The 72,089-nt window shown below is 36.2% G+C and overlaps 1 protein-coding gene across 1 annotated transcript; it reads right to left on the bottom strand.

Moving 5' to 3' along the window:
- Window positions 1-11,757: 11,757 nt before the first annotated feature.
- LOC150082548 (uncharacterized) lies at window positions 11,758-63,768 on the bottom strand. The gene is made up of 2 exons (XM_090378686.1): window positions 63,109-63,768; window positions 11,758-12,780 (listed from the first exon to the last, which is right to left on the bottom strand). The coding sequence occupies exons 1-2, from the start codon at window positions 63,257-63,259 to the stop codon at window positions 11,906-11,908; spliced, it is 1,026 nt and encodes a 341-aa protein (XP_090234812.1). The 5' UTR covers window positions 63,260-63,768; the 3' UTR covers window positions 11,758-11,905.
- Between the last annotated feature and the right edge of the window lie 8,321 nt (window positions 63,769-72,089).

The following is a 72,089-nucleotide window of genomic DNA, read 5'->3' as shown; positions in this document are numbered from 1 at the left end:
TATAAAATCCGTTTCATCGTTAATAAGCGTACAGAAGGACGGATCGACGGATAGAGAATCTACAAAAAATTAAAGTCCCAATAATCTTTATCCGATTGATTATCTTCCTCACCAATTACACTCGTCGATGCAGTTTAACAAAGACATTTCAAAGCACCAGAATTACAACGCGCACATCCGGTTGTTTCTGAAGAAGACCGTTAGATGGCACTTTTGAAATAATAATAATTTACATTTTACATCCCTGCAGCAATTTGTGAACTACAAGAAGGCTTTTGATATTCTCATTTTGGTGCAGTCTGATAATTACTGCCAATTTTATTTGAAATTCGAAATTTTCTATTTCGTATTATTGGATCATAACAGTTTATTTCTTCGGGGAAAAACCTAATTCCACTTTAAGCATTCCCAAAGTTCAAATAATTACACATGTCCTCAAAAATCCCTCTTTAATATCATCATTCCACGCTCGGATGCATTGGAGAAATGTAGAATCCACATCAAGACCGATGGAGGGCCTTCGCTGATCGAAAAAAACACTTCTTATTAAGTGAGGATTTTGTTTGGATATTGCGACCCAATAAAACTCCTTAATAACAAAAGGGGAGGGTGGTTAGGCGCGTGTGTTGCCCAATATCCCTTCATTTTGCCCGCAGCAAACACAGCCAAATAGATTGGATCAGAGAGGCAATGGAGAAATGTGTGGCCATGCAGTAGTAACATATTAAAATGATGCGCATCTTTTAAAATGGCCATTTCATTGTTCGAATAGATGAAGTTTTATTGGGAAAATAATCAGTCGGATAAAGATTATTGGGAATTTCTTTTATAGGTACTTTTTCCAACAGTAGTCCTCTCCATCCGTCGGTCCGTCCATCTGTACGCTTATAAAACGTCTTATCCGTCGGTCCGTCCTTTTGTACGCTTATATAGCAGCTTATGCAGAAAACGGATTTTATATCTTCTTTCATTGGTATACCGTTTCAGGGATGCTGAAGGTCCTTAAAGTATTTGAGGATAATCTTTGCTAACTCTGCTGAATAATTGGTCTTTGTGATGTTCCTTGCGAAGCCCTCAAAACTCCTAATCCTACCTCGGATAAGGAGTTATGGGAGGTCAAGAGTCTTGGTTTCTCCTCCTCCAATCTACTTGTTCTGATGAGATTACAGACAACATCTGCATCCAACCGTTTATAGTTACACGAATGGACTCATAAAAATTTGCCGAAAGATTAATTAAAGACTGGGTGAAGTTTTGAAATAAAAAATCAGTCCTGGACCTTTGAAGATCGCTACCACTTCACTCCCAAAATATCAGAGACCTTACCTAATAGCTCGTGATCAACCATCGCCAGCAATGACAACAGCAATCCTGCGTGGCACGGATTCCATTTAATAATCACAGGTATCCATTAACGAAGTTATTACAGTCCTATTCAACAGCGACCTTTAGATCTGTCAGATTCTTTGGTTGCTGAGGAACACCTAAGATTCATTGGGAAGCGGATTTTCCTAATAGGATGACATTACCTTTTGGGAGATTGGTCTAAAGACCAGCATTATCAGTCCTAATTATTATTTGTGAATGAATCATTGACTTCTTCTAGAGTTTTGAGCCCATGTATCCCCGGATACCTCTTGCTGCCATCTTTTGCAGTTAATACAGTCCATACACATCTTGGCATGGACTCCACAAGGTGTTGCAGGGTGTTCTGTCAAAGTGCTACCTATGTGTTGCACAATGTGTCCAGTAATGCCCGCACATTTTCAGATAATCATAGCAATCGAATGTCCTTTTCCAGTAGGGTGCTCAATTGGTTGAGATCGCTCAGTTGATTGGCCATGGGAGGATGAAGAATTCATCATTTTCCTGAAACCAGTTAGCAACCTGCCTGACCTTGGTGGCATAGTATGTTGTCTTTTTCACAGACACAACAGTTGTCTGGACAAAATTTCATCATGAAGGAGTATACTTGGTCGGTGTCGCTGGAAGGTAGATGTTCCCATCCAACCTTGATTATTGGTGATCAGAGGATCCAGGGTATGACAAGAAAGCAGTCTCCAAACCGTGGTTAGCTGGGTCACTGTGCTGCATCGTTGCTGTTTTGGGAGACGAGTCACACGACCTCACCACGGGCTTCTACCACACGTGGCTATCCCATATGTGACATTTGGCTGGTTGCTCGACCGCTGTTAATAGTGGTGGCAGGTCGAATGTCATCCACCAAGTACCTGAATTTTGTATCAGATCGGCTGCACCCATTTATCCAGAAGGTGATGGCCACTTTATGGATGACAATGCAACAGCGTGCCAGAATCCTGCAAGAATGGTTCAGAAAATATGACACGGATTTCCACCCTCCTTCCTGGCCGCATGTTCACCTGATCTCAATCCTATTGAGAATGTGTGGGTGTATGCTGGAGAGAGTCATTGAGCAACGAAATCTTCTTCCTTCAACTTTGTCGCAGGTGCGCGATATTTTGCTAGAAGAATGGTTACAATTGGACCAAACCTCTCTAAAACACCTTATCGAACCCATGCCACGCAGCACTCTTCTGTTATTTGAAACAAAGGGGGCCCGATTCGATACTGAATAAAGGTTAGCATTTTTTGGCCAGTATGTGCATAAACGGGATTCATATAGTTAGGATTCAAGTACTATGAATCCCAAATGGTTGTCTGGGATTCATAGAAGCTGAATAAAACCAAATTTCTGGAAGTAGACCATGACTGAAAACTTATTTCGACTATGGCCTAATTATAGAAATTCAATTGCGAAGAATGTTCAACATTTTTTAAGTTTTGAAATACTTTTAATTGAGGATGTTGAATCTTTTGGACATTAGCCACTTAGCGGTTATTAATCAAGTATTGGTAAAGGTAATTGACAGCATTAATAAATTTATGTCATCCTTGTAGATGCTGTGATCACTCAGTGATTATACCTGCGATTAGACCATAGATTGATACCATTGGTATCAGTCTATGGTATAATCGCAGGTGTAGTTGATCTATTTGGCAATCCTTGTCCTGGAATCATTCCAAAAAAAGTATTGAAATGAATACAGGACCTAATTACCAAGTTATTAATTTAATTTGTACATTCTGTAAAACTTACAATGATTTTTACAGCTATTAGTGTGATGGACGCGATGGTACTATCAGATTCATGTAATTGTCTTGAAGAAGGTGGAAGAAAGTATGTGCTGGAGGGACTTTCATCACTGCCACATTTTTTGATCAGAATGACATTTCCTTGTTTTTAAACAGTACTCCATCAAAACCGGCAGAGATGGTTTGACTCTCTTGGTTTGGTGAGAGGTGAGGTCAAATGTCTATCTAGATAGAGAGAGAGCCAAATCCACTTCTCATTAAATTAAGGGAAAAATTTATTTACGAGTGTACCATTGAACGAAAACAGACGGTGGTGGTATCATGATTTGGGGGAATGTTTTCAATGATATTATTGACTTCCCTCATCCCCATTGAACATACCTTCACCACCAGATTCGGCGTTGTTTCGGACCAAGTTTTGCCCTATATGGTACTGTTGCATCTAGATGGCATCAGACTCTTTCGACAAGATAATGCCCAGGGTCACAAGGTCCGCATTGTAGAGGAATGGTTCAAGGTCTACATATTTCGCTCTTTTGGGCAACGATATCAATCCCGTTGAACGGTAGAAGGCTGAATTCGCCAGTCCATGCCAGCGTCTCGCCCTTTGCCGAACTCCGGGACGATGTTCTGTGCAACCAGTCCAGGATACCCAAAGACATCCTTCGCAGTCTCTTTGAGTCGTTACCACGCTGAGTGCAAGCGTTTATCACCGAAAAAGGCTGCCAAATACGATGTTAGGTAAGTAATCATAATATTTTGGTCTATGAGTGTATATTGCATTTTATTGAGAAATAAAATGTTCTTTTTTATGTTTTCTAACAAGCATTGAGTGTTGTCCATTCTGGTAGCTACTGATGTATAATTTATGGATTGTTTTTCGATCTTTATACAGAGTGGAGCATTGATGGTTCAGAAACATCTGCCCTAGATTGGGATCATTAGCCTCGTGTCTTCTTCGGGTAGAATGGTGTAATCAATGAGTTCTTTAGACTCTGAGGAACAACTCCTGTATACAAGAAGTTGTGGCAAAAGTGTATCTTAATGGCAAAAGTGCACATCATGTTCCTTGGATTTAAAATTAATAAATAATTATATACACTACCCGGAAAAATTTACAGAACACGTGGTTCAACTCGTGCAGATTGCGATGAAGCGGGACAAAGTTTGTTTTGGTGGTGTACCATAGAATAGCGAAGAAATGAGGAGACACCGAGAAGCTTAGGGCAGGTATAAGGGACATTTATAAGGGGTTATATAAGAATTACCAAAAAGAAGTCGATATAAGATTCTCCAAAATATGGTCACATGACATCAGCAAGGCGTGTGATTCCGTCCAACGGCTAAACAGGACTGACAGCGCTGAACCATGCTCGATATAAGGGTGTCTATAAGATTCTGTGGCAACAAATCCCATTATTCTACCAGCACAGACCTGAGCTCAATCGGATTTAAGTCTCATGATCGTGCTGACCACGGCAGTCGTTGGATATCTTCAGTTTAAAGATATTCCTTCACCACTTGAGCTCTATGTATAGTGGCACTGACGTGCATGAAAAGAAAATCTGTGCCAACCGGACCCCTCAAAAGTAGCAGATTCGAAGATCTGTCTTGGTACCTGTGCGCAGTTATGGTATCTCTCAAAAACATGGAGAAGGGTAGCCGTTGATCATTATTCTGCCTTCACACAAGAACACTGCCCCCACTTAAGGGTCTATTTCTCTGTCGTGTTTGTTGTTAGGTTTTTAGAAGCATCAGTGACTAAGGCCACGTTACTCCTTGTATATCGTGTACTACGAGGTCGATTTTCTGTTTCCTGAAGAAAACCATGACACCCTCGCCTGAGACCGACTAACTTGGCCAAGTTGTGAAAAAGACCCATAAAAATTCCTCTCGTCTTGGACAGCATTCGAACTCGGGTCTTTTCCAACCAGTGTGGGGAAGGCAGTGATCCTACCCACGAGCGCTCCCTTTCTCTGATGTTGAAGGGATGGTATGGAATTCGTCTCCAGATGAAACTATTTGTAGGCTAAAAGGACTCATCAGAGAACCACGTTTTCTACGTGTTCTGTTAATTTTGTCGAGCAGTGTATTTCAATTGATTTGTGCCAATAGATGGCTGGTGAGATGGATTGTTTTTTTAGTGTAATCATAAAAGAGACCAAACCAAAGAAATCCAAGTCTGGAATTTAAAAATAATCTACTTTATTGCTCTATTTATATATGCCTGATTCTGGTGTATAAGAACAATGCGGCCATGTTGTGGTCACATGACCCTGTTCTAATACATACATACACTATGAAAAGCGAATGCCTCTCACTTTTTATCTATCTTCCTACAAGACAGAGTCCAACTAATTTACAAATTGGCAATGACTACGCATTTATGATACATTTTATGTAAATACAGTAGATCATAATACAGAGGTTTCTAAAGGACATTGCTAAGAGACAAATCTGTAGAATTTATAAATATATATAAATATTATTAAATCTATAATAAATATTTTAAATTAATATTAGACCTTTTTTTTCTTTTTTCTTCACTCTTTTCTACGCGAATATACATTTTTATTAATTACTGGATCATAACAGTTCGTCCAATATAAAGAAACAATCCAGCCAGTGGTGGTTGACAACAGCACCATCGATGGCGAGTGTTGGAACTACTGTTTTTTTTTTTTTAACTCTAAATAACAATCTGTTGCATCTTTTTATCACTTGATGGCGTTGCGATCGTATTTTTTCGGTATTAAGCATAGTTCGAATACTTATAGTGCATAAGTTAAGAGGAATTAAAATAATCTTTGGACTTCCGGTTCCGGTTGATTTTTTTTTTTTTAAATCAAATCAGTTAATTCGTTGCGAATATTAAAAGTAAAGTTGTTATATAAAAATAAATAAAATAGAGAACTAAATGAGACATATTGGAGTGAATATTTTATATACACTAAGTGAACAAAAGTGTAGGAACACATGTCGAGGCTTACATCCAATTACGAAATGTTATAGTAAAAGTTCTTGCTGTTATGCAAATATAAAATATGGGCTTGGCCAGTTGCTCTTTCTTTCTTTTTTAATCTAGCAAAGGATGCAAGAGTTAAAATATACTTTGACTAGTACAGTTTATCAATAGCAAAAAAGATATTTCATAAAAGCTGCATACTTCAAAACAATTTAAAGTTATTTCTTTGTGAGATTATTGCATTTGCGCATACTGTGGAGCATACTTTGACCTCAAGAAAAGTATTGACTATTGCTTCAGCTAAATACTTTGATTTAAAAATCTTTCGAAGTTATTAACACCAATGATCTACAATACAAGCTGCTTTGACTTATAACAATCATTTTTTTTTAAATGTACGCGGTTATCCAAATTAAAATGCAACCCAGTTTGAATAAAAGTGGATTCTCTCTGGATATTTATTAAGGGGTTTGATGCAAGGTAATGTTCCAAAATTATGAGGAAAAATACACGTTACACACCGCACCTCACTGAGTTGTATTATAAATGGATAACCCTGCATTAACACAGAAGATTGGTATTTAAAGGGATTCTGTTATTGGCAATACACAAAGAATTATTCCATCAATTATTGGACGTTTTCTTTTTTTTTTTTAAATAAACAAAATGGGACACACTCCAAAGAGAAGAAAAAATATCTGAAAATGATTAAACCTGAAGGTGGTCATGACATCATCTTATAGTATAATCTTAATATGGACTTTAAAAGATTTCTTACGTTCTCAGGAAGTTAATTATTACCTCAGATCCTGTTTGCATTGAAAATTTGCCTTCATTGATCATTAAGTATTTACACCACTTTCAAAAAGTATTAGGAACGCCTTTTACGTACATATATTCTAGGACCTGTCTCGATGCACTGTTCTGTGTATTAGAAGTCATCAATATCCCCCGAATACACCCATCGCACCCCCCCCCCCCTTTGAAGACATCAAGACAGCAAATGACCTCGGAGTAAAAAATATCTAACATCGTTAAATTTGTAAAATAAACACAGCTGTCTTGGCCAAAGGTAATGATAGGTTTGGTGTATGGTAGATACGACAAAATGGTCGATACATTGTAATTACATCCTACTGGGGGGTCGGGTGGGGTGGGTAATTGTCTCGAGTGAGTCAGAGGACATTCATCTCCTAGTTTTATATTAGCTGTCTCTCTGAACGTTTTTTTTTTGCAAGCCTTTTTTGAGTTTCTGTAAATTCGTAAACAGACTTATAGATTTCTCTTGAATTTAAAGATGAATACAAAGCGAGCTCAAGGAGCCACTTCTGAAGAAACTATCCTTCAGTACAATCAGAGTTTTTGATTATTTTTAACCCACCCAATAAATAATTTAATAAACATAAATTAAATCATCTAAGAATCATTAGAATTACATAAGGTTATCGAGTGCATCAGAGACTGGGTTCGTTTCATTGACCATACCATAAAATTGCTTTTGATATTCCAATATTCCAAGATAAAAAGCAAACAAATATAAATTCAATTCCCTTTCTTAATCCATATCCATCAAAAAAATCCTTTGCAACATCGTGAATCGATGTATTCAATAAAAGTATGGAGTTCCCAGTCGAAATTAACCCATTATACTCCATCACACCTTACAGGATGCATTAGAGCAAGCTCTGTAAACATATAGGCATATATTTTTAAATATATATAGTCTCTATTAATCTTATAATACCTATTATATAGTTGAAATATTTTCCACGATCATTTAATCATGGAAACTATCCCGGATTGAATACAGTACCAACAGGATAGCATTATCCTTCTTCAGGGTATAAATATTCCCTCATCCACTATAAATTATTGCTTCAGATACACTTCTATTGCTATAAATATCCTATTTACATAGCTGGGTGTTATTGCTACAGAAATATGGGTTCCTCTGGAGTGAAAAGAACGAGTTTCATCAATGAAGACTTTTTCAAATCATCCAGTTGTACAGTCCCTCATTAATCCATCTGATCTTCTAGCACCAAATTTCTAATTTAAACAGCTCCAGCTCACGAAAAACTTACACGATTATCGATAATGATTAAGTGATCTACCTTTTGATTCTGAATTCTTCTTTTATCAATATTATATCAAATAAAGTATAGGCACGTAGATAAAATATAAGATCTCCTCCAGGTTGAAATAATTTGGACCTAAACCCTCATTAGTTGAAGCATTATGTGACATGGATCATTTTGCGCAAACCATCGACAAATCTTGCATTATTCTGACCTCTAAAGCAAACCTATTTACCAGTGTAAAAGCATTTCCGATTCACAAAAGCATAACTGCTGGCCATTTGCTCATATATTAATCACCTAAGTACAATAAGGGCCCATTAAATATTGAAATGCATGGGTCTAGTTGCTACAACACTGGCTCTCTATTTTATTGCAATCATAGCATGGTTCACGACATGTTTGTGACAGACGCCTGCTTTCTCTGGCGCTGGCAACACGTGGGGCTAAAAATCACACCAGAAGTCGTTATGTTCGGAAGCCAACATCATGGTTTGCTGGTCTTGCGAAAAGTTGGCTTATCGTACTCTAATTATCGTTCGCTTGAGGGAAGCTACATAATCAACAGAAGTGGAAGGGGACTTTATGGTTCCATTTCTTTGGAAAAGAACTGAAGTGAAATTACGAGAAATTGATGACCTCTGTGTCATTAGCTTCTCATTATTGCTTGGCGAATGCCAGATGAGTTTATTGTGATTATTGCATCTTTGGAGCAAAAAAGACATTGAAGATTATAAAGAATATGCGAAGTTTTTTCATAATTTCAACACTTAAAGAAATTATTTCCACCAATAAATACAAAAGAAACTCGAATCCTTCGATGCCATTGTTTTGTGAGTATTTTTCCATCCACCACTTTTAAGTATTCATTGAAAACACAGCAAATTGTGTGCTCCAAAAAGGTAGATGTTCTTGGGCACCAAAAGAACTGAACACAAAAACGGGTTCTTGTTATAATAAATGGGTTTGTGGTACAAGAAAGACGTATTACAAATACACCAAAATGCGTGACATTGCTTTTCGAAAAGAAAACCATTACATGGGACATAGCATGGCACTGAGATCGAAGATCAACAAATCAAAGATTAATTTTTATGTCGTTTTAATACCAAAACTTTTCCTTTTCAATCTCCAGAATATACAGTATATATAGATATATATTTATTTATATACAACTACGCATGATTTATATTAAAAGTCTATAAAATTCGAAAGAAAATGTAAATAAAAGTCTTAACAAAAAAATGGACAACATTAAGTAAATAAAGAAATATATAATATTATTTTAAAACAAAGGTATATTTTGCAAATACAATGTTTGAGCTGTGCTTCATGTATGGGGGCAAAATATACCACCCATCTTAACGTACACGTTTGAATAAATCAGGAAATAAATACACATATTTAAAATACCACAAATAAATCACCATCGTTCAATCGCTTTTGAAGTATAAAGCTGATTATTGCTTTCAAATGAGTAAAAGTTTATTAAAATGTACAGAGAATGTTATTGAACTCTTAAAGATGGCTGCATGGTTAATTATGAGTAATCTAGAAGAAAATTTGAAGAATTGTTTTTCCAAGTTAAAGTGAACTGTTAATAGAAATTATTGGTTTTCTTTATTCGAAATTTATTTCGTCAAAAAGGGGAAGAGATTTTGGTTTTTTGCCATTGATGGATTGATCAATATGATTTTATTATTTACAAAATAATTCGTTTTTGTATTTTAAAAAATGAAAGATTTTTTTTAAATTTCATTTTTATGAAAGAATAAGAAGAAATGGAAATCTGCATTTTGTTAAAATGTTTAGGGAAAAATTGTAAATTGAAAAATTGAAATTACAAATTTAAGGGAAATCTTAGACGCTGTTTTGATAAGAATCGAAAATGCAATGTTGACTAGAATCGAAATTCGAAATTTAATAAAATAAATTTCATGAAAAATTGAATTTAAAATTTTAAGGGAAAAATTGTAAACTGAAAAATTGAAATTGCAAATTAGAAATTGTTTTGATAAGAATCGAAAATACAATTGTTGATTAGTATCGAAATTTTAGATTTAATAAATTAAATTTAAAGCTTTTATGCAAAATTCAAGAACGAACAATTTCTTTATGAGAAATTCAAGACTTTAAAAAATTTTAATTTTAACAGAAAAATTGTAAATTGAAAAATTGAAATTACAAATTTAAGGGAAATCTTAGACACTGTTTTGATAAAAATCGAAAATGCAATTTTCGATTCTTATCAAAATTCTAGTTGACTATAATCGGAATTCGAAATTTAATAAAACAAAATTCATGAAAATTGAATTTAAAATTTTAAGGGAAAAATTGTAAACTGAAAAATTGAAATTGCAAATTAGAAACTGTTTTGATAAGAGTCAAAAATACAATGTTGATTAGAATAGAAATTTTAAATTTAATAAATTAAGTTTAAAACTTTTATGAAAACTTCAAAGTTAAAATTTTAAGGAAAAGATTGTAAATTGAAAAACTTAGAAATAATTTTTGATAAGAATCAAAAATGCAGTCTGGTTCAGAATCAAAAATACAATGTTGATTGAAATCGAAATTTTAAATTTAATAAATTAAATTTAAAGCTTTTATGAAAAATTCAAGAATGAACAATTTCTTTATGAGAAATTCGAGACTTAAAATTTTCAATTTTAAGAGGAAAAAATTGTAAATTGAAAAATTGAAGTTACAAATTTAAGGGAAAATTTGAAACAATTTCTGATAAGAATCAAAAATGCAATATTGATCAGAATCGAAAATACAATTGTTGATTAGAATCGAAATTTTAAATTTAATGAATTAAATTTAAAATTTCGACTCTAATTCAATTTTCATGAAAATTTAAGTTAAAAGTTTTATGGAAAAATTGTAAAATTAAAAATTTGAATTACAAATTAAAGGAAAAATCGAAATTTTAAAAATTTTACAAATTTAAGGGAAAACTTCAAACAGTTTTGGTGAGAATCGAAAATGCAATCTAAATCCGAATCGAAAATGCAATTTTTATCAGAATCAAAAATATAATGTCCATTAAAATCGAAATTAGAATGTTTATGAATGTTTACTTTACAATTTTTATTAATAAATTTTTAATTATAATTAAAATGCCAAGGAGTAAAAGTTTTAAGTTAAACTGGGGTTATGATATTACAGTTTAGAGCTTAAGAATCCTCCCTTTTGAGATTAGAAATGCAATTTTCAATTTACTTTATTGTTTTTAATGAAAAACTCTTGAAGATTACCCATCACTTTTGAGCATAAACCTCCCAACAAAGGATTTACAAAGTGAATGAATTTTATGTAACAATTTTTAACCACAGCTCTGATTCCGTTCTTGTCTCTTAAAGGTCATAGATGGAGCCAAGCTTGAATTTAAACATTTTCTACATAACTTCTATCAAGATCTTCATCAGGGCTCCACAGACTGATTTCTCTAGAGCTATGCAAGTTGATGCCTAAAACGATATCTACCCTAGCAATAGAGCATAAGGATATATTTATCACCTTTCATTGTCTAAAAAATAAAAAAAAAAAAAACTAATGGAATTATACATGAGAGATAAATCTCTTAAAGGTCATCACTACACTTTTCAAGTTGTATTTTACAGGTGTAGAAGACTAGAGATAACACGATAACTGCAGTCTTGCTGAATCACAATATACCTCCGCATCTCACCACCACTACTTTGGAGAGTTCAACAAAGTGCTTGTCGGGGAAATAGGAGTTGATTTATTCGATATTTTCGATGAAATCTTCTTTATCAACCGCCGGGTCACACGTTTCTTTGAAGCAGGAAGATTCGTAGTGTTTATTTAGATAAGACTTCAACGCGAAAGTTTTATTGCATCTGTGACAGCGAAAGTGTTTAAAGGCCGAGTGTGTTTGCATGTGTGCCCGGAGATTTGAGCGATCGGCGAATGCCTTACCGCAGTGAGCACAACCGAACGGCTTTTCCCCGGTGTGTGACCTCATGTGACCTTGCAGCAGCCACGGTCGGGAGAAAGCCTTCCCGCACACTGTACACTTGTGACTGAGGCTGTGTGTCAGCACATGCATAGACAGAGCCGGCATACTGACGTACACCTTCCCGCAAGTCGGACACTTCTTAGCGAGCTGCGAATCTGGACTTCGGTGGGTCTGCTTGTGTCGCGAGAGGTTGGAAGAGGTTGCATACTGCTTGCCGCATTCGGAGCACGTATATCGAGATCGCTCCCTCCTGGGAGCCGAAGGATCTTTCCGACGTCTAGCTCGACCGTCCGTAATTAAAAACGTTTCGTACGTGTAGCCGACGGTTGCACTGCCCTCGTCCGAACTGTTGGTGTCCGTCTGATGACCTTTGAAACTCTCCGGCGTCAAGCTCCCACTGTCGTTGACGAGCGATGCGTCGTTCGCGATACACGAAGAAGAGGATGATCCCGAAGAGTCGGAAGAATTGTCGCTGTATTCGTCGTCAAAGACGATCCACGGCTCTTTCGTCGAATGGCCACTTAGGTGCGCTCGTTGAACACAGCGATCGACGACATCACTGCCCCCCGCTCTCCCTAGGTAGCCGTAATCCCTGGTGCTTCCATCGAAGGTGACGGTCGAAGAATCGTAGAGACACCCTGTGGGAATTATTGACACTTATGTCAGTACAAAGTCCTTGAGGAAATCCCGCTTTTGTTTGCCTTAAAGTCCCCAGATAACAGAGATAAATGACTACCTAGCTACTGCTTGAGAGTTATTACCGCCGGTATAATAGGTCAAGCTTTAAACCTGACAGCTGTAAGACGTGTACTTTATCACAATTAAAGCTAGACCCCCCCTCCTCGCAAGGGCGCTTCTCTGTAAAGCTGGAATGTACTGCAGAGAAGCAGCCTTGTGGAAGGGATTATGGAATCAAGCAAGTTTTCTCTGGAGGCAAGTAAACATAAGAAAAACTCCAGTTATTAGCAAACGTCTAGTAAAATAAGAAGTAATGGCACTTACAAAATGTGAGAGGGTATGCAGATGGATAATTTTGTTTCTAGACGAAAGCTTCGGTAATCATGATCAAATAAGATTTAAATGGACCTTTTTTTTTGTCCCTCCCCCTACTCTAATCCTTGTTTATCGATAAAAAGACTTCAAAATCACGAAAAGAATGAATTTGGAGGAAAACTATTTTTTTATGTATAAGTTAAGCATTTTCACCCTTATTTTTTTACCCTTATTTATTTACAATTTGCATTTAATGTTGTCAGAGTCAAAATAAGTCAACAATAACATTTAAAATACCCATTCTCCTTAAAAAATATAATATAAATTGATAAATATTTTAAATAATGTAATTTTAGTACTTTATTTTCAACAATTTATGCTCTACCCCTATTTGGCTGTTTCTCTGCACTACACCTTTGTGCTACAGAGAAGCGACCTTGACAGGGATTACTATTGAAGCAAATTTTAATAATGCTTTAAAATTATTTAAAATATTTTAAATTCTTAATTTTTTTAAATGAACATACTGGCAACATGATTTAAAATAATAATACGATCCTGAAAAAAAAATAAAATTATAAAACTATCTTATTGTAATATAGTATTTATTACATATATGGAATTCTAATATGAAATTTTTTAAATTTATCAAAATAGAGTATTGGTGTAATTATTAGCGAACAAGATTTTGTACATGCTGTAAAATACCAGAATTATGGTTGGAATATATGCAATGATCTTAAGGTTATTGGTTTGCTTGTTGGTTTGCAGGGGGGGCACAAAATATTGTTGTTTTTTTCTGTTTGTGGGACAGCCGTGAGACAGAAGAACATTATGTTGTGCAAATTTGGGGCATACCGGAGGAGTTCATACCAGGACAATGTAATGTAAAATACATTCCTTTAGTGCAATCAAACAAGGTTCTCCTTCCACCCCTGCACATCAAACTTGGATTGATGAAAAATTTCATGAAGGGACTAGATAAAGAAGCTAACGGATTTGCATACTTGAGAAGGGTTTCCTGATTTAACATATGCCAAACTTAAGGAATGAATTTTCGTTGGATCCCAAATTAGGAAACTCCTGAAAGACAGTGTTTGAAACCCAGCTAAAGGAGGTTGAATTAGCAGCTTGGCGATATATGGTTTTTTGGGTACTAGGAAAGAAGAAAACTATGAAATGTTGGTGTCTAATTTACTCGAATACTACAAACGTGGGCTGTCGAATGTCGTTGAAAATTCATTTTCTTTATTCCCATCTCCAATTTCCCTCCCGAAAATCTGGGAGATGTGAGTGATGAACAGCGGATTCATCAAAATATTTCTATGATGGAAAAGCGGAACTAAGGTTGCTGGAGTCCTGGAATGATGGGGGTTACTGCTAGTTCCTTGTGAGCAGGAATACGAGAGAAATTCCCTTAGTAGCAAACTAAGGACAATTACAGGCCCGATGATTATATATTATTGAAATTTAACTATTTCGCAATGATTTATAACATTTTTTCTGAAGTTAAATAAGTTATAGAGAACTTATAATATTTTTTGCACTTGTATTACAAACTAGATTTTACATGTATATCCTTTTATTTTAACATTACTGTTGGTCCAACTTTCGATGTAGATGATAGAGACTTTTTATGGTGATTTTCGGAATCAGCGCAATTATTTCCTTCAGAATCATATATTATACTCTATTATATTCACTCTATTAATTTAATATAATAAAGAATATAGGAATATACATTAGATGAAGGAAAGAGAAGAGGATTTTCTGGAGCTAATATTTATCCTGTGTTCTGATGTCGAGTAAATGCAAATAGAGAATTGGCGTTAATCCAACTAATATACAGAATAACCCTGTGGGTTCCAATGCCATCTACATGTTTGCATCTTTGAACGTGCGCGTGATAGTGAAGGTTAAAATGACAGCTGATATTACGATAGTTAACTGCTGAATACTACAGTAGATGTCTATGGAGACACTACCAACAATTTCCACTAAGACAGCACATATCACAAAGCCACACCCACTAAGAAACCACACAATGAATACGTCTGTATAAGCTTGGATGCTGAATTAGAGAATTTCTATGGACACGCCTTGTAGTATAGAAACAAGGATGCTTGTAGAAAGGACAGATATACACCTGCGGTTAACAGCATCCTATTTGGACCTGACAGTACAGTTTCCATAACAACTACCACAAATGAATGGAGACAGTTGGTGTAGGTGCTGGACGCGCATAAACCTTTCCTATCTATTTATAGAAGACTCGTTAAAAAACCTAAACAGTTCTGTATCCATGGCAACCAAAGTGGCTACACTATACAAGTCACTGCCTCCTCTAACTAAAAGCGAGTACCGATAGATAAGCGTGAATCCATTGAGTCACAGTGGCTCCGATTTGGTTTAATTGCGCCCATAATCAAATCAATTAATTCATCAATTATTTTGGAGATTAAAATTATCTAAATATAATAGTAATGATTGATCTTGGATCCCTGAAATTTTACAGTTAAGCCTTGGAGCAATGAAGTTACTCCGAGGCTTAGCTAGAGAAGTTACTGCTGTAGATTTTGACCTCTAGAGATACCACCATCGGCCACTTTGTACATTGAGACCTGCGAGAATATTTTCAAGGCATTTTCCCAAACTTTTAAAGTGTAATTGGCTCTTCTGCTTCGGGTCATCTGACTTCGATGAACCGATGACATTGACAGTAACTTCCCCCTAGTGTCCAAACATTCGGTCATGAAATTTTCGAGTGCATTTTTCCACGACCTGGGGAAATTCAGATGTATAGGATTACTCTGTGTGTGAGAGAGAGAGAGAGAAGGCAGATTCTCTTTATTAGAAAATTCGCATATCAGGCGTGATGGTTCTCAAGTCACTGAATAATTGAAAATATGCGTGGTCGTGGTAAACCAGACCAAGACTCGAAGCGTGAAACAAAAGTTAGAGCTAATGTAAAAGTTGTAGTCACACAAAATAATTATTCATCTGATGGGGAATTATGCCTATTTATAGTGGTTTGATTACAGAAGTGGTTACCATGCACAAATTGTTCGCATAACGTTGTTTGAGAATTAGATATGTATACAGGGTACTCAATGAAACCATTACAACCTTGAATCACTGTAAATAAGGAATTAGGAAGTATTTTATAGAGTTTGCTTTATTATAAAAATATATCCAACAATTTATGTTCACTCATTTTCATCATTAGTCTACTTCGATATGAATTATTGCCATCCATAGAGTATCCAGGCGATACTCGAACTCATTCCAGCTTCGCTCGAGCGTGCCTTAGTCTGTTGTTGCAACAGCATTCACGTGAACATCCGCATAGACTGTGACGTGTGTACCTTCTTTGGTACATAATGTTCTTGACATATCCCCACAGTAAGTAGTCAAGTGGAGTCAGGAAAGCAAGGAGACCAAACGACTGAAACCTCCTCTACCGATCCAGTGACTGGAATCCCTTCTACCGATCCGGGGACCTGCAAATGTTGCATCAAGGTAACCTCCTATCTCAAATGGAGCACCATCTTACTAGAAAAATGAACAGCGATTCTACAACATCTGTAAGTAGTTGTCATTGAATCATGATACACACTGTGCCTTCTGCTAGCGTGTCATCATTTTGATTTGCTAAGTTTGGGGGTTGCTCATTTACTAATAGTCATCTGGAACAGAAATAAAAAAGAATCTGTTTTAATATAAACTTTTTCAGTTGCTTTATAGTATGGAACAACTGGGTGCACTCCCCAATCGGAAGTAATATTTATTCCAAGTTTTAAAGGGTTCATGTGGGCACCCTCTGTATATATACACAGGGTGCCCACACAGACAGTCACGTGGCCAACTGGGCATATCTGTCTCTGTATACTCTTATTTATATTTCTGGTAATAAGTTTCTAAGTCTCCATGTTCATCCCGTTCTTTTTCATTTGTTTGTTTATTTATTATTATTTTTTTGCTTATTACGAAATCCTTTCGCGGACCCGAATAGAAGCTTCGCTGACGGGTTCCTGACCTTCGAACCATTGGTTAACCATATCCACTGTAAGAAATTAAATTATGAAAATACGATAATTTATAACTTCACCAGTCTTGGATTATAATCAACAGGCTTTCTGATATATTTCACAATTATCAAAATGGAGGCGGTGCATTAACTTACTGAGAGAAAACCCGTATGAAACCGAGGTAAGAGAGTGGTAATCAACGTCGAGTCTGGGAAACAGAGGGAGGAAGGTGCTGATCAATGGTGAGTCGATCTTTCAATTCTTTAAACCACAGCACTAGAAAATGCTGCACGTACATCCATTAGCTTACAGGATAGCATTCATCTCTAAGCAAACTGGCCGGGCTGAGCAGTCGTGGGAGGGGGAAGGAAGCGATGTATGAATCGCTACTGAAGGAAAGAGAAACGTGGGGGGATGCAAAACAAGAGGGAGTTCAAGGAAAGCGTTCTCCTAATGCGTCTAAGGAGAATCGATAAGAAAAGCTGTAAGTTTTTGGTGGCTCTGATTTTCCTGCTGAATGTGTGCTGGATGAATAATTAATGTTGATTTTCTCACAGCCTTAGATCTGGCCTTTATCAAACCTTTCATCTTATTTGCCACTGACAACTGTGAGCAAAATAGCGTAATTTGTAGAAGAGAGAGAGAATCTCTCCCTCTCTCTCTCTTTCTCTTCCAATGGGTGTTGCCGCCAGTAATTGCAAACATTCTTTGTACATTTTTACTTGCCAGAAGGAAGATATACTTCGTTATTTTCATCCGGTCCACTTAGTCAATTAACAACGTAACTTGTTGCATAAAAACTCGTTTTTTTTTTTTTCTTTTCTTCTTTGTTTCCTTGGGAATTATCCTAAGTTTTAAACACTTAACTCAATTTCGTAAATAAATTCCCTTCGTAGTTTTTCGCGTACATAATTAAAATCCACTTAAAGAATTATCCAAAATATTCATCTATCTTTAGTATACAATTACGTCAATTGCAGTTGGGGAGCTACCAAAGCGCCACCTAGAAATTTTTAAATATTACCGAAAACAATCAGAAATAAGCATAAAAATGAAAATAACTGCAAGTGTTTCTTATGGATTTACATCAGCGCCATCTAGAAATTTTGTACCGATCAGGCTTTTGATAAATATTAATGATAATAATTAAAATTCCGGTATTTTTAATATAATAAGTTTGATTGGTTATGAAAATGCCTCTTCGCCACCTAGACATTTTTGCCAATTACGTTTTCGATAAATATTTCCAAAAATAATTAAAAATAAGTATTTTTTTATTTAATAGCTGATTTGCATCAGCGTCAATTGCAGTTGGGGAGCTACCAAAGCGCCACCTAGAAATTTTTAAATATTACAAAATAATCAGAAATAAGCATAAAAATGAAAATAACTGCAAGTGTTTCTTATGGATTTACATCAGCGCCATCTAGAAATTTTGTACCGATTACGCTTTTGATAAATCTTAATGATAATAATTAAAATTCCGTATTTTTAATATAATAAGTTTGATTGGTTATGAAAATGCCTCTTCGCCACCTAGACATTTTTGCCAATTACATTTTCGATAAATATTTCCAAAAATAATTAAAAATAAGTATTTTTTTTATTTAATAGCTGAAAGTTATGGATTTGCATCAGCGTCAATTGCAGTTGGGAAGCTACCAAAGCGCCACCTAGAAATTTTCAACTACTGAATTACCGAAAATAATCAGAAATAAGCATAAAAATGAAAATAACTGCAAGTGTTTCTTATGGATTTACATCAGCGCCATCTAGAAATTTTGTTTTTGATAAATATTAATGATAATAATTAAAATTCCGTATTTTTAATATAATAAGTTTGATTGGTTATGAAGTTGCCTCAGCGCCACCTAGGCATTTTTTGCCTATTCGATAATAGGCAAAGTTTTCGATAAATATTTCCAAAAATAATTAAAAATAAGTATTTTTTTATTTAATAACTGAAAGTTATGGATTTACATCAGCGCCATCTAACAATATTGTACTAATTAATTTGTACTTAATAAATAACAATAATTAAAAATATGCATCTTTAATCTAATAAGTGAAATGTTTGATTTGCAATTATGGAGCTGCCTCATCGCCACCTAGGTATTTTTGCCAATTAAGTTTCCGATAAATATTTCCAAAAATAATTAAAAATAAGTATTTTTTTTTTAATCTAATAGCTGAAAGTTATGGATTTACATCAGCGCCATCTAACCATTTGTACTGATTAATTTGTACTTAATAAATAAAAATAATTAAAAATATGCGTCTTTAATCATCTAATAAGTGAAATGTTTGATTTGCAGTTATGGAGCTGCCTCAGGGCCACTTAGGAATTTTATGAAGATGCCTCTGCGCTACCTACGCGTTCATGCCAACTTTATTTTCGATAAATATTTCCAAAAATAATTAAAAATACGTATCTATTGTTTTATCTAATAACTGAAAGTTACGGATTTACATCAGCGCCATCTAGCAATTTTGTACTGATTACGTTTTCGATAAATATTAATGACAATAATTAAAAATATGCACCTTAAATTTAATAAGTGAAGTGTTTGATTTGCAGCTATGGAGCTGCCTGAGCGCCACCTAGAAATTTTATGAAGATGCCCCTGCACTATCTAGGCATTTTAGCCAATTATGGTTTCGATAAATATTTTCAAAAATAATTTAAAATACGTATTTTTTTAAAAACTAAGCAGTTATGGAGTTGCCTCAGCGCCACCTAGACATTTTGTGCCAATGGCATTTTAAATAAATATTAAAATAGCAACTAAAATACTTATCTTTCATATAATAACTGAATATTTTAAATTTCAGTTATGGACTTGCATCAGCGCCATCTACAAATTTTGTACTAATTACATTTTTCATAAATATTACTAATAATTGTTTAAAATACGTGTCTTTAATCCAGTAAGTGAAATGTTTGATTTGCAGTTATGGAGCTACCTCAGCGCCACCTAGAAGTCTACTACCGATTAAGTTTTTGATAAATATGACCAATAATAATTAAAACTGCGCACTTTTAATCGAATAACTGAAATGATTGATTTTCTCCGGGGATGTATACAAAACTCACTCATTTGAATTTAAGCAATGTTTTCACTTAATTCGCTTTGTTTTAATTCTTGAATTCGATTCTCTTTCTTTTAGAATTGCTTGGAAAGAGGAGACATTTTAAAGATCGCTCAGAGTGGGGGTTTAAAATATCGGAGAACACTTATGGCCCCTGCAGCTGACCTGATCTAAAAGGAATCGACAAAGTCATCACGATGTGATGGATTGGTTTGTTTGGACCGTACACAGAGGGGCTTGCTGGGAAGTGGAGAATGTCGTTTTCTACCAGAATCGATTGTTTGCTCTGGTTTTGTGTGGTCTCCTATTTCGTCATCCTCTTTGCTCTTTTTTATGGTAGATTGGAAAGCAAAGCTGTACTTCTGTAATAATGGACTTCAAAAGACAGATTGAACCAAAGAAAGAAAGATAGATGGAATGGAATAAATGACAGTAAATACCTTCTCGTGTTTGCGGAGATTTACAACTTCATAGAGAGGATCAAAGTTCTCAAGTGTAGGCCCAAACAGTCAACAGATCTCGTATTACTGGAGTTGATTCCAATGACTTCCCCTTTTCTGCCCAACCATGATCTGATGTGCGGTCGTCAGAATTAAGTATAAATTATTACTAAGGAAAATATAAATCAGCAAATAAAGAGAGAGAAACTCTGCAAATATTACTAATTCATTTGTGATATTTTTACTGTACAGTTATATTTGCATCTGCTTTGCTCTTCAGGAATTTTTATATTATTTTCAGCTGAGTCAGATATTTCGAGATACCTAGTCCTAATGAGCGTTTAAGAAAAAAAAAAAAACTCGCGTGAATTCTGTAATGACTTTTAAAACAAAGAGGTTAAAAATGCAGGAATCTTCTACGCATGTCTGAAGTTCAGCATAATGTGGTGTCTGATATTAACATCTATGGAGATTTCTTTATCAATGATTGTATTTTTATGTAGATGCATCTCTCTCTCTCTCTCTTTCTTAGACATTTTGGACTAATGGCTTTATAATTTATTATTCAAAATGGCTTTATCGTTTGTTAAATAAAAAATATTGCCATATAACTAGTAAGGAATTTTTCCATTCCCAGCTCCTATTTTATTTCATATAAAAGTCGTTATGTTTCTGAGATGGAATCGGTACTGCAGCCAAAAGTGAAAGTATAATAAAAAAAAGAAAAAAAGCAACTCTTAACTGCTAAACAAGGGCAGTAAAGACCGAGTAAGATTTCTGGAGATTGCAAGGCCATATAGATGTATAAATAGAAGCCTCTTCCTTCTGTCTGGGCTTAAAGTCACATTACAACATCTTCCAACTACTAGATAGCTACTGGCCAGTACTAAAAGCTGCCTTTTTATGTCTTAGAAAAGAACAGCCAGCAGGGGGAGCTGTAGGAAATATCTCTTCCTTTCAATACCGCTGGTAATAGTGGCCGTAACGGGTGGTATAAAAACGCCAGGACCAACAGGAAGAGTGATAAAGTTTTCTTAGACCCTACACCTTCACTAATGCAACCTGTAGATAGCTTCTTTATTGATTTTTGGCAGTCGTCATGTGCGCTTTAACGAAACAGGTATGCTGTGTAGGTGTTCTAAACGTATTCAATTGTACTGGTTGTGCATGTGTGTGTGTGTGTGTGTGGAGGGGGGGGTGCGTTTCTGTGCGCGCGCGGTTAAGGAAGAAGTGGGAGAGAAAGACAGACAGATAGTTGCTTTCCTACAACGGACTCATTTTGTAAATTGTAGGTTGGTGAAGTGTATAGAAGGTAGGGATGCACGCCAGTCGACTGGGGCTTGCTTGCAAGAAAAAAATTATAAATAAACAACGGAACAAGCGCCAAGGTACGCCTAAGGGTGAGGCCTATGTGTTATGTGATATGTGCCAAAGTTTCATGCTTTTGAATCGGTGGTGGAGTCGCTAACGACAGCTCTTCCCTCCAGGGAAATTTTCAAGTTTAGCTACGTGTATGCGCGTATCGTTGGCTCTGTGCCAGAGGTGATGATGATGATACAGGTAGTTGAAAGGTGCCTTTTGTGAACATATAATCTCGACCACAGAGTTCTGATACCCTACGCACGTTTGCTACTCACACATCAGTAGAGTCATCGGGAGAAAGAAACTTGATAAAGAATCAACACTTCTAAGTATCGGAGTGCTAAAATGCTATTTCAATGTCTTCTTTTCAAAAATAAACTTTTTCAGCTTTTTCAAATAACTGTAATGTCTTTCAGAGACAGGTAAGGAGAAAAAATATCGTCCAGGTACATTTTCCTAATGTCGTATCGGTATTTTTCAGAAAGGAGAAAAATCTAATGAAACTCTTCCGCGTTTGCTGATAAAGGGAAAATAAAAAAAAAACACAATGATGCCAACTCGTGTGAAATATAGCTTCAAGAAAAAAAAATTAATAAACAAAAAGTATGCTAAAGTTTTTTCCTTCCCGATGTCTGATTAATGGCACTGTTACAGAAAGCACCCTCGCTTGGTGTAGCTAGGAACAAATCTTATTAGAAAAGAAAAGTAGTGTGCTTGTTGTTGGGTGTTAAGGCGCATCAGCCCCTTAGGCCATATTGTACCGTATACGTTGTAATAAGGTTTATAGGAGCATCAGAAACTAAGGCCATATTGCTCCTTATATAGTGTCTGTAATTTACATGCGCTATCTGGTCTATTTTCTATTTGCTGAACGAAAAACCCAAGTTTCTGGGAGAAAAAAAAGCCATACTACCCTCACCTGAGATCAACTAACAGCCAAGTTGTGAAAAAGATCCATAAAATTTCCTTACGTCATCGACGGGACTCGAACTCAGGTCTTTTCCACCTGGTATGGGAAGGAAGGCGATTGTACCAACTGTGCTGCCCACGAGGGCCGCAATATATAAGACGTCTCAAAATTGCGTGTGTTAAGGTCGATTTGCTATTTGCTGGACATAAAACCCGAGATTCCAGGAGAAAAAAACCACGCTACCCTTGACCGATACCGACTAACTCGGCCAAGTTGTGAAAAAGATTCTTAAAAATTCCTTGGGTCATAGGTGGGATTCGAGCTCAGGTCTTTTCCACACGGGTAGAAAGGAGAGCGATTCTACCAAATGTGCTGCTCCCCACTAGGGCAAAATAATGTAAACAAACGTCCAGCTCTGGAAAGAGAGATCAGAGCAACGACGGAAACACAGAGAATCGTGATTAAAATAGTATTAACAATTTGATGGTTTTTTTTAAGAAAACAGCCTTCTTAGAATTCACATAATATGCACAGTGTACAAGGATATTAACAGAAGCAGAATAAAATTCCTGTATCTAACTTGACTTGAAGATCGTTCTCGTTTAGAAAATTAAACATAATAGGCAAATAAAGGATAATTATTGCTCATTAACCTATTGAATAAAACTGCTAAAATATATTACACAAAATCATCTATCATTAGCTTTCTCGTATCAGGTTGGTCATGCAAGATATTCCTTCACCACCGAGATCAAACTGATCGGTCTATAATTACCCATCTCGACCTTAAACTCCTCCCTCGTCCCTTGCGGACTGGCGAGCACTTCTACAGTCCAAAAGAATTTATTGATCTCATGATTAATCATATGGTTTGACTCACTCCATCTCAGGCTCCTTCATAAGAGCGGGTAAATACAATCGGAACCGACTTTAGCCACATTAAGCTTAAGTAGTTTATCTGTTAGGTTCTCACCTGCAATATCAATATAACTTAACCTACAGTGGTCAGCTACACCAGTACAATATCCCCCCTGCTCAAAAGGGACTTTCTATTGTGATGATTAATGTAAAGTACCTATTCAACTCATCAGCCACATTGGCTGAATTATCTATGATTGTAGCAAACTTCCTATCTTGTTGATGTACTTGGCCCTCATAGGTTGCGATTGCTCATATTTCCAGAGACCAAAAGTAGAGATCATTAATGGATGCTGGCTGGGTAAGTGTATCTTCTGATGTTCCTTTTGCAATTCGCGCTATAGTTTTTATAGAAAGTTGGTTGGGTTGTACCGTGGATTGACCAATTTCGACCCCTATGCAATCTCCTGGGCAGGTAAGCTGCCCAGGAGATTGCATAGGGGTCGTAATTGGAGTCCGAGTCCTCTACTTGGTAAAGCTCTCTGGACCAGTTAGGCGTTTTCACCAAGGCCCGCGTGGTGGTTCTCGACACTCCTGCCTAAGGGAACAGTCCACATTTACTGGTTCTCACCGCGAGATGTGTGCCAACAGGTGGGAGGAACGTCTGGTTGCTAAAACACGAGGGCTGTGGAGTCATAATGTTTTGAATGGACAGTGTATATTGAATATCTATATGGCATGCAAAGAAAACTTAGCTACTGTTGAAAGTTGCATTATTATTAATATATAATATTCATTATACGAGTATAACTTATATAAAGGACAAAATGGAACTAAAGTTAATGAACTAAACGAAGGTTTATGCAAATAAGCATATTTCTTAGAATGCAATGCAAGTCCTTTGGTCTGAAATGAATATTTTGTGGTTTATTCTTTCATGTCAAATGATCTGGCATGAAAGAGCCCAGATCTCCTTATCAAAGATCAGCAGTAATCTGCCATCATGTTTACGTTCTACATATCCCTGCAGGCAGGACATAAATTTCTTCTTTCTGTTCCCTTTATACCTCGGTGAAATCGTTCTATCTCTTTCTCGCTGACGGCACGAAAATTTTCTCTAAAATCTTTGAGAATGCAAGAAATGAATTTTGAACATCTTGATTTTTATGGATTATCTTGGTTGCTAAGTTTCATCCCACAATTCACACAAGGCGCCATTTTTAAAAACGAATTTTCTGTTTTCTTCGCTCTTTAACAACAAAGTTACCACGATTTGTGTTATATATATTTATGTATTCTCGTGTTGACACATGCCACTACAGAACTCCTAAACAGATACATAAACACCGTTTTTCTTGGATTGTTCTGTACGAAGTAAAGCAGTACAAAGAATGGCGTTCCTTAGCGTTTTGTTCGCGATTGTATTAAAAAATCGGTGACCGGTGTTCGTCAGCGCTTTTGCGCATCCACCATATTGCTTTCATTCCAACGATAAGCGTAGGGCAACAAACATAATATACAGTGCTTCATCTAATATAAATAGCCTCTGTGATATGTATAAAGAAAATAAATAATAATTGTCGAATTTCTATTGACCAGATTTCTATGAAATTTGGAATGGTTCAACAAATCTCCCTAAAAGGCACAAATATAAAATTTTATGAAAATCCGTTTAGTAGGAGTCGAGTTATTGCATGTGGACGAACGAACAGACAGACATGGTGAAGACAATTACGCGAATTATTAAATGCATATATAATTAGCCTAACCTCCAAATTACTGTAAGCTTGTGTAATCGGCAATTACATTGTTCTTAATCTGAGTTCTCCCCCCCATTCCAGGTAAGCTTATAAGGATTACTTGGGTTGGGAGGGTGCAAAACATTTTTTTTACCAAATTTATTCCTGTCTAAAAACATCTGCAATTATTTCTTTAATGTTAATATGTTTATTTTATTTTTTTAAATATTTTGATTTACTGATTCGTTTGATTTTTTTTTACTCAGTTAATTTTTGATTTGTTTTATTTTATTTTTATTATTTAAATATCACAAAAAGAAATAAAAATTTCAAAGCTGAATGAAAGCATTTTCAGTAATTAGCAAAACACGTGAGAAGTATAAGAGAGTTATACCAATTTTGTAACCAACCGTACATCACTACCTTCAAAACCCTCGTGGGTAACACAGTTGGTAGACTCATCGTTCTCCCCATACCACGTGGAAAAGACTTCAGTTCGAGTGCCATCGATCACGGGACGAATTTTTATGGCCCTTTTTCACAATATGGCTGAGTTAGTCGGTCTTAGGCGAGGGTACAATGGTTTTTTCTCCCGGAAACTCGGGATTTTCGTCCAGTAAACAGAAACTCAACTTCAGAATACACGCAATTTACAGACAATATACACGAAGCAACATGCCCTTTGTCCCTGATGCTCCTAAAACCCCACTACAACAAAAACAGCAGCATTTAGCTTCCAATTTTCTATCCAGGTTCTGAAGATGGTAGAATTCCTTTTATTTCACACTGCGTGGAGAACATCTTGGTGTCGAAACCCCTCTGGATAAAACGAACTTTTTATATAATTTCTTTAGACAGCAAGCGAAGGTTTTCATCCCGTAAACAAGAAACCATACAGCAGAAGTACAACCCACACTTTATACATAAATGTAATACTGTCTTATAGCCTTAATTACCTTGTCGGCTATCTATCAACATCTACCTCTCTATGCTGCCTTTTTGTACACCTAAACTAAAATCCTATTATGATTTTAAGAATCCTTTGGTCACTAATTTAGCCAATCTATCACGACGCATGTACTTATCTGGTTTCTGGTGTATCCCTTGGTAACATCTTAGCTTCTCACATCAATGAAAACCAGCAGCACTCATTTGGTAGATGATTGATTGATATATTAAACGGACTTGAAGGATAGCATATGACTATTAATCTCTTCCACTTTACTATCCGCCTTGGTAATCCCTCCCGTATTATGCAAACTAATCCTTCTAGGACGAATCACTAATCTTCACAAAGATCACTAATCTCCACCACGATCCCGATCTTTCTACTAGGTTCTGGTATCCCACAGAGTGGCAAGCATAATAAACATCATCCTAGTGTTGGAATGTTTAACGATTTTTCTCCTACGTAATTATTCGTTCGTCAAGCTCCAAATTCAGGAAGTAAGATTAAAGGAATTCCAACGGACATCAATTTAGTCGATTAAAATATAAACTTGCTATAATGATCTATTGATTTTGACTTACTGCAGTCTTTATCCGTGAAGTGGAAGCTTAGAACAACAAGACATTTTTAGAGATCTCCAAGTACAACTATTTATAATAAAAATTACTTTTCTCATTATTTTTATACGGCTGCTAACCAGAAAACCCCTGAAAGTCCTTGGAATGGCTGCTAGCCTGAAAGCCCCTGTAAGTATTTTACCCTTTATAAAGAATTCACGTCCCATAATTTTTATTCAGATATATACGTTCGTAAACAAAAACAGCCATTATATGAGAAAAGCATCTACATGAGTAAAATAAGGAAAAAAATTAAAGGGAAGGAAATGCAAAGCAAACAGTTAAAAGAAGAGCCACACAGTAGGGGGTGACAGTTTTGGAACAGCTGCTAGCGTGAAAAACTGTTGTCATTAGGCTTAGCGTCATCATTAACGTGAGATTGAGAAATATAAAATTAAACAACAGCACTATAAAAGGGGTAGAAGTTGGGGGGATGTCTGCCCTATTTTCTTTACATAGAAATTTATTAATGTCCCATAATTTTTATTCAGCTTTGGTAAAACAAAAACATAGCCATTATATGAAAGACATCTACATAAGCAAAATACCATAAAAAAATTAAAAGAGGGAATGCAAACAGTTAAAAGAAGAACCTCAGAGTAGGGGGTGACAGTTTTCGAACAGCTGCTAGCTTGAAAAATGTCCAGTCATTAGGCTTAGTATCATCAATACGTGAAGAGGCTGAGAAATCTAAAATTAAACAACTCCACTATAAAGGGGGTAGAAGGGGAGGCATTTTTTCGTGGTCTGCCCTTTTTTACCCTTTATAAAGAAATCTATTAATGTCCACTCATTTTTATTCAGATGTATATGTTCGTAAACAAAGATAGCCATATTATGAAAAAAATAACTAGTCAAAATATTAAAAAAAAATAAAATAATAAAATTGAAAGGGGGAACGCAAACAGTTAAAAGAAGATCCGAAGAGTAGGGGGAGATTACAATTTTGGAACAGCTGCTGGCATTACAAACTTTTTAGTCATTAGGCTTAGCATCATCAATAATATGAAGAGATCGAGAAATATGAAAATTAATCAACACTATAAAAGGGATAAAGGGAGGCATTTCTTTGTTGCCTGCCCTATTTTACTCTTTACAAAGGAATTTATTCATGTCCACTCATTTTCATTCAGATATATACACTGTGCTGCCACTTTATTAGGTACACCTACCTAGCAGGGTGTTGAGCCTTCAAAACAGCCTGAATTCGTCTAGGCATGGATTGAACAAGATGCAGAAAACGTTGTGCAGGAATGGAGTACCATGCAGACATGAGTGTGCCACGCAGTTCTTTGAGATTCGACGGAGGTGTAGTCCTGCAGCGAACAGCCCTTTCCAGCTCATACCAAAGATGTTCAATAGGATTGAAATCCAGGGAACTCAGCGGGCCACTGCAGCAAAGAAAAGTCATTGTCATGTTCCTGGAACCATTCCATAGTGATTCGAGCTTTGTACACTGGCGCATTATCCTGCTGGAAGTAACCATCTGACTGAGGATAAACTGTCAACATGAACGGATGCACTTGGTCAGCAACGATGTGTAGGTACGATGTGGCATTTAGACGTGAATCTACGGGTATCAATGGACCCAACGTGTGCCAAGAAAACATTCCGCACACCATAACATCGCCCCCACCATCTTGCATAGTAGTCGTCAGACATGACGAGTCCATGGATTCATGTTGTTTTCGCCAAATTCTGAGCCTTCCATGAACATGATGCACCAGGAACTTCGACTCATCAGACCAAGTAACTGTTTTCCAATACTCGATAGTCCAGTGCTGGTGTTGCTGTGTCCACAGGAAGCGTGCTCTCTTGTTCTTCATTGATAACAAAGGTACGCGATGTGGCCATAGGCTGTTTTAGCCCAATCGCGATAAAGTGCGACTAGTGGTCCGTTGTGATATTTTGTTCTCCTCACCAAGGTTGTATTCTGACGTGATGTGCAACATGTGGCCCGTCTGTTTGCTTGCACAATTCTAGCCATTCTCCTCTGACCTCTCTCATCAACAAGCAATTTTCTTCCACAGAAGTGCCGTTGAGAGGATGTTTTCCGTTCGTTGCACCATTCTCGATACACCCTTGAAACTGTGGTGCATGAAAAGTTCAGGAGAACTGCCGTTTCAGAGACACTTTGTTCAGTACGTCTTGAACCTACTACCACGCCACGTTCGAAGTCCGTTAGATCACTCCTTTTCCCCATTATTGCTTAAACAACACCACTATAAAAGTGTAGAAGGGACCCGGGGAGCGTTTCTTTGGCTGCCCTATTTTGCTATTAACAAAGAATTATTCACGTCCCATAATTTTTATCCAGATATATATCAAAAGCATAGTCATTATATGAAAAAAAAAAAAAACATCTATATAAGCAAATAAGAAGAAAAAAAAAATTTAGAATGGGAATGCGAACAGTTAAAAGAAGAGCCCAGAGTAGGGGGTAACAGTTTTGTAACAGCTACTAGTGTGAAAAAACTGTTGAGTCATTAGGCTTAGCGTCATCAATAACATGAAGAGATTGAGAAATCTAAAATTAAACAACACCACTATAAAAGGGGTAGAAGAGGAGGGACATTTCTTTGTTGTCTGCCCTCTTAAACACTAAACATTAAAAACGGGCTTCCCAGAACGAACGTTTTTCGATCCAAAATAACCCAATTTTCGCATCGATAATTTCTCACTTGTCGACCAACGAAGCGATTTCATTTTTTTAATTAAAAAAGAAAGAACGAACGAATGATGCGTTGCCGGGCCCTGACTAACGAGTCCCGTAATGATCGTTGCAGTTGGGAAAAAGTGGCAATCAAAGGGAGGAGTAGAAATAATGGAACAGTACGAAACGATGACATCGTTGTAGGAGCATTAAAAAAAAAAGAATGAAAACCGGAAAACAGGGATTTCTTTGGAAGTACAGCGTTGGGTTGCACGATTTATCACAGCGGGATTGTCACTTGGCGGGGAAGAATGCGAACAGGCTGACGAGCCTTCTGTAATTAAACTGGTAGTTATTTATGGTATGATCGGTGTAGCTATTTGGCCTTTCGCTTTTGCACTCCTTTGGAAAGACGAAGTGATGGACAAAGAAGGGGAAAGAAGAAAGTGGAATGAGACATCGCAAAGAACCCTGACAGTAACACCAGCGCAAAGAAAAAGGGTGTTGTACAGCCACGTTCACAAGCACTTTGTGGACTAGGATTTTTTTTATCTCATTTATGGCACTTTAAACTTTCTGAGTCTCATTCAACTCTCTTCTAAATAAAGATGGCCTCCACCGCTTTTTTTTCCACAGTGGTAGGTGTGTACTTCATACGAGATTTCAGCAAAGGATTTTTATGAGTGGTCACTTTATTGGCTCACCTACCTTTTCGTGAAATGGAGTGCTCCTTCACTAATGGCATCCGTGATCGTGTCACGCGATATACAATCAGCAGTGATCATTGAATTATGACCACCCCATCCATAATGGACTATGCCGCATAGCTCGTAGTATAAAAAATGTACAAAGAGTGGTGTTGAACCCTCTCCTCACCACTGATCATTGTTCACAGCGACTGCTGTGGTGGCAACAACACGCTGGTTGGACATTGGAGGATTGGAAACGATTGTGTTGCTCATGAGTCCAAATACTTGTATGTATGCAATGAATAGGCAAGAAAAAAACTGAAAGTGACTGTGAAAGTGGCATGTACTAGACACAATGGTACGAGTACCTCCGAAACTGCAAATCCATTTGAGTTTTTACGTGCGGTGTTTCGAGATTAATTCAATAACATTCGTCAAATGGTGTTTCCAAGGTCGGAAACAGATTGTTTATGAGAGAGGCCAAAGGGGACGGACAGGACTTGTGCAGAAAGAATACAGTCAATGAAATAACGACTCAGCGTAACTGGTTACCAAAGAAGCATTTCAGAATGCAAAACTCATCGTTCCTTGTCATGAATGGATTATCGCAGTTAACAACCGAACCAGGTTCCTCTCGCCTAACCTGAAGAATCCTGATGCTTCTATTTCTCGCTGATGAGCAGACCAGAACACTCAAGTCCATGGACTAATCATGTTAGATATAAACGATGCAGGATGGTGGTACCGGTGAAATGGATGATGCATCATGTCAAGGCGAAAATTATACAGAACTGGTTACAGAATCATGGCAGTGAATTCAGTCTACTGAGTAGAGATCCGCAGCCATCCAATTTGCAACAACTGTGCGACGAAATTGAGCCCGCATGAACCAGCACCCCTGTTCCTGCTTTCAACATCTCATTGGGACCATGGCACGACGAATTTATACTATTCTTAGGAGAAAAAAAGTGTGCGTACTCGCGTTGGGTACTGCTCTCTAATAAGGTGGCCATTCTATATAGGACCTGGGTATTATTTTGGAGGAATATGGATTATAAACCTGGAAACTCCCTCCGTATTTGAATAAGAAAATCATCTGGAACCATATACTGCTCTGTCTCTACCTATATTCACCCACAGTTTAATAATCTTCTCTGGCATTCAGCAAAAATACGCCCTCGTGGGTAGCACAGTTAGTATAATCACCGTCCTTCCCACACCGGGTGGAAAAGACCTGAGTTCGAAACCCCTCAATATCAAGAGGAATTTGTGTGGCGTTTCTCACAACGTGGCTGAGTTAGTCTGTTTCAGAGGAGAAAGACATGGCTTTTTCTCTCGGAAAATCGGGTTTCTCATTCAGCAAGCAACAAATTGACCACAGAATGAATGCAATTCATAGACATTATATGCGGTGCAATATGGCCTAAGACTGGCGCTGTCATTGTCCCTAATATGGACTAATATATTATCAAAGTACCTTCTCTTATATTTTGGTAGAGCAATATATGGACTTCTGTCTTTTTCAAGGACTACTGTCTAACGTACACATGATGAGTGCAAGATCTATTTTATTGTCCTCAGTTATGAGGGTCATGAAGTTCTCCTACATATGTCAATACAGGCGTAGAAAGAAGATCCAGTTCGACATTGAGAAAGAAGTCACCAAAGTGCTCAGTCCACGTTAGTCCATTCGAGATTTGATAAAGTCCAGAACTCATTAATGAGTCGGAGAAGTGCCCAGTCCACATAAGTCAGATCGATATTTCAAGAAGTCCAGAATAGACAAATAAGTCGCCATAATGCTCAGTCTACGTAAGTGACACATGACATGAAGAAGGTTAGTTCACTTAGGTAGCTCCAGCCAAAGTCTGTGGTCCTGAGTTAATGTACGAGGACAACAGTCAGCTGCTGTGATCAATGATCAGAGTGGATTATGATTATAGAACCTCAAAAAGGCGAGAGCAACAGGGCGAATCTTCCAATCTGGACTTTAGATATTGTTGTTGTATGGTTTTAAATGCATCAGCAACTTAGGTCACATTGCGCTGTATATAATATGTCTTTATATTGCGTGTTTTCTGTGGTCGCTTTGACTGTTTGCTGGACGAAAAACTCGAGTTTCCAAGAGAAAACACGGTGCTACCGCGCCTGAGACCGACTAACTCAACTTGGGAAAAAAAAAAGACCAAGAAAAATTGACTGGATTCGAACTGAGATCTTTTCCAGCCAGTGTGGAGACTGGAAAAGAACTGAGTTATACCATAATTACGTTATGCATGACAGACAGTGTCTTTCAGAATGGAGTTGCATCCCTCTAAATAGTACTGATTTTAATTGTTCTTTGACCTTGACCTCGTGGGTAGCACAATTAGTATAATCACCATCCTCCCCACACCGGGTGGAAAAGACCTGAGTTTGAGTTTGAGTCTCGTCGATGACGCGAGTAATTTTTATGGGTCTCTTTCACAACGTGGCTGAGTTTGTCCATCTCTGTCGACGACAGCATGGGTTTCAATCCCTGAGACGGGTTTATCGTCCAGCAAATAGCAAATCAAGCACAGAACATACGCAATTTACAAACATACTGCACAATATGACCTAAATCTCCTACAAAAACGAACTAACCAACCTAAAACAGTAATGGACTCAGTACTGAACCCTGAGAGACTCCATTAATAACATTAGTCTCAAAAGAACACCGCCCATTAATAACCACTGTCTTTTTCCACCAAACCAACTCCAATTTTTACAGCAATCTTTCATGTGGAACAGAGTCAAAAGCTTTACGGGTGCAGAGAAGAGCAACCAGACTGGTGAAGGAAACAAAGGGTGCTCTTACCTAGAAAGGCTTCAGTTCTGCAAATTGCAGTGTTTCCAGACTAGGCACCTGCTTGGAGATCTGATTGAGGTGTTTAAAGCCTCGATTGGATTGAGTAAGCTGAATGTTAATGGAATTCTTCCACTTGCTGAGACCACACACATGAGTGGTTATAAATTCAAGTTGAGGAAGGATGGTTGTAGGATAGATGTGCGGAAGTTTGCCTTCAGCCAGCAGGTGGTTGATTGTTGGAACTCTCTTCCATCTGTTGTTGTTGTGGAAGTGTATGGGTTGAATAAATTAAAAGGAGAAATAGTGAAATTCTTGGACGGTATGGATGAGTGATGTTTGCATCCCGTTCCTTTGTAACTAACAGTAAATAATCCTAGGGATTTGTTGGGATTCACTGTTTCTTTGATCTTTTGTTTTATCTTTAGGATAATAAGTCAGAAAGCAGGACGCCAACTTCCTTGGTGAAGACATTTTGAAAGAACTCATGGAAACGGATCTTCAGGTGAGGTGCTGGTAGACCTCACCAGGGAAACATTGTCCATGGGGTTCTAGTTCTTGACAGTACAACGTACGAGCTCCCAACATCATATCCTTTTGAAACTGCGTGATATCATTACTAGTCCTATAACTGCTAGTTATCACTTTGACTTGCATTGCAGATGCAAATTACCACTGCTCTAGAGTACAAAGCTGTCCATTATGGATTGCGTGATCAAAATTCGGTGATCACTGAGTGTAGATAAATATAATTAAAATTTATCGCTTACTCTATGATAGAAGATGGTGGTAAATACATTAAACACAAAGTAGAAGATAATTCAATAGTAACTTCGTAAATTCGTCAAGTAGTATGCCAATAAAATATGGACTTTGTTGATATTCCATATTTTGAACTTAGACCTCTCGTCCCTCTCTCACCAATTTGAAAAGTTCATTCAGAAATTCATGGATATGAAGAGGAGGGGGGTGGTTCAACTTGTTTGTATACGGACATGATTTGGGGCCATGTGACCCTGGAAGCTGCCATTTTGATGTTTATTTATGTGCAGGAATTACTGGCGAACCCGAAATCACAAAATACAGGAAGATTTCATTACCAAGCAATGATAATTGATTCAAAGGTCGATAATTTTAACTGAACAGTCATGTTTCCAACAGTTCAATAGTTGGAAAGATGACTTTTTCCCATACATTGCAATAGGTTTAAAGGGATGAGAAAGTATGCTGACTGACAATTTTGTTAAATACATCTACTTAATCGCAATGTATCCAGAACAGCCAGGATTAGTCGCCCTTCAGAACAGACCTTTAATATCCAGAACAGCCTGGATTTATCGTAGGATGGATTCAAAGAGGTGTCGAAAGAGTGCTACAGGGATGCAGGTCCATGCTGTCTCAACTGCTCCCCACAGTTAATGAAAATTGGATTATTGCTCATCTTGAGCACCTGTTGGATGAAGTGGATATCATTCCACTTCATCCAACAGTTTGTAGAATTGCTGTCCTCCTCACACCGGGTGAAAAACACCTGAGTTCGAGTCCGGTCGATGAGAGAAGGATTGGGTTAGTCGGTTTCAGGCGAAGGGAGCATGGATTTGTCTCACGGAAAATTGGGTTTTTCATCCAGAAAACAGACCTCAAAACACAGGCAATTTACAGACATGGAGCTTTGGTAACTAATGCTCCTAAAACCCAACTACAATAAAAACTAAGACACATACACGAATTATTCAGACGTAATAACCACCCCCAAGAATTACAACACCAAGTAACACTCATTAGCCATCCCTCCCTAAAATTATACTTTACGTGGGTGATAATCCTCTCATTACTCCAACTCTAAATACGGGATGTTTGATAAGCAAAGGCCTCGTCTTTCTTTCATTCATTACACAGTTGGGGAAGGTGTAGGCAACAAGATTTTTATAACATCCGGTTTTCCACGTGGAAGTAGATTCGGTCTTCACGTATTAAAACATCGAGTAAGCTTAATTCTCTTGATTGTTGGTTTGCGTGAGTTCACCAAGACCGCTTTGTGCATCTTATGAGGAAACTCACTCGGTTTTATAAATGACTGTTTTTTTTTTTCTTTCATTCTGCGCTTTCCAAGCATGTAAAGTAGCACTTGGAGTTTTAAGTATGCCTTGCCCAAACGCTGCGCGAGGTAGTTGTTAATCACACAGCACCAGGGTTCACGAAAAATGTTTATCTCAATGCTGGAAGGTGAGTTTGAGGAAATAAATTGCAGACGAAGAACACAAGCAGACGAACTTTGAGTATCGTGTGTTTTCTTTCCATTTCATGCGCAGCATCCAGAAAAATGACGAATTTCTGGAGTAGTTATCGTGAGGTAAACACTGGGATGTTCTTAAATGTTTCCAATCATCATCCGCGCATCCTTTGTGACCATTAACCTTTACCGTACTTCGTGTGTCACTTAGATCTCGTACACAATTTCTGTGTGGGTGGAGGAATGGTCTACCGCTCCACCCACACACGAAGCATTCCTTTTAATTGAACGAATAGCAGAGGATTTTCTAATCTGATTCTTTGATTTGCTTTAATTATATCCCTCCACAATGGAATGGTTTCTAACAGGGGCACTGTTTCTTCCTTAGTGTTTGTATTAAGCATGCATGCACACGAAGAAATATAATCTAATCATTGGATGGGCCGGTCAGACGATCATTGCTTTATTTTCGTCTGCACAAGCCTATCTTCAAGAGTCTACAGGTGTCTACGTGTAAATGTAATGGTGGCGTGTGTTAGAACTCTTCTCGGTTTGTTTTGGTTGCAAAGTAGATTAAAGGACCTCTCCAAGTGTAGTTCGTAGTAAATAAGAAGGGAATGGAAGAATGATTGCGTAGAAGATTTTTCTTTATGTTGACAGTCCAATAATATACACACGGATAATTATTTTTGTTGTTGTAGTAGGGTTTTAGGAGCATTGGCGACTAAGGCCATGTGGATCCGTGTATATTGTCTGTAAATTGCGTGTGTTTTGAGGTCGATTTTCTGTTTGCTGGAAGAAAACCCGAGTTTCCGGGAGAAAAAACAACGCTACTCTTGCCTGAGACCGACTAACGTTGTGAAAAAGGCCCATAAAAGTATCGACGGGACTCGAACTCAGGACTTTTCCACCCAGTGCGAGGAGGAGGGCAATCCTACCAACTGTACTACACACGAGGGCACAGATAATTATGGAAAGATGCTTCATTTGCATTTTGACATACATGACTTCATTGCCTCTGATCCAGGATCCAGGATATTCATTTAGATTATAGTTTGAGTTTTCCACACCTATACATTCCCATCAGCCCTAGAGGGTATCAGCACATCTCAACCTCTAAGAGCTGCATAGTTTCGAAGTGGTGATGATTATCGGGACCTTTGGAAGCCTCATTCAGGATATCAGCAGAGATGATACACATTGATATGATCATATGGAAACTCCTGGAAAGGATTTCAATTCTGAATCAATTGAAGACCTTCGGAGGAATGAGATAATTATCTTGTAGAACTTCTTTCAATAGTACATGAAAGGAATTCAAAATAATAAGGTACACTAATGTTGCCAAACATGGCAGTGATGTCGGGATTTGCTTTTAAAGTCAGAGGAAGAGTACTTTGAAGGTGAGCACACCCACTTGATAAAAATATTTCTTTTATAGACTCCCAAGTCTCTTAATTCTATTTTTATATTGTTTTCGATGTTATTGCCTCCGATTTGTGTCCAAACAAGACCCCCTTTAGGAAAGACTACGAGCATGGTTTGTGTATACTACCCGCCCAGAAGTATTAGGTATGTACTTGTGAACTAATAACGTTTATTTTCTTCAAATTCTTTTCCTAAAATAATTCAGCGTTGGAAAACTCTGGAAATCACTTTATGGTCATGGACTCCATCAACGCAGTACCTAACAATGATTTCCTTATATAATTGGACAAGGGAGAACAAGAAAACTGATGATGGCAGACAAGGTGAATACCGGGCGCTCTGTATTCGAGAATGAACTCTTCAAACAACGATTGGTTGTTTTTTTTTTTCTTTTGGATTACAAATAATTACAGTGCAGTGCCTTTTAAAGACAATTCGTCGCCTGCAAAGTTTGTTTCCTTTATCACATCGGACACTTCCACTAAACTCATTTTTCCGCTCTTTCTCTCTCTTCGAACCTCATTTCTGTCTTTGACTAAACAAAGTATCCACAGCATCACTGATAGAAGAAAATTCTCTTTTTTTTTCCAGTTAATCCAACATAATTTTGCTTTCATTGGTTCTCCAGTCACTTTCGTTCTCGCGAAAGAAATGAGTTTTAAACTCTTTGATTACACTTTGTCTTCCTCCAATCCTAGCAATTCTGCGGATGGTTGGAAATAATCGAAAACACGTTTTCTTCAGCCAAATGTTTCTCTTTTCGACTCGGGAGATGTTTATTAGTAATTCCTTTTGCCGTGCTTGCAGAAAATTAAACTCGATATACTACAATCCTGTTATATAAAGCTGGAAATAACAAAGGTTCTTTCACGTTCTTTATGGCTCACGAGTATTTGTCCAACATTTATTATGTATTTATCCCTCTTTCTCTTTAAAGATGAGAAAACTTATTCTTTTTTTACTATATGATTAGAGAAAAAGCTGAGTGATTATTCTGCTTTCATTGAGAATAACAAACAAACCTGTCTGGTTGCCTAGTTACCATACATCTCGTGAGTGGAGAACTTTAGCAGCCAATTATAACGGTTCTTGTCAACACATATCTCCACTGGGTACATATCCATCGATCTTGTAAATATTCCTAATCATTTGTTAATTTTGTCAATTAGGATTTTTTTCTCTATAATTTCGTTTGCTTTCAAAAGCTTTTTCCCTAATTAATTTTTCTAAAAACATCCAAAAAGTCATAATGTTAAGAAAATAAATAGAAACAAATGTATATTTTGAATAATTTCTCTTTTAAAAGTGATATCAAAATTAAATTTACATTTAAAAACACTCGTTCTGTTTTAAATATAAAGTAATATACAAATTTGATGATAAAATATAATAATTTAAATTATAAATATAAAATTATTAATTTTGATGGTATAAAATTAATTTAATATAAACTTAATTTACTAAATAAAATTTTATGCAATATGAAATTAATTTAGAACAACTTTTAAGTTCTTTCTATAAATGATTTGTATAAAAAAACCTTTATTAATAATAGTTATTATACTTAAAACATTAGAATATACATACTTCAAACATTTGAATTTAATGTGAATTTAATGTGTGAATTTGTTTTATTTTTAAAATTATTTTTATCTTTATAAATAAAGCTTTGCATGTTTTTTTTATAAGAATACAATTATTTTATTTAGAAGTTATTATTTTTGGATTTCTAAAAATCTAAATCTAATAATATAGAAATTTTAAATTTTTTTAAACTTTAGATTATAAATTACTTTGAAGTTTAATGTTTAATTTGAAAATTAAAATTAAATGCTAAATTTAAACTAACGTCATCAAAAAATAAATTGTCACAATAATTTAATATATATAAAATTAATTTAATATCTAAAAACCTTAATAGGTAAAAATTTTACACATTAATTTAATATGAAATTAATTTAGAAAAACTTTTGTCCTTTCTATAAATAATTTGTGTAAAAAACTTTTGTCCTTCCTATAAATAATTTGTAGGAAAAACTTTTATTAAAAATAGTTTTAATATACCTCTTTATTATACTTAAAACATTAGAATTTAATGTGTTAATTTGTTTTATTTTTAAAGTTATTTTCATGCTTATAAATAAAGCTTTGCATGTTTTCCATTATCATAATGCAATTCTTTTATTTAGAAGTTATTCTTTTTAGATTTCTAAAAATAGAAATCTAATAATTTAAAAATTAAAATTTTAAAAAAAATTTAGATCTCTAATAACTTAGAGAAAATAAAAATAATAGAAATCTAATAATTTAGAAATTTAAATTTTTTAAAAATTTTAGATTCTAAATTACTTAGAAGTTTAATGTTAAATTTTAAAATTACAATTAACATTAAACTAAATTTAAACTAACATCACTAAAAATAAATTATGCCACAATAATTTAATATATATAAAATTAATTTAATAAAAAATTACCTTAATATGAAATCAACTTTTCTATATTAATATTTTCATATATTTTCATGTAATATATCAATAAATATCTTTTTAAATATAATTTTAAATTGCAACTGTAATTTTTATTTAAAAGGAATTCTCTTTCATGCATGTAATAAACTTATATTCAAAAGCATTGGAATATATACTTAAATACAGCTCTTATATGTAAATTAATTTCTATTTGAAACTAATATTTTGTTTAAAAATAGAACTTTTCATTTTTTATCATCAGAATTATAATAATTTCATTTATAACTAAACATTAAAATTTAAAAATATAAAATTATTTAAATATAAAAATTTTTTTGCAATATGAAATTTTCTTTTTATATTAATATTTTGATAAGATATATCAATAAATATCTTTTTAAATACAGTTTTATTTATAGCTTTGTGTATTTGGTGTACTTTCCATTTAATGTCGTATTTTCTATTTAATATTTAAGAAAATACATTTAATAATAGATGTATTTTCTATTTAAAAAGGAATCTATAGATTTCTTATATATATATTAAACTGATATTAAAAATAATTATAATTAAAACGTTAGAATATTTAATTAAAAACCAACATTTTAATTTGTAAATTCAGTTTTTATTTATAGATACTTTTCATGTTTTATATCAGCAGAATTAGTATTGCTTTCATTTTTATTTTTATTTTATTTTATAATTTTAACATAACATTAAAATTCAAAACTAAAATTAAACTGAAATCACTAAAAAATTAATTATGAACCAATAATTTAATTTCTAAAAAAATACTTTAATATGTAAAAATTCTTTGCAATATTAAATTTATTTTTATATTGATATAGTTTGATATAAAAAATCGATAAATCCCTTTTCAAATACAATTTGACTTTTCTACACTGCCAAACAAATATTTGTGTGCTTTTAATTATCAGAATCAGAATTATTATATTTAAGATTAAACATTAAAAAATTAAGTTCAAATAGCTTAAAAATTAATTAAATAATACGTCACAATATGACATAGAACAATAAATAGTTTTTTAATTACTGAATAGTTAAGATGCTATGGGCTCAATATAAATTTTTTAAAAGTAGAAATTTAGAAATATATATTTTTTTAAATTATAGAATATTTAAGATGATATGGGCTCGTATGATATTTTAAATAATTAATTTAAAAATAAAGTAACCACTATCAACTTTTTCTATGGATTCTAGTATAGTTAGGGTATTTAAAAGCTGTTTCTTCAGATTAAATCTCTCACACTTTTAAAGGATTTAAAATTTAAATTTTATTATATATATGATATATAAAATTTTAATTATATAAAAATAATTAAAAATTCTGTTTACCTAGAAGTACTTGCCTATTTTATTCTATCCTTTTTATAGTATACAATAAAATTGCCCTAATATCCTATAATATTTCTAAATTTAGAAATTTGTATTCTGGGATTATAGGTAGATGAAGTATCCTGAAATACCTATTTTAGATTATTCCCCAAATATATGGACACCAGAGGAAGAAAGAATAAATGAACATTAAATTTATTTTTTAAAGCTAAATCTTAGCTATTTTTCATAGTTAAAGCTCTCTAACTGCCCTCTTAACTGAAAGGACTCTGCATCTACAGATGCAGAATGAAGTCTACACCTGTTAAATCAATGTGGAGGTCCCATGAGGTGACGTCTCTCTGGAATCCTCTTCACACTACTTCTATCACTTGTTTCTAAAAGAATTGACATACTGTGCAACGTGTATGGCATCAAACTGGGACTGGCATTAACAGGGTGGCCAAGCCCCAGCTCCTTGCAGAAAGGATAATTCGGCCTTCAAATCCAACCAGATAAATCAGCTCTAGTAATATACTGTATTCATGGAAGAAAACTGCGAAACCTTTGATCCAAAGCTAGAGTTCACAGATACAGAGAAGGGCTGCATCTCAAGATATATAATCTAAGGTGGCAAATGAAAGAACAACTGTTGGACGTTTGAGAACTGGCATACACCAGGAATACATTCTAAGATTTTTATATCCAGCCATACTCTATGGGGATGAGATCTGAAAATCGGTAGCACCCAATGAGTGCTGGCATTTGAGATGGAAAACATTAGGATGGTTATTAAGAGAGACCATTAGGATGGTATTTAGATGGTCAGCAGGATGGTATTAGGAGAGAATCTGATTATTCTCCATCTACATGGATAATTCGGGATTCTAATCTCATCAATGGCCAAAGGAAATCATGGAACGCAAAAGAATCCGTTGAAATCAAAGTGTATTTTGAGAGTGTTGTTTGTACTTGTTGCTTCGTTTTTAGATAGCGTTTCGGTATTTTTATTACAGCCCACTTTGCTCATTTGGGTGGCGTTGTTTGGATTAAAACAAAAGTGGCTCGTGCGTGATCCCCCTGCTAGTTCTGTAACACTTTTTTTTTCATTAACCATATCTGTGTACATAAATACCTATTTCGGATTTTCATGTGTCAGAGAAACGCGTGACAGCGAAAATGGCTTCGCGTGCTTAGGGTTGCCGACCCCTGAGTAGAAGGAATCAATGAGTAAAACACACTAAAAGTGAGAGAGAAGGGAGAGAAAGAAAGAATGAACGAGGAGAAAGAAAGAGAGAGAGAGAGAGAGAGAGAGAGAGAGAGAGAGAGAGAGAGAGAGAGAGAGAGAGAAGAAAATAATGAAGGAGAGAAAGAATGAAACGAATAGATACAGAGAAAAAGAAAGAGAGAGAGAGATAGAAAATTGAGAAAGATGGATAAAGAAATGAATAAATAATGAAAAAAAAAAGAGAGAAATGAAAAGATTTTCGGGGAAACAGAACGAAAAAGGATGAAATTAAGAGAAGAGAGCAAGAAAGAGAGAAAGGAAGAAGAAGGATAATGTAGAGAGAGAGAGAGAGAGAGAGAGAGAGAGAGAGAGAGGTAAGAGAGGAAGAAGAGGAATAATGGAGAGAGAGGAAGCAGAGAGGTAAGAAAGAGAGAGAGATGGAGAATGGAGAAATATGGATAAAGGAATGAATAAATAATGAAACAAAGAGAAAAAGGAATATATTTTGAGAAAAGCAAAACGAAAAGGTGAAATGAAGATAAGACAGAGAGAAGAGAGCAAGAGAGAGAGAGAGAGAGAGAGAGAGAGAGAGAGAGAGAGAGAGAGAGAGAGAGAGAGAGAGAGAGGTAAGGGAGGAAGAAGAGAAGAGAGAGATGGAGGATAGAGAAAAATGGATAAAGAAATGAATAAATAACGAAAAAAAAAAGACAGAAAAGAAAAGTTTTTGGGAAAATCAGAAGGAAAAAGGGTGAAATTAAGAGAAGAAATGGGAAGACGAGAGAAAGAGAGAGAGAGAGAAAGGAAGAAGAAAGAAAGAGATAGAGGAAGAAGAGATGTAAGAAAGAGAGATAAAGAATAGAGAATGATAGATAAGGAAATGAATAATGGGAAAAAAAAGAGAGAAGGGAAAAGATTTTGGGAGAAGCAGAACGAAAAAGGGTGAAATTAAGATAAAAGAGAGGGAGAAGAGAGGTAAGAAAGAGAGAAAAGAGAGATAGAATGCGAAAGGAAAAGTGAAACGAAAAAAAAGAAGAGAAAGAGAGTGAAAGGCAGAAAGAGAACGAAAGAATGAAAAGAGGAAAAATAAAATAAAACAGAACAGAGAGAGAGTGAAGGAGGAAAGACAGATCATGGGGAGAAATGAAAGTAGCAGAAAGGAGGAATGAGGAAAAACAGAGAGAGCGAAACGGTGAAGTAAGTAACAAGGTTGGGAGGAAAAAAGAACGAAGTTGAAACAGAGGAAAAGTAAAAGAAAGAAAAATGGAGAGTGCTACAAGAAGAGAGAGAGAAAAGGAGAAATGACTGTTGTAACAGAAAGAGAGGAGGGATAGGGCGAGTTTCCCGAAGTAAGATGAAGGAAAAAGAAGATAGGAAGACACTGTGAGAGAAAGAGAGAAGAATTATGATATTCTACAGGGTGTACTTTTGACCAGAGGTGCTCGGAGTGCGACTCGTGGACTGGATCTGGTTCTCGATACGGTTTTACTCGACCCCCGAAAGAATTATGAAAATTATCATTAATCCACTGAAGCATCCTCGAGACAAAATATGGAACTGCAGATGCGCACGAGATCAGTCATCTTCAAGGCTGTTCTGATAGAAGCGCGCACCCAAACATTTTCACAAGGGTAAGAAAGAAAAAAAAATGGATGACATCCATTTTTGTATTCGAGATTTTGCAGGTCTTATTTTCTTACAAATTTCTTCAGCTCATCTCTTAGAACAGAAGAGTAGACAAGGATTCTTTTTTCTATCTGGGAGAGATCGGTTGAATTTGAGTTTCATCCATCAATGCTCTGCTCTGTCTTGCATAATTTAGACTATTTCAATCATCCTGAGAAAGTCTGATCAGGCCTAACTCCATCTCGAAAGGAAGATTTTTAAATCATTAAAATGGTGGTGCGCAAGAATAGTTTTCAATCCACCCTCTTCTCCAAGCAATCCAGTGAAATGTTAGTTCAAGTCCACGCTACTTTATTTGAATATTTAATACTATTGTTTTATTTTGATTGTTATAAAATATTTTGTTATTTATATATTTTGAGCAATAAATCCTCTCTATTTTTGCATTGCTGATTTTAAGATATGGCAGTGACAAATATATGTACCGTAATTTTCGGACCATAGGACGCACAATTTTACTGAAAACAAAGGGTATAGAATTGCTGGTTACACAACCTAAAGATTCTTTATTATTGAAGTACACAACCTTTTCAAAATTTGTTTTCGTCAATCAATGCTATTTATCATTTTTAGAACATAATTTTCAACACAAAGTCTCGATGGGCACTCCGGACCAACCTGGAATTATGGAGAGAAAATTCCTGTTTAGCCATTACTATAAAACTAGATGTCAAGTGGTATATAGTGTTTCATTCCTTCTTTTACTAGTTAAAAATATGTGATTATTCATATTTCCTTTCAAAATCGTAGTGCGTCTTATAGACCGAAAAATATGGTAATTCAGAAAAATCTGACATCAACTCTATGAAAATAAAAGCGAAAATCAAGATCAGTAGAGAGTTAGTTAACCAAGGGATTAAATCCATGGATGCTTGGAAGCTTGCAATTTTGTCAGTCACGTCTGGACTAAAAAGCTGAGTTCCTGGGAGAAAAAGCCATGCATCCCTCACCTCAGACCGACTAACTCAACCACGTTGTGAAAAAGGCCCATAACAATTCTTTAAGTCATCGACGAGACTCGAACTCAAGTCTTTTCCACCCGGTGTGGGGAGTGCGGCTATTCTACCAACTGTGCTAGCCAGGGGCCCCTTACATATCTAGTTGTCAAACTTTGCAGACTTCTAAGGCTTTCATATGTGCATCGATGTTTATATTCATCAACACATACTGCCTATTTACAGCTCATGGAAAATGTCATTTGAGACTGAATCCTGACATCTGAGTCTTTTGTCTTGACCCATTTTTAGCTCTTTTTCCCTCTAGCTTTTATACATGATTCCAGGATTTTTGTTCTCCAAATGCATAACCTTATATTTCGAAATATATCGTGGCCTGGCTCGAATTGTTAGCCAATCTTCTTACCTTCAAATCATCAGGAACCTTTAACAGCATCCACTGGATACTTTCGCCAATATCATTTATGAAGCTTAGAAATAGCAGGATCCTTTAGCACTGAGGGACCCAACTTTTTCACTGGTCCTCTACGGAAGATATAATTTATGACAACTCTCTTTGTCCTATCTTTTACTAGCCTGCGATCCAGTATAGGATCCCACCAGTAACTCCAACTCCTTCCAGCTTAAAAAACAGCCTTCTATAAATAATTCACCAGATTGGTAAGGCACATCTTAAAGAACCAATGATGAGACGAATTCAAGATACCTTATTCTCACACCAAATATTTCAGCTCTTGCTGAAATTAGAGTCCTGGCACCTCATGGCATGGATTCCATTGGGTATCTGAGGGAATCTAGCTGCAGATTTTACCATTCTTCCATCAGGATATTTGTCAGCTGCTGTATTGAATAACCAATCTAGATGTCATGTCACCATTTAAGATATGAAGCCCAAATATTAAAGGTTGTTAATTGGGCTGCATTGTGGCTCATCTAGGCAGCGTACATGGTTGGCCCATGGTCAGATTATGTTGGGTGAAACGTCTACAGTACCAATGATGCCATGAATCTTTTTGCCATTGCAAAAGCAGAAGATATATGCAATTATCAGAGGATAGACAGGAAAACGACCTCGTGGATAACCAGGCTGACATTGCTAACCCCTTACTAGATCGAGAAGTTTTAGACACCCTCATATGCGATATTAACCATGAGGGCATGGAATGAGTGGATTGCAATTATGACATGAGTAATCTATATGGGATTAAAGAATACATTTATGAAGAGAACAGTAACACATTTAAAGATTTTGTAAAACCAATCTTCTGGCGGTTGAATTTGTCAAAAATATTCTTGTAAAATCCTCCACCTCTAAAAATTAACCAAAGATACTGGAAGAGAATCGCCAAATACCAAAAAGAGGATTACAAAATATAGAAATCAAAGAGGTTGGAGGACGGGTGCTCCACTATGGATCTCTCACGATCTTCCTAATAAAGAAACAACGATTCAGGGAAGAATACATAAAGCCTCACAGAGAAAGGATACAAAACACTGATCACAAATAATTCACAGATGCAGGCATCTAAGGCAGTGGGGGGCCTACGTTAGAATAATTAAATATAGGAATAAGGGTATTGATACAGTAGTAATATATCTCAGTAGAAATGAGCCCTCTGGGGTTACGAGCAAAGTAGGGAAATAGCATTCCAGGGGTAGTAAACCTTTCATTGTGAAGAACCCGAGAATTCAGACACTTAAAATGAAGTGCACTCTACCAAACGAAACTCATCTGCCCATTTCCAGAAAATTAGGTGTGTTGTCTGGTCGATTTGACTGTTTTGCTGGACGAAAAACTCGAGTTTCCTGGGAGGGAGGGGAACACTGCTATCCACGTGGCTGAATTAGTTGCTCTCATGGCCGATTTGTTGCTTGCAGGATGAAAAGTAACTAGTCTCTTCATAGTAGACGCGTTGCTGCATTTATATGAAGAATACTTGAAAAATGGGAATATTCCAAGCATCTGGAGTTGGTGTTACGCGACCTCCTGTCCCTAAAGTCAGACAATCGAAAAGTCCGAGTGACTTTAGATCCATTTCAATAGGGTAAAGATTATTAAAGCCCTTTGGGAAGATCTTATTACCACCACTTTTAGAAAGTTGTCTTTGCCATAGACTTGCTCATTCATTCGATTATACCTGGACAATCCACCATCGCCAATCCACTATAAACTCTTTTTAGAATTCAAAATGATCCTCAGTGAAAAATCAGAGATTGACATAATCTTTCTGGATGTGAAGCAGCCTCTGACAATACGAGACCACAGTGCTTATGCAAATACTGGAATCCTGTTTCTGTGGATTACTCAGTAGATTCTGTGGATTACCCTGCAATATGCTGAAACAGAAAACTAATTCTTAAACCAAAACTACCAAATGCAGTTTTCAATATTAACAGTGGTGTGCCCCAAGAAGTGTGTTATTAGTTTTGTTATTCACTGAGGCATTGGAGCTGTTCCTCCAACGCCAATTTAACTACATATCATCGTTCATCATTTCTAAAGATCATACCCAAATCTCCAGAGATTAATCGGCAACCTAACACAAATTGTGGATCGGTCTTTAAGGATTAAATTTCCACACAGACCTAGGTGGGACGATATATTAACGATCCAACCCCACTTTGCAAAGGCAATTGGCAAGATCAACTCTAAAATATAAGTTGAGAGAGAGGAGCTCTTGAGGACTAGAAATTCGCAACTCCATACATACAAGATGCATTACCCAATACCAATGAAAACTTCCATGATATGGTATTCGACTCCAACACAAACAAATATCTGAGTTCTGTTAACCTATTTGAACACCACCCTCTGGATGTAGCTCATCTTAGCAAGGAATGTCATGGTTTTTAAAATCACATAAGGGTATTGGATGGGAAGGAACTAAAGTCGAAAAATCCACGCCTGCCTTTTCGTAGTATCCTAAATAACATTAAGGGACTGAAAGGATTCTTCCTCAACAACACTCTAAGGCTGAAAATTTACCATAATAAATTTTGTGAGGATACCAACTATAGCAGATCGATCCTGGTAAAGTGCACCCTATACTTTTTATGAATAATGCATTCATCTGAAGAGAGCTGGCAAGTTGTATATAGTAGCATTCTAAAGCTATTCTAAAACTAATAGTAATAATAATAATTATATATAAATACAATTATTATTATTTATATTTATAAATAGAGTGTAACATCAGCCTTCCAGTTGAAATTCTACAGGGGCGTACATTGATAATAAATTGATTTAATAATCATAATTATAATAATTATTATTATTACAATTTTTGAATTTTGAGACTGAAAATTTCTGATTATAAATTGAAATTTTGAGTCAAACTTTGTTTTTGATTCTAAATTTTGTTTTCGATTTCAAATTTCAAAATCTAAATTCTAAATTACAATTTTGACTCTAAATTGTAAAGTTTAGATACTAAATTTTATTTTTGATTCTAAATTGTAAAATTTAGAGTCTACATTTTGTTTACAATTCTAAATTGTGAAATTTAGATATCAAATTTTGTTTTTGAGTCAGAATTGTGAAATTATAATTCAAAATCATCTTTCTTATTCTGAATTGTGAAATTGTCATTCTAAATGTTGTTTTTGATTGAAGATGAAGAGCATAATCAAGAGAGACAGTGTCCACAGCAAACATGAGACCAGAAATCAGAGAATAGGAGAATACTTGGACACACTGAAGCAGAACCTCCTCGCACTCAGCAAAAGACTACACCGATACAAAGAGAGCTTCCAGAGGAAAATAAACAACCGAATCTTCGATGAGGACCAAAGAGCCTTCTACAGGAAACTGGCTGAACACGATCGAAGAGTTCTGGGGAAATATCTGGAGCAGTGAAGTAAGACATAACAGCAGAGCCCCCTGGATAGAAGTAGAACGGAACAAAACGAAGGACATACAAGAGATGAGAGAGTGTGAGATTTGAGAAGAAGAAGTAAAACAGTCGATCAAGAATACCCACAACTGGTGAACCCCGGGAATTGAAAACATCCACAACTACTGGTACAAGAAGCTCACCTGCACACACAAACACCTAGCAGAGCAGTTCGCTCGAATGATAAGCAACACAGAGACAATCCCGAAGTTTCTCACTGAAGGAGTCACATATGTGAAGCCTAAAGATGAAGATACAAGAAACCCAGCGAAATACAGGGCAATCACATGCCTCCCAACGATGTACAAGATCCTGACCAGCTGCATAACTAAGAAGATATCAGACCACTTAGAGAGTCAGAACATAAGGGCCAAACAGCAGAAAGGATGCAAGCGGAGGAGAAAAGGATGCAAGGAGCAATTAACCATAGATGCCGCAGTTATGGATCAAGCCTTCAAGAAGCACCGCAACCTATACACGGCCTACATCGATTACCGCAAGGCCTTCGACTCTGTACCTCATAGCTGGCTAATTGAGACCCTGAAGATCTACAAGGTCAATCAGATAGTGACAAACTTCCTAGGAGAAACAATGGCGAAATGGAGTACCACCATTAAGGTCGAGAATGTCACAACCAGGTCAATCCCCTTTAGAAGAGGAATCTTTCAGGGAGATGCTCTGAGCCCACTGTGGTTCTGTCTAGCACTTAACCCACTATCCACCATGCTCAACGGCAGCAAGTATGGATATAACCTCAAAGAAGGAAGAAAGAACCTGTACACCCTCACCCACCTGATGTACATGGATGACATAAAGCTCTACGCGGCAACCGAGAAGCAACTCCAGAAACTACTCCGGATCGCCAAAGAATTCAGCAAGGACATCAGGATGGAATTTGGTGTAGAAAAATGCAAGACCCACACACTGCACCAGGGAAAATTAGTTGGCCGAAACTACCAGCTGCTGAGTGGTAAAGAGATCGAAGCTATGACAGAAGGAGAGACCTACAAATACCTAGGGATGATGCAGACTCAGCAGTTAGAACACAAGGAAATCAAGAAGTGCCTGACCGAAAAATATCATGAGACTCAGAAACCTGCTGAAAGCAAAATTAAACGGAGGGAACACAGTTAAAGCCATAAACACCTATGCAGCTCCAGTACATGATGGCCGCCGTAGCCGAGTGGTCAGGCGCGCGGGTGCATAAGTACACGTGCCTTGATTTACCGGGGTTCAAGCCCCTGACTGTTAAAATACGGTGCTGTTTCTTGTATTCTGTCTATCTTGTGAACTCCTCTGACCATTTGGTCGTCCCGGAGTATAAACAGAAAATTTTATTTATTTTACTAGCATACACCTTCGGGGTCATAGATTGGACTAACACCGAGCTAGAAGATATCATACGAAAGACAAGGACAATGATGACCAAGAGTCGCCAACACCACCCGAAGTCAGCAGTGGAGAGAATAACAATACCTCGAAAAGAGAGAGGAAGGGGCCTGATAGACCTGACAGAACAACAGAAAACAGCGATAGTTAACCTGAAAGATTACTTCGAGAAGAACACAGCACCACTTCACCAGGCCATAAGGAAGATAGATACGTAGTATACCCCACTCAACCTAAGCGAGGAAACCCCTCCCGCCCAAACGGTACAAGAAACGAAGATAAAAAGATGGGCAAAGAAGACACTCCATGGCAGACAGTACAATGACCTCCATCAAGATCACATCGACACCATTTCTTCCAATGCTCACAAGCGGGACGCTCTTCCCCGAGACTGAAGGATTCATGCTGGCCATCCAAGAACAGGTAATCAACAACAGAAACTATAGAAAATACATCGCAAAGGAGCCCGGAATGTCAGATGACACATGTCGATGATGCCACCTGGCCTCAGAAACGATCGAACACATCAGCCCGGGGTGTAAGGTGATCACCCAGACTGAGTACACTCATAAACACGACCAGATAGCCAGGATAATACACCAGAACCTAGCGAGGAAATACCAGTTGACCAAAGAAAGTGTACCATACTACAAGTACGAATCCCATGCAGTACTAAAGACCCAAACCCACAAGCTGTACTGGGACCGCGCCATAATAACGAATAAGAGCGTCCCGCACAATCGGACATAACCCTTGTGGACAAGATGGAAAAGGCTCCTACCTGATTGACATAGCGGTGCCCAACACTAGCAATGCACAGAAAACCCATGAGGAAAAAATTAGGAAGTACATGAATCTGAGACATGAAGTCAAGGGGATGTGCCATATGCAAGAAGTATCAACCATCCCAATCATCGTGTCAACCACCGGTATGGTACCAAAGACTCTACATAGCAGCAATAGGTCTCCCAGAGAACACCTACAAGGAACTCCAGAAAGTCGCAATCCTGAAAACCTGTAGGATAATCAGAGATTTCCTCGACCAATAGTAACACCAGACATTACAACCACCCTGTGTACTTGGTAGCAGTGCCCGTCACGGAGTGGATCCTCCCAATCAGGGAGAAATAATATAAGAGCAACAACAACAATAATAATAATAAATTGAAATTATGACTCTAACTTTAATTCCATGAGAATTTAAATGTGAGTCTAACATTTGTTTTTGATTCCATATTTTGTTTTCGATTCGAAATTTCAAAATCTAGATTCTAAATTATGCTTCTTACTTTTGTTTTAAAGTCAGAATTGTAAAATTCTGATTGCAAATCATATTTCTTCTTCCGAATTGCGATTGAAAATTTTCTTTTCGATTCTACGCTGGAAATCTTGAATCTAAAGTATTTTAGATAATTTAGACTCTAAATATTTACCAAAGCTACTGATTACTCTAAGAGAATGAATCAAAAACCATTAATGTTATCGCCAAGAAAAACGGTGATGTTATTGGAAGATATGAATATTGTGTTATGTACTAAATTAGAGAAACGAATAAAATTGAACGTTCTCTTAGTTCTGTCCCCGCATATCAACTTAGATGTGGCATCACAGCTGTGAAAGAAGAAGAAGAAGAAGAAGAGAAAATGGACAAAACAGGCAACCCAGCAGGGGGTATCATAAAGTTCATCGCCGGCAGATATGAACTCCGATGCTACGTTACGGAAAGCTGCATACCGTCATAGATCACATTCCCCAGAGATGCCGTCGTAATGAAGTCGCTAACACCATGGGCTTTGCACATATTTCTCTAGATGATGCTGTGGGCAGGTGGAAACCTTGATCTAAATTCACTGCAACACGTGCTGGTAGCGAGATTAACATTTCCGAATGGAGATTAGTGCGCATTACATATTCAGGGGCTAACGGAGGCAAAATACCTGCAAGAGATTTGAAATGGAAGCTGCAGATCCTCAACAAATTTCGGAAATTTTTCCTACAGAAATATCACACAGGCGGCTACTCTGCAAGGTTGGTGAGCTATACAGTGAAGCACGCGCTTCAGGGGAAATGAACAAAACCAAGTGAAGGCATAAGGAGCCGTCTATAAATTATTTATGATCACAATATTTCTTATACATAACAAATATGACAAATCTTGTAGGAAAATAAAATGCGTCACTATCTTCACATACAGAACGCCTAAACTACCCAGGCTCTCTGTATCCCTTCACTCTTTTTTTCTGTACTTCTTTCGCTATTTACTCTTCTCTCTCTCTTTCTCTGCTTATATTGCATTAATTTTCTGCCATTTCCTTTTCTTTCATTTGTCTCTCTCTCTCTCTCTCTCTCTATCCTTCCCTTATGTCTGTTTATGAATTTTCATTTCCTTTTCGACCCTTTTTCTATTTATCATTCCAGTCGATCTACAATTTCACTTTCTTTACTTTCCCCCTCACTCTCTATTTCTCTCTCCATTTAATTTCTGCACTTCTCTTTCTTCATTTCACTTTAATTCCCTCTCTCTCTCTCTCTCTCTCTCTCTCTATATATATATATATATATATATATATATATATATCTTCATGACTTCTCTTTTCCTTTTCGTCCCTTTTCCCATTTGTGTTTCTAGTCGCTCTTTCCATTTCACTTTCTTTACTTTTCCTTCTCTCTCTCTCTCTCCTTACTTCTCTCTCTCTATTTCATTTTATTTACTTCTCTATTTCTTCATTTCACTTTAATTCCTTCTCTTTCTTTCCCTCCTCTCTCCCTCTATATCTATCTATTTGCCCCTCTTCCCTCTCTCTTTCACTCCATTTCCGATGACTGCAAAAATAACCGCAATTTTAAACGTTGAAATAAATGAAGTTGCGTGCATTGCTTCAATTTATCTAATGGTTATGCGTAGCTGCTACGAGCATCCCCCGAAAATCTTAGCAATGTTGGCACGTGAAGCTTGCTAGCTGAAGGTAACTTTTGCAACTTCGTGTAATCTAGTTTCCCATTAAAAACACGGAATCGGTAAACATGGCGCAGTTCAAAATTCCTAGGAGTACACATTCCCTGACTGCCCTCCTACTAGGAGGACGACTCCTATTAAATAATTTGAAGGAAACTTTCAAGGAAAATTGCTAATCTTAAATTTATGGAAAATGGCAGAATAAAACTAACTGCTATCATTTAATTACTGTATAACTATGGACTTAAGTGAATGCTCTCATGATGCAAATCTCAAAGATTTATCTATTCCTGTAAATATTGTGCTTCAACGTTATCACAAGCATAAAAGAAGAAGAAGTGTTAAAACGTGTTAAAACAGTGTTAAAGAAGTGTTTAAATGTGTTAAAACATGTTGATTAACATTTTTAAAAATATGTTAATTCCGTTATTAAAAAAACATGTAAAAGTTTCATTTTTAAGAAAGCATGTTGATTCCCATTTTTATTAAAAAAACCATATTGATTACCATTTTTATATAAAAACATGTTGATTGCTATTTTGTGAAAACCATGTTTATTTCTCAATTTCTAAATCATGTTAGTTAAGATGTTGATTTCTCCATTTCTAAATCATATTGGTTAAATATTGATTTCTCCATTTCTAAATCATGTTGGTTAAGACGTTGATTTCTCCATTTCTAAATCATGTTGGTTAAGATGTCGATTTCTCCATTTCTAAATCATGTTGGTTAAGATGTTGAATTCTTCCTTTCTAAATCATGTTGGTTACGATGTTGATTTCTTCATTTCTAAATCATGTTGGTTAAGATGTTGATTTCTCCATTTTTAAATCATGTTGGTTAAGATGTCGATTTCTCCATTTCTAAATCATGTTGGTTAAGATTTGGTGATTTCTCCATTTCTAAATCATGTTGGTTAATTGCTAATGTTGATTTCTTTCAAATCATGTTGATTTATTTCAAATCATGTTGATTTCTCCATTTCTAAATCATGTTGATTTCTCCATTTCTAAATCATGTTGGTTAATTTCTCATGTTGATTTATTTCAAATCATGTTGATTTCTCCATTTCTAAATCATGTTGGTTAAGATGTCGATTTCTCCATTTCTAAATCATGTTGGTTAAGATTTGGTGATTTCTCCATTTCTAAATCATGTTGGTTAATTGCTAATGTTGATTTCTTTCAAATCATGTTGATTTATTTCAAATCATGTTGATTTCTCCATTTCTAAATCATGTTGGTTAATTTCTCATGTTGATTTATTTCAAATCATGTTGATTTCTCCATTTCTAAATCATGTTGGTTAAGATGTCGATTTCTCCATTTCTAAATCATGTTGGTTAAGATTTGGTGATTTCTCCATTTCTAAATCATGTTGGTTAATTGCTAATGTTGATTTCTTTCAAATCATGTTGATTTATTTCAAATCATGTTGATTTCTCCATTTCTAAATCATGTTGATTTCTCCATTTCTAAATCATGTTGGTTAATTTCTCATGTTGATTTATTTCAAATCATGTTGATTTCTCCATTTCTAAATCATGTTGGTTAAGATGTCGATTTCTCCATTTCTAAATCATGTTGGTTAAGATTTGGTGATTTCTCCATTTCTAAATCATGTTGGTTAATTGCTAATGTTGATTTCTTTCAAATCATGTTGATTTATTTCAAATCATGTTGATTTCTCAATTTCTAAATCATGTTGGTTAATTTCTCATGTTCATTTATTTCAAATCATGTTGATTTCTCCATTTCTAAATCATGTTGGTTAAGATGTCGATTTCTCCATTTCTAAATCATGTTGGTTAAGATTTGGTGATTTCTTCATTTCTAAATCATGTTGGTTAAGATATTGATTTCTCCATCACTAAATCGTGCTGATTTCTATACCGTTAAACATTTAGTTTTAAAATAACGTTGATTTTAAAATTAAACGTGTCGACTGCAGTTTAAAAACGCCATTTATTTCAACTCTAAGATGACGTTGGTTTCTTTAAATTTTGACTCTTTACAGGACAATATCAAAAACTGCATATTAACATCAATCAGGTCGAATCCGAATTCAACTGTGACGTAATGTAACATGTTTATATTGTTAACCATAGCATATTACATCACAATTTTTATTATTATTAATCCTTACAATAAAGGCAGTTTACAAAAGTAAACCTTTTTGTGATGGTGCAAGGCCAGTGTTGCCCTGATAGAGAAGCATGGCAGCTTCTGTTGATAGTACTTATTACCCTAAAAAGCTATAACACGCAATTTACATAGACAACCTGCTAATGCCTCATTGACTAGGTTTGTATTGACATTAATCCCAAACAACCCAGGTTCAATCCCAATGCAGGAAATGTTCTGTTAATTGGTGGATGGTCGAACAAATTATATGAATCGGTCAACACGGTCTAATAAGTGAGCGAATCAAATCGATAAACAACTCAATCAATCACAGGAGACAGAATCGTTCTATCACTATATCTTCACAGACCCATACTGTCAATTGCGACACACCAACACCCTGCAGACATGACGGACTTAATCAATCAAAAAGACGTGAACCAAATAAGGAGTATCGATCATTGCTCATCTGCCAATCAGACAGGACATGTTACTCACGTGGTCCAAGATCACCTTGGATAACCTTGAAGTGGGGGAGGTGGGGGAGTTCCGTGATCACACCCTTAATCACATGTGCACTTCACAGAACACATAAATCATTAATCGAAGCGGTCCAAGTACTGCTGTGAGCGTCCCCTAGCGGATAAGCCATTAGAGAAAACTGACTGACGTGTTGCTCTATTGGAAGAGAGAGAAATTGGTTATTAAGAAAGATGTACAGCCATACCTGATAATAATGGAATATTCCGTAACAGTCATGTAAGGATCTCCAGCGTGAAGAACATTATATTAATTTGAAATTTCATGGCGCGTTTAATTCAAACTCCCATGAAAACTGGACAAATAATTATTGAGAAACATTTCCTGGTAATCTCTCATCACAAAATTATTCTCCAGGTAGTTCTACAGACTTAAGCGTGCTAAGTACTCCACTGATTCATATTCCTTTAAAATCGTGTTGATTTTCATATTTGCTGAAAATCATGTTGATTTTCACATTCGTTGAAAAGCATGTTGATTTTCAGTATTTAAAACATGTTGATTTTCCAATTAAAATATGTTCATTTCACATTTAAATAATGTTGATTTTTTTATCGAAATTATATTGATTTGCATAAACATTTCTAAAAGCTTTTCTATTTTCCTTTTCTTAATGCAGAATTCGTCCTGCACTCAGCACAAGTCATCAGCGTTCTACGTAATGAGGTCTTCGATTCCTCTCCAAACCTTAATAGAAATTCCAATAGTTTCTCCACGAATGTGCAACGCTAACCACCAATTACTGAGATTATACACAAAAACACAATGGACTAAGAGTCGCTTTATGAAATAGCCTCTACTTTGTAGAGATATAAACTTTGTTTGAAAGATATGCAACGCTTCTTTGAAGATGTCATGGAGTCACCAACCACGAAAGAAAAATATTTGTTGTTAATTTGAAAGATGTTCAGAAATTTCAATATTTTTAAGAACATGTTCATTGGTTTAAGTTTTATCAGAGAGTGTAGATTTGGAAATTTAATTTAAAAAACGTTCCAATTTCCACACTGATAACATGAAAATTTCCAAGTCGTTGTAAACATCCAGAGATTTCCATTGATGTAAACATCCTGATTTCTCCATTGATGTAAACACGTTGATTCTCCATTGTTATAAATATTCTGATTTCTAAATTGTTGCAAGCATCCTGATTTCCGTATTGTTGTAAATATCCTAATTTCCGTATTGTTGTAAATATCCTGATTTCTCCATTGATGTAACATCCTGATTTATCCATTGATGTAAATATCTTGATTTCTCCATTGTTATAAATATTTTGATTTCCACGTTTTTGTAAGCATCCTGATTTCAGTATTATTGTGAACGTCCTGATTTCTGTATTGTTGTAAATATCCTGATCTCTCCATTGATGTAAACATCCTGATTTCTCCATTGATGTAAACATCTTGATTTCTTCATTGTTATAAATATTCTGATTTCACATTTTTGCAAGCATCCTGATTTCCGTATTATTGTAAAGGTCCTGATTTCTGTATTGCTGTAAATATCCTGATTTCTCCATTGATGTAAACATCCTGATTTCTCCATTGATGTAAACATCTTGATTTCTCCATTGTTATAAATATACTGATTTCCACATTGTCTTAAACATCCTGATTTCCACATTGTTGTAAACATCCAAATTTTCACATGTCTTAAACATACTGATTTCTCCACTGACGTAAATATGTCGATTCCCCAGTGTTGTAAATGTACTTATTTCCACATTGTTTTTAACATCCTGATTTCCAAATTGATAAACATATTGATTTCTCCATATGTAAACATCCTGATTTATCCATTGATGCAAACATGTTGATTCCCCATTGTTATAAATATTCTGATTTCCAAATTGTTGCAAGCATCCTGATTTCCGTATTGTTGTAAATATCCTGATTTATCCATTGATATAAACATCCTGATTTCTCCATTGATGTAACATCCTGATTTCTCCATTGTTATAAATATTCTGATTTCCACATTGTCTTAAACATCCTGATTTCTCCATTGATGTAACATCCTGATTTCTCCATTGATGTAACATCCTGATTTCTCCATTGTTATAAATATTCTGATTTCCACATTGTCTTAAACATCCTGATTTCCACAATGTTGTAAACATCCAAATTTTTACAACCTTAAACATACTGATTTCTCCATTGACGTAAACATATCGATTCCCCAGTGTTGTAAATGTACTTATTTCCACATTGTTTCCTGATTGTTTCCTTATTTCCTGATTTCCAAATTGATAAACATATTGATTTCTCCATTGATGCAAACATGTTGATTTCCCCATTGTTATAAATATGCCAATTTCCACATTGTTCTAAACCTCCTGATTTCCATATTGTTGTAAGCATACTGATTTCCACATTATTGTAAACATCCAGATTTCCATATTGTCTAAACATACTGATTTCTCCATTGATGTACACTTGTCGATTCCCCATTGTTGTAAATGTACACATGTCGATTTCCCATTGTTGTAAATGTACACATGTCGATTTCCCATTGTTGTAAATGTACACATGTCGATTCCTCATTGTTGTGCATTTATTTCCACATTGTTGTAAATATTCTGATTTCCAAAATAACTTAAACATATCGATTTCTTCATTGATGTAAACATGTTGATTTCCCTATTGTTGTAAACATGCTGATTTCCCCATTGTCGTAAACATGTTGATTTCCCCATTGTTTTCCCCATTGTTGTAAACATGTTGATTTCCCCATTGTTGTAAACATTTTGATTTCCATCTTGTTTCATCTGCATTTAATTTTTAATGACGTCCAACTCGTTAACTGCGTGTTTGCCATTCTCATTTTCTATGGCTTTTTCACCAAATTTATCGCATTTTGATTTATTTTTATGACGCAACATTAAAGTTATTTTTGAAAACAAATGCGTATCCCAGACAAGATGCACTTCTTTAATACAATAGCCTCTAAGAAGAGCATTTTATATTGTTATTGTATTGTATATGATTATTATTATTATTATTACGTTAAATTGAATATGTACAGCTATTGAATTAAAAAATGTTACACCTTATTTGCTGAAATCCTGCATTAGGTAGACAAATCAGAGAGAGTAAACAGTGACATGTTATACCGTGTCACGACTTGTTTTTTTTTACGATTAGATATTTATTCTTAGCTTTTTAATACATTTCTTAAAGTGAAACTCAGAATTCGCTTAGAAGGCCGGGTGAATTCACAAAATGATAGAAATCTCCTAATTTTCAACTCAGAAGTTTCAAGCGGAGGTAGAATTCGGTAACTGATGAAGGCAAACACGAGCAGTCACGGAAAAGTATACAAAACTCAAAAGAAACAAGCACTCCCCCCACCTCACACAAATAACGCACTCACATATAAGTTCGCATTTTCTCTTGAAATGTTTATCCAACTTTGTGCATGGAACTCTGAAAATTTTTATGCAGATTAGAAATCTGAGTGTTGGAGAAGGTACGCTGTCATATATATATATATATCATAGTGCTCCTTTTGCATACATGAATAATTTAAATGTCTGGAGGTTTTAGCATTCCTCGAAATTATCCCGGTTGGTAAATTCCGAGAAGAGCAACTTTAATTTTAAAAAATAAAACAAAAAATATATATATCCGAGCCCCCGAAACGTAGACATATTATTAATGGTCGACACGCGTAGAATTTTCCCAAGTACCAATAGCATTCGAATCGAAATTCCCATTTAAAACACGAGCTAAAACTTTTCCAAATCTGTAAATAAAATCTTAGATTTGGCGATATTGCCTACTCCAAACTTCCATCAAAACAACTGTGCAATTGCCTCCAAAGACATCCCTTGGGTGGGCTTCTATTTCGTACAAATCATGTGGAACATCCGAAGAAATATTGTGGCTTCTTCGCACGGAAATCTCTCTTTTAAATGTGTTGCTTGTGTGATAGCACAAAAGAAAGAATGTAGAGGAGAGCAACCCCTCCACAGACATCTCAAAACATCAATTCAAGTCAAAGTCTTTGTCTGGTTATCAGTCTCTGAATTTTGGACCCATAGAAGGAGGCTGTGGTTGAAAATAGGCTCAAAAATTGCTTGCTTTAATCATTGGGAAAAGTTTATTCCGCATGGTTTTTAGTGTTTTGTACTAAAAATATCACTATATCAATATTTTTAAAAAAATCTTAATATTGTTTAAAATAATGGCTGATTTCTGAATTGTTTAAAAAAAGCATAGGTTCAGAATTGTTTTTTTTTTTTAAAGTTGATTCAGAATTGTTTCTTAAAAAACGTTGATTCAGAATTGTTTAAAAAATGTTGATTCAGGACTGTTTAAAAATATTGATTCGGAATTGCTTTTGAAAATAAATGTGATCCAGAATTGTTTTTAAACAAATGTTGATTCAGAATTGTTTTAAAACAAACATTGATTCAGAATTGTTTAAAAATGTTGATTCAGGATTGTTTAAAAATATTGACTCGGAATTGTTTTTAAACAAATGTTGAGTCAAAATTGTTTAAAAAATGTTGATTCAGAATTGTTTAAAAAATGTTGATTCAGAATTGTTTTTAAAAAAAGTGTTGATTCAGATTGGTTTAAAAAATATTGATTCGGAATTGTTTAAAAATGCTCACTCAGAATATCTTAAAAATATTGATTCAGAATTGTTTTTAAATAAATGATTTAGAATTATTTTTAAATGTTTATTTAGAATTGTTTTTAAACAAATGATTCAGAATTCTTTTTAAACAAATGTTTACTTAGAATTGTTTATAAACAAATATTGATTCAGAATTGTTTTTAAAAAAATGTTGATTCAGAATTTTTAAACAAATTTGATTCAGACAACATACAAGTTTCTGAATTATTTTAAAAAAGCGTTGATTCAGAATTGTTTTAAAAAAAACATTGATTCAGAATTGTTTCTTAAAAAAACGTTGATTCAGAATTGAATAAAAAATGTTGATTGAAGACTGTTCAAAAATATTGATTCTGAATTCATTCGTACGTTGTACAACGTATATTTGATTCAGAATTGTTTTTAAACAAATATTGATGCAAAATTGTTTTTAAAAAATGTTGATTCAGAATTGTTCAAAAATATTGATTCAGAATTGTTTAAAAATATTGATTCAGAATTGTTTTAAAACGGTGTTGATTGAGAATTGTTTAAAAAAAGTATTGATTTCTGACTTCTGTAAGAATATATTGATTTCTAAATTGCTTTAAAAGGGTATTGGTTTTAAATTTGTGTTGATCACACAAAGTTGTGTTGATCTAACAAGTATTAAATCAGAACTTTAAAAAAGGGAAGCTTTAAAAAACGTCGTTACAAAAAAAAAAATCAACATTATCTTACATCGATTTCACCATTTTTGAAAAGTCAAGATAACCTCAAAGACTTAAGATTTTTGAAAATATTAACAATCTTAAATCAACATTAACCATCCATAATTTAAAAATATTGAATCAACCACCAAATATACGAATAAGAATACGTAAGTTCATACCAGGTCAACCACAATTGAAAAACATTTTAAATTCCTGTTTAAAGTGTTTTTATAACGCGGGTTGTTTACTATTCTTGGTACCATTTCTCTTGACAGTGAGCGTTCTCAGCAAACAATACCACCTATAGCAACCCTTTAGAAACACCGCCTCCTCTGGGAATACCGACTGAACCGATATTTAGCGTGAATAAAAAATAAAAAAATCAGCGGAACGAAGTATGTTATTGTTGTTCCAGGGTCACCCAATATGGCTGCTCAGCCTTTAGCCTTAGTCTTGCTTAGATCAACAAGTGGGCTACGTGTTGATCGAAGTGACGGCCTATGCACGCACACCGCTGGCACCGCGAGCCAGAGACAAAGCGTTACCGCCAAGTCTCCGGCAGTGCGGTATGGAGAGAATAAACTAGCGGCTTTTGTGTTATCGGCTGTCTACTGTTAAAGACCTTTTGATTGGTTGTAGCAAAGCGAGGTGGGAGGAGGTGTGGGGGGGGAGAGGGGGAATATGGACAGAGGGAGAGAAAGAAGTAGAGAAATAGAACAAAGGACAGAAACGGGGGCTTGTTAAATGGTAGGAAGAACGCGGTGGGTGGGTGGAATATCTGAACGTTCTGAAAGTGTGAATGAATAAGTAAAATGACTACTTTTTATTACACCTTGGATAAAAAGGGGTATTGGCGTTATTTTCATATGTTAGCCTTATTGGCGTTTTGAGTCGAGAAGCCAGACACGTGCAGAAAACAAAAAACAACAACAAAAAAGTGGATATGTATAAAATATTGAGCAATTTATAAGTGGCTTGTATTGCCTCTAAGCCGTCTATTGTTTTTGTTAGCCATATATATTTACTCTTCTATAAACGCACTTGTTGTACGATGCAAAGGAGCAAAAAAGACAGTCAGGTAAGGGTACCCGGTGCAAAAAAAGCACTGCTCAACAGACAAGTCTGATAAAAATAAGTGACTTCGTTTTAACTGATTCTGGCTTGTTTATAATATCGGATTTAGAGTTATTAAAACGATATTCATTTTGGAACTGTTAAAAAATATATCGATTTTTAGCTGTTTTTTGTTTTTAAATGAAAATTTAATTATTTGCTGAAATTAATAATTAAATTTTCAACAAACAAAAGATCAAATTTGTTGAAAATACTGATTTTAGCGACTTTCAAAAAATGTCAATTTCAACAGCGTTTAAAATGTGTTCATTTCAATCTTGATAATAACCGGTTGATTTTGATAATTTTTAAAACGTGTTGATTTCAATTTTGATCTTTTTGAAAACGTGTTGATTTCAATTTTTGACTATTTTTAAAACGTGTTGATTTCACTTTTTGACTATTTTGAAAACGTGTTGATTTCAGTCGCGATAATAACGTGTTCATTTTGATCAATTTAAAAACGTGTTGATTTCAATTTTGACCTTTTTTGAAAACATGTTGATATCAATCACGATAATGTCGATTCAGTCCTGATTAAAATATTAATAACAATTGAATCTTGTTGAAAATCCTGATAAGAACTATTAAGGCCTCTTGAAAATTCAACAGGATCAAAATGCTGTGGATGATGTTCCTGTTGAAAATGTATAAATTTGAATTTTCTTAAAACGGCTTGATTTGCATTCTGTTTTTTTTCGCAAAAAATAATTTCATTAGTGTCGGAAACGTCTTAATTTCATAAATTTAGGAACACGCCGATTTTAATATCACATTTTTATTAAAAACACGTTTTAAGCATTCACAATCAAACTCCTTCAATTCTCCTAAAACAGAAAAAAAAAAAAAAAAAAGAAATGAGAGTCCATTTCCGTGTTTTGCAACGATGCCCACTACTTTATAAACAGACCTGTACAATGTTTATTTTTAATAAAACAACAATGTTTTAAGAGGGTTTCTGCATTTGAAGTACCACGAATAAATTAGAGGTAAATTGTCGTTTTAATTAAAAATGGACGAATAAATGGTACATAGGGAAGGATGTTGTCTAAGAGCGCGAGAGCGTACCGGTACACGTTAATTTATAAAGCCATAAAGCCTGCACGTAATTTCTAGTGAGAAAATTCAATAAACATGCAACTCACCATTGCCATAATGGACGGCTAAACACGAGGAATCTGGTGGCGGACTAGGGGCTGTCTCCGCTTCCGTGGGACTGGAAGGCTCGTGGTACGGCCACCGGTTGCTATGCTCAGCGGGATTCTTAGCTTTCTTCACGAGAAACGAGCGGGGCATTATTATGTGAGCCGAAGGGGGGAATGCCGAGAGGAAGTAATCCGCTTCTGCCGAGGTGGTGGTGGTGTGCTCCTCTGAGAAAAGGGAAGAAGAACGCGAAGGTCCGCTTGACCCACTTTCGTCGGCCGCACAACGATACGGAATTAGCGGCGGCGTGCCGACCCGTAGTCCGTGAGGGAAGGCAATTTTGTTCGCGTAGCAGTTGGACCACGCAGAAGCCGCGTCTTCATAATACTCGATCGTCAAATGGCTTCCTCCTTTGTCTCGCCGGAGACCAGGAAAACTTGTAAAGCATCTTCCCGGTCAGCCTCCGTTGGCTACTGTCTCGCGCTGCGTAGCCTTGCCTTGCCACTAGACGCAGCGTCTCTTCACTGGCTAGTTGATCCCGAGCACTGTATACATACACACACACATACACACACACACGCACGCACACACATACACGCGGCGTTCGGATTGCACACGCACGCGTCTGCAGCGTTTCCCCAACGCGCGCTAGCTACAATATCGTCTCCTCTTCTGCCAAACCCATGTGGTCAACAATAGCGTTAATTACCACAGTTCTCTCTTCCCCCTCCCCATCTCTCTCTCTCTCTCTCTCTCTCTCTCTCTCTCTCTCTCTCTCTCTCTCTCTCTCTCTTCGTTCCCACTGTCAGCAACGCATGGCGTTTAAGCACGAGCTTTGTCAGCAGCTGGGAGTTGGGCGCCGTCTCGCGGTACGGCTACCAATGGGCAAAGCGCCAAGCGACCAGACTCGCATCGCATTATGTTGACGTAATCGGATCCGAGTTCTCTATTAAACAATAGTGTCGCAGTCAAGTGTGGATGACTGTTAAAAGGCACCCCCTTTATCGAATGTCGGCGAAAATTTTGCATCGTATGCACTGCGGATAACGATTTTTTCCCGGACGCTTTAATTGCCGCCAGATTCTACAGGTAGTTGCGTCTATTCCGTAAGGCGAACGGAGCGGAAATTCATGAAAATTACGATTATTTGATGTTTCTGCCATTAAGGGACTAATTTAAATGTTTTTAAAACATATTGTTCGGTTTAAGTTTAAGAAAATTAAAAAATATATTTTTTCCATTGATTATCTTTAAAAAACAAGTTGATTTCAGTATTGTTGCAATACATTCTTTACAGTATCCTCAAAACTTGTTCATTTCAATATCTTCAAAAGTTGTTGATTTCAGTGTCCTTGGAAATATGTTGATTTCAGTATCATCAAAACTTGTTCATTTCAGTATCCTTAAAACTTGTTGATTTCAATATATTCAAAAGTTGTTGATTTCAGTTCTTGGAAAAATATTTATTTCAGTATCCTTAAAATGTTGATTTCAGTGCGTTTGAAACATACATGGAAATGTTCATTTCTGTATTTTTAAAACACGTTGATTTCAGTGTCCTCAAAACTTGTTCATTTCAATATCTTTAAAAGTTGTTGATTTCAGTTTCCTTAAAATATGTTCATTTCAGTATTCTTAAAACGTTGATTTCAATCAAGTGTGGATGACTGTTCAACATGTTCATTTCAATATTCTTGTAATATGTTGATTACAAAACTTGTTCATTTCATTATCCTTAAAACTTGTTCATTTCAATATATTCAAAAGTTGTTAATTTCAGTACCTCGTGGATGGATATCTTCACTTTCAAGATATTCCTCCACCACTTCAGCTCGATGTGCAGGGACGTTGTCGTGCATGAACAGAAAATCTGGGCCAACGGTACTCCTAAAAAAATGGCACATAGGGTTGAAGGATCTGTTCTAGGTATCTCTGCGCAGTTAAGGTACCCCAATCAAAAATTTGAAGAGGAGTGCACCCGTTGATCATTATTCCGCCCAACACGAGACCATCACCTCCACTGCAAGTGTCTGTTTCTCTGATGTTAGAGGGATGGTGCTGCATTCCTCGTTGTGTCCAAACGAAATGTTTTCACCTGTAGCTTCAGCAACCTCAACAGATAGTTGATGGCAGGACATCGTAGGGTTACATCTTGGTGGTACAGTCAGATAGTGGGCTGTTCTGGTTGACGTAGCGCTCGAGCGACCTTGGCCAGATCTTCTTGTAATGGTTGCTGTCTCCTGAAACTACGTCCATAGTGGATATGACTCAGCGTGACACATTGAGACACCTCCGCCTGCGACTGCCCGGCTTCAAGTCGTCCAATGGCCCTACATCTCGAAGAATCATCTAAACGAGGATGACTTGCCATCGTGAGTCCTGGAGATGTGGCTGTCCCAGTGAGAAAGAAAACAAGGGAATGAAGTGAAGTGGTCGTAACCCTTGTTTTTAAGGCTTCAATAATTAGCATAATGTGCAGCTCTGTAAGGTGGTAGATCAGATCGATTGCTATTGGATCCTGGGAAATTGCATTCCAGGATGCCTACTATATTAAATATTTTGTTCCGTTAATTTTGTCGAGCAGTGTATATTAGTGTATCTGTCTGCTGCCCCTCCTCTCTCTTTATTCTCCTTTCTTTCTTCTCTTTCCTCTCTATATCATATTTACCTTTGTCTCTTCTGTCTCTTTCCCGCTTCTTTTCTTTTCTTCTTTTCCCTCTGTCTATATTAAATCCGCCTTTCTCATTCTTTTCTGTCTATATTACATTTGTCCTTTTCTTTGTTTCGTTCTTTCTTTATCGATCCATTTTTCTTTCTTTATATTAATCTGCCTCCACCTTCCTTCTAGTTTAATCTCTCTCTCTCTCTCTCTCTCTCTCTCTCTCTCTCTCTCTCTCTCTCTCTCTCTCTCCTTATCCACTTGCTTTTCTTTATTCTCTTTTTCCTTTCCTTTCTGATCAATCTTGCGGTTTCTTCTCTTCCGTCTATATTGTATTTGTCTTTTTCTTTTTTCTTTCTTCTTTCTTTGTCCGTCTAGCTATCCATTTCTCTTTCTTTATATTGCTTTATCCAGCTTTATCTTCTCTCTAGTTTTATCTCTCTTTCTCTGTCTTTCTCGTTCTCTCTCTCTTTCTTTCTCCCTCTGTCTCTCATTCTCTTTCTCTATATATGCTTTCTGTCTCTCTGTTTCTCATTCTCTTTCTATCTGTGTCTTTCTCTCATTCTCTTTCTCTAATTTTATCTACTTTATTCTTTCCTTTCTGTTCTGTCTTACGCTTTCCTTCTTTCCTTCTTTTTCCCTCTGTCTATATTGTATTTGTCTTTTTTCTTTCTTTCTTTATGTCCGTCTATCTATCCATTTCCCTTTCTTCATATTGATTTATCTCGTTTTATCATCCCTCTAGTTTTATCCCTCTTTCTCTGTCTTTCTTGTTCTCTCTTTCTCTCTGTCTCTCTTTCTATCTCTCATTCTCTATCTTTCTCTCTTTTTATCAGCTTGCTTTTCTTTCTTCTCTTTTTTTCTTTCTGATCTGTCTTGCGTTTCTATTCTATTTTTCGCTCTGTCTATATTGTACTTGTCTTTTTCTTTCTTCTTTTTTTATGTCGGTCCATCTATCTATTTTTCTTTCTTTATATTGATCTATCTCTATCTTTTCTTCTTTTCTGTAGTTTCATCTCTCTCTTTCTCTTTCTATCTCTACCTTTATCTCATTCTTTCTGTCCCTATCTTTATCTCTCCATTTTTCTCTCTCTCTGTCTTTATCTACTTGCTTTTCTTTCTTCGCTTTTTTATTTTCTTTCTTCCTTTTTTATTTTCTTTCCGATTATATTATATCTATCTTGCACTTTCTTACTTTTTTTTCGTTTTCCCCTCTGTCTATATTGCATTCATCTGTTTTTTTTTCCTGTCTCTTCGCCTACCACTTTCTTCTCTATATTACTCAAATTTATCTGCATTATAACCCCCTCCCCTCTCTCTCTCTCTAAGGGTGCAGGAGAGCACAAGGTGAGTTATTCTGTCACTCCTGCAGGTAATTTTTCAGGAGAGACAAAGAGGCAATTATCACACTGCATAAATCAACGGTCACGCGACACCTTGAATACTGTACACAAGCGTGAAATCCACATTTCAGAAAAGATATCGAATGTGCAGCAGACTACAACTCTGATATCCTCAAAATAAAATTCGCTGATGAAAGAAAAGTGAAAATATCCTTGAAACGTTCGATTGTAATAAACAGTTTAATTGTTTAATAGTTTACATTTCTGTGCCTATAACTGCGACATCCTCAAAATTAGCTGATGAAGGAAAAGTGAAAATATCCTTGAAACGTTCGATTGTAATAAATAGTTTAATTATTTAATAGATTACATTGCTGCGCAGCAGACTATAACTGCGACATGTTCAATAGCTGATGAAGGAATAGTGAAAATATCATTGAAACGTTCAATTGTAATAAATAGTTTAATTGTTTAATAGTTTACATTGCTGCGCAGCAGACTATATCTGCGATATCCTGAAAATTAGCTGATGAAGAAAAAGTGGAAATATCCTCGAAACGTTCGATTTTAATAAATAGTTTAATTTTAATCAGAGTGTCCGTGTTATTTTTGAAAAACACTCTCGCTCAACCCTCAGACGCAATTTTTACTTATCTGAAGATGGAGCTGGATTTTTTCGTCCCAGAGTTTATGTAACGGACAAGTTCAATTGAAGGTCGTGTGTGCCACTCGTAGGCCACATTCCACCACTTCTTTCATCAGAGTGACAGCCACTACGAAGCCACAGTCGCTCCGAGAGACAGCTGCTGCTCGATGCCGAGGATAGACATCGGCGATACACTCGGAAGGAAAAACACACGATGCACGAGGTGTATCTTTGTGCGGAGCACTCCGGAACAGAAGACACGTTTTAAGCGTACGTCATCGACACCAACAGGTAGTTTTGCGGCAGAAAAGAATTTGTTAGTGGATCGGGGGGGAGGGGGGGGACACTCGCCGCTGCACTCGAATGGAAAGAGCAACAGCATCGCATCGGCCGTACGACGGCAAAAATGTAATGGAAAGAAAAAAGAAGTGTACTTGAGGAGCATCGTTTTGTATCGGCAGGAGGACGTGATGCTCGAGGCTAGCGATGTTGACGTGGCGTGTGACGTGTTCGGAGGCGCATTGTGCAGCAGTTGGGCCTTTGAAACGGGGTAAGTCGGACGTGCGCTTGCTGAAGTAATCTAAATTGCATCGTTTATGATATTACTTTCATTCTCTGTCCCCATCTTTCTGTTTCTTTTTCAATCTCTCTCTCTATTGATTTTACATTCTCTCTCTCTCTCTCTCTCTCTGTCTGTCTCTCTCTGTCTATAGCCCACAATAATGTATCTTTTGCTGACATCTTTCTGCGAATTATTCCCCAGTCCTGTTCTGTTTATTTCTCACCACTCAGTTTCGCCCTTTCTACCTTTCTCTATTTCTCTACCGCTCTTTCTTTTTCTATCTTCTTTCCTTCTTATCTTGTTTTCTCTTTCTCATTCGCTCCTCCTCTCTCTCTCTATTTATCTGTTTGGCTCTCTTTATCTATCTATCTATCTCCTTAATATCCGATTCTTTCTTTCTCCCTGTCTTTTATATCTGTCTCTTTCTCGTTTTCCCCTTTTCTCGCTTTTTTATTTATTTGTCACTTTCTCTCTCTCTCTCTCGATTTTCCTTTTTTCCTTTCTCTCTCTCTCTCTCTCTCTCTCTCTCTCTCTCTCTCTCTCTCCATTTGTCCTTTTTTTCCCTTTTGGTCTCTCCATTTTTCCTTTCACTCTCTCAATTTTCTCTCTGTCGTCATTGTCTCTCTCTCTCTCTCTCTCTCTCTCTCTCTCTCCATTTGTCCTTTTTTTCCCTTTTGGTCTCTCCATTTTTCCTTTCACTCTCTCAATTTTCTCTCTGTCGTCATTGTCTCTCTCTCTCTCTCTCTCTCTCTCTCTCTCTCTCTCTCTCTCTCTCTCTCTCCATTTGTCCTTTTTTTCTCTTTCGCTCTCTCCATTTTTCCTTTCACTCTTTCTTCATTTTCTCTCTGTCGCCATTATTTCTCTCTCTCTCTCTCTCTCTCTCTTCATTTTTTCCTTTCACTCTCTCTCTCCATTTTCTCGCTCTCTCTTCTCCCCCCCCCCCAATTTTCTCCTCTCTCTCTCTCTCTCTCTCTCTCTCTCTCTCTCTCTCTCTCTCCACTTTTCCTCTCGCTCTCTCTCCATATTCTCCCTCTTTCTCCAAAGGATGGTTTCCTAATAAGGTGACCATTTAGTGTATATATTCGCTCTCTTTCTCTCTCTCCAAAGGTTATTGTTCCTAATAAGGTGACTCCCTCTTTTATCTCTCTCTCTATGTCTCATTCTTGTTTTCTTTCTTTCCCTACTGTTTTTGCTGCCTTTCCATCTATTTTTCTATTCTTTCTCTCTCTCTCTCTCTCTCTCTCCTCTTCCCCCAAAGGCTGGTGTTCCTAATAAGGTGACCGTTGAGTGTATATATTCTCAGTCTCTTTCTCCTTCGTTCTTTTTTTTTTTTTTTTTCTCCCACTATATTTGTTGCCTTTCCATCAATTTATCCGTTTTGTCTTTCTCTCCATTTCTCCATTTATCTCTCGTTTTCATTTATTTTCTTTTTTCGGCTGCAAATTTCGTGCATAGAAAAAGCGGCCGAAATTTTGTCCGACTTTTATGCACACGCTCGTGCATCTCCGGCAAAGGGTGTACACGCGGCGTACGCTGTCACGTGACGTACATTACGGAGCGAGCGGCCATTATGCGCTCGGAGAAAACGAAAGGAGGAATTCGGGCAATGAATCATTTTTCCGGATGATTGCTTTAATTAGTGCGATGGTGTGTCCATAATGCTAAAGCCAACCATCGGAAGAAGGGGGAGGGGGAGGGGGAGTTGCTTTTTCCAAATGTACCTCGTCGTAGCACGGCATTTAAGCGATGAGCGGCGAATGGGGTCACGGTGTGTAACAGTGCGAAGTGCAATCGGCATACACGAAAATTCAATTAGTTTATATGCCGTACAAGATCCGAGCTCGCCTCGATTATAATAACGCCGCCATACATCATTTAGCCGTACTCGTCTGACTCTGACAATGGCGCTGCTCATTTAAACTGTCTTTTGGCACTATTTCAAGCAATTCCCGGGGTCTAATGCTTTAAAGCAACCCCACCTAGGGCCGGGTAATCCTAAGGGGATATTACTGAAACATCTCCTAATCGGCGAAAGGAGAACAAAAACTGAACGATATTTAAAAAAAATATTCTAAATTTGTCTTCCTTTTCTTTCTCCTTCTATCTATTTTCACTTCCACTTTATCATAGTCTAACTGCTTTCTATCTTTGAATTTTTTTTTTAAACAAGTTTACAGACAAGACTCAAGTGCCCATAGTAGAACCACAGGAGATGGGAATGCATCAGCTGTTTTAATTATTACGTAACAATCATCTGTTTGTTGGAAAACTTGTTTTAATGGGAGAGTGAACCAGATGGGATTCAACTCGATCGAATGGAAAAATCATAGCGAGTCCAGATGGCCGGGATGGTCGGGGGCCCATAGTACAACCACAGGAGACAGGAATGCATCAGCTGTTTTAATTATTATGTAATAATTATCATCTATTTTTTGGAAAATTCGTTTCAACGAGAGAGTGAACCAGATGGGCTTCACTGTCTTGGACAAATCATAGCAATTCCAGATGACTGGGATGGTCGGGTGTCCATTGTACAACCACAGGAGACAGAACTGCACCAGCTATTTTAATTATTTTTAATGAAATCCCATTTTTAAACTTCCGATACAGACAAATCAACCTTTAGAACACATTTCATTCATAAACACGATGCAGTGGCACATCATAGTCTCAGTGAAAAAGAACGAAACTTAAACTCAGTCCAGTGGACTTCTTAATAGAGGAATGCATCAAAGACAGAAAAGACAAACTTTTTTGAAACTATCCTTTGCAGATACATCTTGTACCATCTTTCTTTTTATTTTAAAAATAGATTTTATTCCATCTATTAGTCTTGTATAGCGCAGGATTCAGTTTTGTTTCAATTTTCTTTGACCTACATATTCGTATCTCCTTGATCGATGGAGAGTTGTTTCCTTAGAATGATAAATCTCTGGGGAACTCCATCCTTGCATCTGGGATGACTGATAACATGAACATTCATGCCAGATGCCCGTCTCCTATTTATAATGGTTATGTGATTACCGCAGAAGAACTGTACATGTCATATTCGGTTCGGATTTGCTTTTCCGGTTGGAAACCACTCCATCATATGTCTGTATTTGCTGAAATTTGATCCATCGCAGATATGAAAATCCATTGACAGGAATGGAAAAAGATTGTACAGAATTGGGGCGCTTGCATTGGAACTAGAATTTAAATCCTGCTTAACTATGGTTTCGAACCCGAGACCTAACCAGTTTCTTGTCATTTTCTAACCAGTTTCGAAAGTCCTGGGCTAAAATCCGTAATCATTGTCATTCGTGGGATTAAAACCCATTTGGGAAGTCTGAATTCGAATGTGGGACCATTTTCATCAATGGAATCGAACCGAACAATAATCTGCATTCCAATCTGTAAACGCTGCCATTGATGGGATTGGAACCAATTGGAAATGATCGATTTTGATTTCAGACTTTTCAGAACTGGAATGGTCCATGATCGACAGGAATGGAAAATGATTGTATATAATTTGGGAGTTTGCATTAGAACTACAATTTAAACCTGCTTAACTATGTGTTCGAACCCAAGACCTAACCAGTTTTCTAATCAGTTTTTTAATCAGTTTCGAGTCCTGGGTTAAAATCAGTAACCACCATCATTCATGGGATTAAAACCCGTTTGGGAAGTCTGAATTCGAATGTGGGACCATTGTCATCGACACAATCGAACCTATTTAGAAAAATGCTGTTCAGATCTATAAACGGTGCCATTGATGGCACTGGAACCAATTG

Source organism: Mastigoproctus giganteus, chromosome 7 (assembly GCF_048544385.1).
Source record: "Mastigoproctus giganteus isolate SK-2022 chromosome 7, ASM4854438v1, whole genome shotgun sequence".
NCBI classification, from domain to species: Eukaryota; Metazoa; Arthropoda; class Arachnida; order Uropygi; family Thelyphonidae; genus Mastigoproctus; species Mastigoproctus giganteus.
The sequence above is the reverse complement of the archived record's forward strand: the minus strand, read 5'-3'. Positions and strand labels throughout refer to the sequence as shown.

Excerpts from the sequence above, each read along its gene's own strand:
- LOC150082548 (XM_090378686.1), bottom strand. The coding sequence starts at position 63,259 with ATGCCCCGCTCGTTTCTCGTGAAGAAAGCTAAGAATCCCGCTGAGCAT. Across the intron at positions 12,781-63,108 it reads AGCCGTCCATTATGGCAATG|GGTGTCTCTACGATTCTTCG; the intron begins GTGAGTTGCATG and ends TAATTCCCACAG.